This window comes from Ptiloglossa arizonensis, chromosome 13 (assembly GCF_051014685.1).
Source record: "Ptiloglossa arizonensis isolate GNS036 chromosome 13, iyPtiAriz1_principal, whole genome shotgun sequence".
In the NCBI taxonomy this organism is placed as follows: domain Eukaryota; kingdom Metazoa; phylum Arthropoda; class Insecta; order Hymenoptera; family Colletidae; genus Ptiloglossa; species Ptiloglossa arizonensis.
Window position 1 is genome coordinate 5,441,442 of NC_135060.1, and position 58,613 is coordinate 5,500,054.

The 58,613-nt window shown below is 42.0% G+C and overlaps 2 protein-coding genes across 2 annotated transcripts; one reads left to right on the top strand and one right to left on the bottom strand.

Annotated features, from left to right (window-relative positions):
* Positions 1-15,864: 15,864 nt before the first annotated feature.
* LOC143153964 (uncharacterized) lies at positions 15,865-25,118 on the bottom strand. The gene is made up of 7 exons (XM_076325656.1): positions 24,691-25,118; positions 24,510-24,632; positions 23,295-23,357; positions 21,084-21,146; positions 20,896-20,937; positions 20,742-20,816; positions 15,865-15,939 (listed from the first exon to the last, which is right to left on the bottom strand). The coding sequence occupies exons 1-7, from the start codon at positions 24,748-24,750 to the stop codon at positions 15,865-15,867; spliced, it is 501 nt and encodes a 166-aa protein (XP_076181771.1). The 5' UTR covers positions 24,751-25,118.
* Positions 25,119-36,778: 11,660 nt separating this feature from the next.
* LOC143154070 (arginine kinase) lies at positions 36,779-58,293 on the top strand. Its single transcript, XM_076325863.1, has 4 exons — positions 36,779-37,294; positions 40,845-41,010; positions 52,484-52,785; positions 57,533-58,293. Exons 1-4 carry the CDS (start codon positions 36,779-36,781, stop codon positions 57,692-57,694), a joined length of 1,146 nt encoding a protein of 381 aa, XP_076181978.1. The 3' UTR covers positions 57,695-58,293.
* The last annotated feature ends 320 nt before the right edge of the window (positions 58,294-58,613 follow it).

Sequence of the window (58,613 nt, forward strand, 5' to 3'; positions counted from 1 at the left end):
ATTCCCTCTTGGGTTGAATTGCAGCCTAGGCCGAGAGTAAATAACTTTACGGGGTGAGCTGGAAATCGTGACAGAACTAAGGACAGATTTTCTTGTAAGAAAAATGTGCCCGAGCAACGGGAGATGTCTCTTATTTTTTTTTTTTTTTTTTCGTTTTTTCCTTTTTTTCGTTCACGCGCGAGTCTTCGGTCTCAATGAAAACGACATCGAAGCTCGGCCCGAGCACGTGTGCATTTAACTCTGAATTATTAATTGCACGTTTGCTTTACGTGTCTTATCTCGAAACCGTGACGCGATTAACCAATTCGCGCGGTGTGTGTAACAAAAACTCGAATCGTCGGATCGACGCTAATTTAATATTTCGACACGAATTTTTCTAGATTTTTTAGCTTCGCGTGGATTGTACGAAACGTGTACGATCGATGTGGTCGTTCGTCATCGAAGGATGCACGAATTCTTCGTTGGACGCGCGTAACGAGGAACAAACGGACTGACAAACATTCGAGAAAAGACATTTGCGTTTGCGAACCGTTTACGAAGAAATAACCAAGGTCTGTCGAGAAGCCAAGAATTAATTATACCGTTCTGTCCCGACGGTGATCCAATTTGGTCGACGATGATGAAATAAAGATTCGCGTTACAATGTTGAATCTACGATGTGGTAAATTCATTTCACCGACGAAAAATGTTGCGCATTTTAATTGCCCGTTTGAGTTACACCGGGGCTCCACTTTTCCAATTTACAGGGAAAAGGACGAGTAACGCGGTGGCACGATTAAATTTCTAAAATATATTACGAACGGACGAAAATTAAGAACAGATGTAACCGTTAACGAACCAAATAACCGTGTTAATTTCCTCGATATCGTTCCACCGTCTTTCAAAACCTCGTGTATCTCTGTACTGGGTGTTCGTCGTTCGGAATCATTTCTATCTATCAACGTTACGTCGATTCGCGTTCAATTTGCACGGTAAAGGATCCGGTAAAACTGTCGCACGATAAAAGAACAAAAACGAGGGAATGGAAACATTTCCAAAGATTTCTCCCGCCCATTGAACTCGATAACGAAGCTTTCGAGTGTTCGGGTACGGTCGAAGGATTTCCCAAGAATCGATCGTTCATCGTTTCATCGATGAATCGAGGTAGCGATAAAATAGTACCGTTTACCGATAGGAGTGCGAGAAACATTTCACACCGGGCTCGAAATCCCTAACGTCGTCCGTACAGTGGACGATAACGCAAGAAAGACTCGTTGGCTCCGGTGTTCTCGACGACAGCGCGCGCAGCGTTCGTGTTAAAGGAAGCTCCGCGACTTCCGGAGTAGTCCCTAGACGATGGGGGAAAGATTGTTCCTTTTTCTCGCGGCGGACCGCGACGAGAAAAATTCATGTCGGTTAATATAGTAATCCCACGGCGAGTTTCGCGTTTTGAAGCTCTAACGGGCACGGTGGTGGTCACGATAGGGAAGAAGACGTCGTCCGCCCGCTCGCTCGTATTTGCTTTCCATTCGAGTGAAATAATCCACTTAAACGATATCGTTCCATATTTTCCAACGCGGTGAAGTTACGAGCGGTACGCGAGCCAGGGACAATGACGAGCGAAACGAAGAAAAGTGGAAAACAAAGAACTCTCTGGGTGGGTGACGATGGGGGGAAATTATCTGGCTCCACACGTTCGAATTGTGTGCAGAGACGGGAGAAAGAAAGATCACTCCTGGAAAGGATCGCGACTCGTATCGCTCGGGCTTCTCAAGATACGGCTCGAAAAAGGTACACCCGAGGAGGAGTATACCTCGCCCTTTTATTTTTTACGAAACCTCGGCCGGTTTCCAGCGAGACCGAATACAACGCGTAGGTATTTTTTTAGCGCCGCTAACTTCATTCAAGGGGTGGAACTAACCTCCACGGTTTCAGACTTCCGGTGCTCGCGTGAAAACTATCGGCCGCACGAGAAAGTCTTTCGCGGAGAAATTTTCTACTGTTTTTTTTCCCTTCTTTTTTTTTTTAAACAAACACGATCCACGCGCGAACGTTCACCAACGGATTTTCAAAATTCCGATCGCGAGGAGTTCGAGAACTCGTCGTTTGGGAAACTGGGGATTCCGATGGGGATTCTTATAATTGTTTCGTGTTTTTAATAGTCGATACGATGCACGATACCGTTACGAATTATAAATGCGGCTAATTGTGAATTATAAATAAATATACCGTCGAGTCTTTTCGAAGATTTTGGGAATACAGGTGGTAAAGGTAATTATCCAATTTTACTCAATAGAATTGTAAACGTGGCTAATCGTGAATTATAAATAAATATACCGTGCAGTCTTTTCGAACATTTTGAGAATACGGATGGTAAAAATAATTTTGGAACTTTTCGTCGAGACGCGCGAAAAATTTGTTCGAGAAACGTACGTTCGAGATAGAATTAGGGGCGAATTGATCTCGAATTGTCGTTAAGGAACTGTGTATCCGTTTTATCGTTTCACGTGTGTTACGAACATCGAGAAAGGGTAGAGGAATTACGTTCACTCGCGTGGCATCGCATTCCTTTTAACCAGAGATCGATTTTTCTTTCTTCCAACGAAACACAAGGATACGCATTATCATCGCGGCTACGACACAGTCATTACGAACAACCACGACTAATACGAGGGTGTCCCAGAAAATATTGCGCATTTTAGTCACTTTGCCTCGTGGGTATTTTTAAACCGTCTCTCGTATCGAAGTGTACGCATTAATATATTGTTGGGAAGCTCTTTCTGCGCTGATTACGAAAATGTATCTTGCATTCGTTCGCGTTTTCATTGCTCGTTTCGTTTATTTTTAGAGACGAGTCGCGAAAAAAAAAAAAAAATTAAAAGTTTCGACGCTTTCGCGCAGGGCCGCCTCGTGCAGGTGAGCCAGGTTGTTCACCGCATAAGGGTGGCTAATCAACAGGGCAGCATTTATATCGATTAGTTGAAAGTTAAAATTCCGTTTTTAACGACAACATATATATATGTATGTGTGTGTATATATATAGATATTGAGTAGTATCGTTACAAAGTAATTTGACAATAGAGTAAAGGTTGGACTATTATTTTTCAGGAGCTAATAACATACGTATATAATTTTATATATATGTAATAATAATAATAATTTTGTTAACGAGAGAATTTAATAGTATAAGATCATAATTTTAGGAAATTTATCACGAAATTCTTGATCGCCTTCCTCTTCGAATTGCAGGTGAAATAATTTTCTAGTTATCGTTTCTTTCGCATTTCGTTATAACTTTTTAATACAGTATTTACGGTCCAATATTTACGACACTCTTGGTTCATTTTCAAGCAAGAGTGCACGGCAAGACACCGTGGCGAAAATTTATCATCGAGACCTGTGAGACACCCTGTGTGTACGTTGTCCCGGTGATCGTGGCGCAACCGAGAAAGTAGGGACACTTGGCGCGAAAATAAATCGTAAATAATAATAACGGGGGGTTAAATTACTTTTGCTCTCGAAGATGGTCAACGTGTACGGCCGAAAGTATTCGATCGCTCGTTATCGAGTAGTATCGTTACGAAGTAATTTCACAACGGAGCAAAGGTTCGATTATTATTTTCCAGAAGTTAACAACGTACCTGTGTAATTTTACCGTTTCCACGAAAGTAAATGTTTGCGTTAAAAATATATTTAATAACAAAACCGTGACTGTACTCCCTCGATAAGTAGAAATAAATTTGTATCGTATCGGACGTACGATCAAATATTTTTCAACGTATGTACGATCGAGGAGTGAATTTTTTTTCGAGTTCGCACAGAAAGCAACAAACGGAAACTCGGAGATCCAATTTGTTCGACGATACTCGGGAGTCTCGTGCTTGTTAATTCGTTCGTTTCTTATTCAAAGAATATCCATTATCCTTTCACCGTTGCTTAAACATTTAATTCCGTTCTCGTTTAATTGTCCTTCCACGTATCAATTTACAATCAAAGCGTACTCGTGTCCAAAAATATAACGAAAATATTCTTGCCAGATAATCGACCATTCGTTCCTACAGTACCTAACTGTAATCGTCGAACCGGAAAGAAAATTATTTCTCCGAAAGTAGCATTCTCGGTCTTAAAAACAAACCCATGAAAATCCATCGGGTATATTCCTCGATCTCCTGGTCGTTCAATCGTACCGATATTTTATAAACGAACGCTAACGAAACGGTGTCCCGTTGAGATCAATTCCACCGTCTGGGATCTAACTGTAGAGAAGGTTCGCAGCGGTGCGCAGAAACGATTCGCCGTGTCTGGTGCAATTAGTCGAGTGGGTGCACGGCTCGGAAGATTTTCAAGGTCGTGTTTCTCGGCAACGAACGATCCTAGGTGAAAACGTCGTTCGAGGTTCTCGATTCACTTTTGCTCTTCGAATCCGTCCGGATGGTTCGCATCGTTCGACGAGAGCCCTGTGTACGTTTTCTACGCGTAGCTATCGGCTCCCCCGTAGAAGCGATACGCGTTGCAAGGGGGTTTGACCATCGACGGGTGGAGGGTGCGATGGCGGTCGGTTCGATCGATTTTTCGTATTTCCGTGTATCGATACGGCGGTCATTCTCCGCTAGCCCTGGCGTCCCCTCTAAGTGGATTATCATCGGGATTTCGAGCGTCGGGCTTTGACGTAACGAGAACGGAGGCGAGCCGAAGGCAAGGCGCATGTCGATGCTCAAGGCAGCCAATGTACCGGTTGAAATATTAAACGGGAGCAAAGACCCTGTTCTCGTGCACCACGTAGCCGTGGTTCAATTTCTGCGCCAGAGGCGGTCGAACACACCGACCGGGAGCGGCGAAGCGGGTGTGGAGGGGACGAACCGGTGGGTAGCGGGCGAACGGGACGGGGGCGGGGTGGGGGGTGGGCCGAATGAAAATAGACGACGACACGGGGATGGTGGGGCAGCGGTGCGAAACGGAGGGTATACGGCGAGGGTTAGGATTTCGATGGCACTGGTAGCGACATCTACATTCCGCGACCAGCTGCAAGGGTGCAAAAAGAAAGAGGCACCCCCGGGGCCGGCGCGTGCGCAACGATGAAATCACGGTTGTGTACGTCGGTGTTCGCCACCCCCCACCCCACCCCACACACCCCCTAGACACGGGGCGAAACTTTCGAGCCGTTTTGCACCACCCGGCTGACGGATGCTGCCCACGGGCTTCTTCTATCGGTTTCGTGTGTAACTTTCCTGCATCAACGAATGGTACGCGTCGCGCTTATTAATCAATAATTCGGCTCCTCTTGAAATATTTGACCAACCGTCACCGGCACACGTTACGACAATCGCCGCGGACCCGGCGAAAAACACTACCGCGAACGTCGCTACGCAAATACGTGCATTCAACCACTGTGCACGTATACGCGTACACGTGGACGTTTCTATATATGTGCGTTTATCTATCCACGTATATATATATATATATGTGTGTGTTTATCTATCCACGGTTGCGTACGTATATACGTATAGATGTGTGTATATACGTATATATGTACGTGTGTATGTATATACGTATAGATGTGTGTATATACGTATATATGTACGTGTGTATGTATATATATATTCTTTTTGCGCCACGGAGGTCGAAAGTTGCACACCGGCGCGCACGGATTCCAATATTCGAACCGAGTCGAAACGGTCGAACATATTGGTCTTTAGGAGACAAATTTATGTATATATATGTTTCTTTTTTTTTTGGTTAATAGAAGCTCTCGCAAACGGAATCTTTAATTAGCGAAGATTATTCCTCCCGAGGACGGTTATTTGGCGAAATTATTGTTTTCCCACGGAATTATCAATTCGCAGAGAACGTGGAAACGTTAACGCACGATTTTCGTGCGAGTAATTTGAAGAATTTAAAATTGTAGAAATTTGAGAATTTGAAGAATTGTGGTTCGGGTAGTCGTTTTTACGAAACGGTTCCGAAAAATATTTTTTCGAAAATTATTAGAATATTTTCTTAAATGCGTTGAAAGAAAGTATCGAGGTATCTTCTTCGGTTTCGTTTAAGAACAATTTGCCACTTTATCGAACCGTTACGCGATCAGAATTCGCGTCGAGCTTCTTTTACTATTATTGAAATAATTAAATAATAAATGAAACTCGAGCTTTGCGACTCCGTAAAATCAATAGATTACCGTAGTACCAACCGATCGGTCTTCAGACACGAATTGAAGTTAAACGATTAACTCCGAAGTAAAATAAAATACATCCAAGTTTTCAATATCCATATACCAGCTTGTCGTTTCGTTTTCAAAAATGGAGAATATATAATTTAATAAAATGTTTGTACACTCTAAAAAAGAATCGTGTTTCATTTTCGTAAAAAAAAGAAACGAAACGATTTCCAAAGAACTCAATAATTGTACTGTATGTATAATTGTATTGTACGATACATTGAATATTGCACGTGCATGCATACAAGAATGCACCGATGCGAGGGAAATCGTTTCAATGTTCTCGTTTCGAAAATTTCCAACGGAAAAAATTAAAAATAATGCCACTTCTAACGTCGATGACTACTACCGTCTACTGTACTACCATCTTCGTTGATAATAACAAATGAAAGTATACCCGTACGCGATACCACGAGGCTTAAAGTAACACCGTATAAAATCATTGGGACAGAAAGGATAAAGATCGGAAGGAGTTTCGTTCGTTACAAAAGAATGGTATACACAGGAAGAGATATCCAAGAAGAATGAGAGCACGTTCGAATAGTACGCGGACGGTATAGCGTTCGGGTAACAGAACTTCGAATAATGGAGGTTTTATTGTACCCTGTAAGTACACCGAATAAAAGATTTCTACGAACATCGCTCAATTCAACCGAAATGGTTCGGAAGCATTAAATTGATTCAAGTTCCAAGTGCGCACGCGTGCACTCGTCCGGTGTTTGTCTGATACTCGTAACAGTTTGTACACCGCGGACAACATCGAAAATATCGGACACTTTAACGATTGAGCGCGAAAAACAGACCACGCGAACCGGTGGAGAACAATCCATTTTCTAATTCGTTCGAGCTCGGATCGTTTATCGCGCGTCTCGCGACACTTGGAGGGACTCCGTCGAGGGAACCTCGATACTTGTTCGCGCGCACGCTTCCCGATCGCGCGTATCGTGACGGTTTTCTTTTTTTTTTGTTTCAAGCTCTCTCCGCCGGCTTGTGTGAAATATTTTCGACCGGGCATCGGGTAAACAAAGCGCGGCGCGCGAGATAAATCGCGCAAACAAGTAATTTCGTATTATCCACGGATACGGGAAGCCCCGTCGGGTGTAATAAATAATAACGCGCTATAAACATTCAAAGAACGATCTTACGCGAGTCGAGCGGATGGGATTTATTTATTTATTTGTTTTTCTTTTTTTTTTTTCATTTTTTCATTTTTTTTCGCTTTTTTCTTTCGTCCACGTCGTAAATATTCCCACGGCGGAACGAGTAAATCGAGCTTGTGATTTTGACGAGGCGGATTGTCCTTTGCGCGAGTTACGCGAAAATCTGATGGGAGAGTGTCGACGTTTCGGGTAAAAAGTTAGGTGAACGCGTACCGGGTGTTTCGGACCACGGTTCGCCGATTTTGCGTGTGAAAATTAATCGAACGTATAAAAAAAAAAAAAAAAGAAAAATAGAATAAAAGTTTTCAGCGATTTTTCGAGAAAATCGACCGCGAGAATTGTTTCGCCGCGAGACCCACCGGCCCACCGTGACTCCTCGTTGTTTCTACTTGCGCGTTGGTGCACGAGTATATATCTGTTTTTCGTCCATCGCGTTATCTTCTAACTAGTTAGAAACAATCGAAGCGGATAATACCGCGGCGCCGTTGATGTTTACAAACACCGACGCGAGTGGAAATAATGGCCAATGGAGAGACGCGTTCGTCGGCTTGGTAATGAATCGCCCGCGTAACCGAGAAATATCCTACGTCGATTTTCACGAGTCGCGAAGCCTCGTCGGAGGTAAAATTTCGAAATAAAATACATCCACCGTTCTCGATTTATTTATTCTCGCGCGGGAAAATACTCTCTCTGAACCTCTTGACGCGGATCGTATCGTTTCGTCGCGTACTCGGCTACGACGTGATCCGTACGTTTCGTCGGTTTCGTCTATTTCTCTTTCATTATCGTGCATTTGTTTATTTCTCTTCGAGAAATTCTATTACATTCGTTACGAACGTGGACCGTTGAGATTTTCCATCGCTAGACGGTATCCGAACGATGAAAAATATTGCATTTGGTATCCACCGTCTCCGCTTTTAACTTCTCGAACAACGATATTTTCCGCCCCGCTCCTTTGTCTATGCACAATGAACGAAAGTGTGTCGTATAAAAGCGTTGTTACGGTTTCAGACGTCTATTTCGAAAATACAAACACTCGTGTACGGTTTGTACATACAAAGAATAAAGAATTGCGGAGAAACGCGGGAAAATTAAATCCAATGTTACAATTGTGGAAAACGGACGTTACGTGGGATGATTATTATTATTATTCGTCAAAGTACACGCGCGAGGCTATCGCGAGTAAATTTAACGTTGATCCACAAACTATCGACAACGATTCTCGAACAGAGACACACTGTACCACGCCAACTCGGTTCAACGTTACGGTCCTCTTTATATTTCCCATTCTGGGCCTACGTGACCCAAGTCGGGATGTTATGGCCGTCTCGGGGGATGCGAGAGACGTGGACCGGGATAAATATTATCCGTTCACGAGAAGAAGGCACAACCTGTTTACATCCTCGCTTCGTTCGTAGTCCATTACCGCTTCTGCGATCGCAAGTAAAAATCTCTCAAGTCCGAGCCAGAACAAATTCGTAGCGAGATGCATCGGCGTAGGCTTCCAGAAAAGCCTCGAGTATTTACAAACCGAAAAACTTGCTTACGAATTGGGTGTTACCGGTGATTCTACGAGTAACGAAAAAATGTGTACAATTTAATATTGCGCGATAATCGTTGATTATCATTAAAAATAATATAAATCCGCTTGTACTCGTTTCGCAGTCGATGTACAAATGAAACAAGATACTCGACGAAGTATTCGTTGAACCCTGTTAGCAAGATCTCGCAACGCTGGCTACGTTGCACAGTGAATCGAAGCTGAGAAAATGAATAAATAGAAAATTAGTTTCTTCTCGCTGTGAATAATTTTTCAACTGTTGACGATCATTACGTGTATTAAATTGTATTCAATTTTTCACCGCGAGCTACTTATCGAATAAGTTTGTAGGATTTACATAGAAACGAAATCGTTCTGTTTCTTAATAGCTAACATTTTATTGGAAGGCTACGCCAATGATTCTCTCTCGTTCGATCTCGTTGAGGTCGCTGTTGATCTTCGTCGTCGTCTTTGGCCAATGGCGATTCTTGCTCGAGATCGACAACGAATTATGGGCGGAGCGAAGATGTAAACACGCTGTGCCTTCTTCTCGTGGACGGACGATAGACTTTGAATCTCCTTTGTATCGTCATCGTCCGAAAACTTCACCGTTCCAGCGACCAATACTCTTTCGTTGGTTACAATCACCAGCGTAGGGTAGCAGGTTTCTACGCTCGTTCCCATTCTCCTCTCTCTTACACCTGACACTCAAGCCGTCCATTTGTCCCGTAATTTATGATACTACATAATTGAAAATTTATATTAATTTGAACATTTCTCTCGTTGGCATACTACGTTCATTTTACCGTAATCACTTTCGTCGTGCGGAATATTCTTCTCGATCGTGTTTCCTCTTCCTCCATTACTTTCAGAACCGATGTTACGCGATTGTTAATCCTCTACGACGGCTCTGTATAATTTTTCCGTAATTTTGTTCCCGGTCCTATTATTTTATCGTACTTTGTTTAAAACCTGTTTCACGTTTTTCTCAAACACTACCGTTTTCAACCAGGCCTTCCACGAAATCTCCGGAACTACGAATCCGATTTACTTTAAATTTCATAGAGATATTCCGCACAGAGCGTTCCACAATGTAGCCAACGATTCTTTCGGTACGTTAATTATTTAATTTTTTACAAACATTCAAAGCGATTTTCTTTTGGATAAAACGATTATTTTCTCTTCAAACTTCGACCGCTTCTACGATTGTTAAAATTTTCGAAAAATCGTAAGCTACATTTCAGATGATAATCTCTGGTTTACGAGTCGACGATATTTTTGAATTCAAACCTCCCAGTTCTTGTCAACTGTGAAACAATGTTTACATTCATGTTCCCTGAAAAATTAACGCGCGAGTTTTGTCGTTTTTCATTTAGTAATTACTCGGAGAAAAACATTCGCAAAGTTCACCCATTTCTAGACGTCTGGGACCGGTGTCCCGTACGTCGTACTTCGTAAAATTACCTCGAGTGAAACAAGGCGATCGGTTTTCGGAGGTGGGGGTCAGGTGTAAGAATCGTGTTCGAGGAAAATGCAGACGTTTCGTAACAATGGGGTAACTTTTTCTACCTTAATCCCTCGTTTAATTAGTCGAGCGGTGCGTGAATATCCCTGGCAGACGTACCGTAAAAATGGAACGTACATCGTATGGTAAACCCAACGGTTGAAATGTCCTAATAATGTTGGAACCCAATTAGGTGTTACCGCTTACCTATGCTCGTTGAATTAGCAGGAAGGTAAATTACGCGTACTCGGTCGAGTCATTCCGGTACTTCTAAATTTATATATCCGTTGTCGTTATCGCGGCTCTATTTTCGTCAAGTTTCGAACGTTCGTTACTCGACTCGTCCTTTCTTCGATGACAGCTGTCGTTTGGTAACGTTCGCGGGAGACACGCGATTTCCTTTATTCGCGTCCTACGTAAACGTCGTCTAATTCAATTCCTCCCCTCGATAATTCGATTGTTCGATCATCGAACCGATACTCGCTTTCGAACGCTTCCACGAAAATCGTGCGAAGAGTCTCTGTTCGAAAAAAAAAAGGAATCACTCGAAGAGAAATATTCAACAACGAGGAAAACTAGGAACGTGTTTCCAGGAGCTTCCCACAAAATGAAAAGTAAAGTTATACCCCACGGTGGTGAGTTTTATAAACGACATCGTCGTACACTGTTGACCCACGCGTCCGATTGCTACGCTCGCTCGACCGCACTATCGTTTTGCACGCAATGTTATCCGAATCCAGTCTGGAAACTAAAATCTACCAATCACGTTTCTAAATATCGGCTTGTCCGATAAGTTTCGTCGTTCGATGAAACTTATTCAACGGTACTGTGTAGTACAATACTGGATCGTTCGATAAGTTTCGTCGTGCGATGAAACTTATCGAACAGTACCACGTAGTACGATGCTAGATCGTTCGATAAGTTTCGTCGTTCGTAAGAAATGAAGCTTAAAGCGATGAACTCGGATCATTATCGCAACCTTTCGGATCAGCTGGATGTAAAAATTCGTGAGAAAGATCTGGTTTACGGAAGAGAAACATCATTTCTCATCGAGACAACGCACCCTCTCGCACAACTCGAAAAACCATGGTGAAAATCAGTGAATTAAAGTACGAATTGTTGCAACGGCCACTCCATTCGCCAGATTGAGTTCCCTCTGACTTCCAGTTGTTCTCACATTTGAAAAAGTTCATTCGTGGGAGACGATTCTCATCGAACGAAGAGATAACAGCAACCGTGGATGGATCTTGCTTCGGGGATGGAATTCATAAATTGGAACATCACTGGAACGAACGTGTCCAAGTTCGGAGAGAGTGTACCGAATAATAAAATGTATCTCGAACCGTGAAATCGTGTATTTCTTATCGAACGACGAAACTTATCGAACGATCCGTTACGAGTTGTAGGTATGTTCCTCGATAACGAAGTAGCATCGTTTTTCTTCGGGATTCGGCTCGGAAGGGGAAATCTCCGTGTGTAACTACCCCGTTGCTTAAATTAATATCGAGGTGGTCGGTAAAACGGTTTCGGCTGCATAAAAGGAGCCTTTGATACGGCTACGAGACCCACCGATTTCGTTTGTGGACTTCATTCGAATAATATAGCGCGCGAGTGGTACGGTCAGCGAACCGCGGTGCTCGAGTGGGCGGCTCGGTTATCTAAAACGGTGCCCACCGTGGCCTTTGATAACTCATTACGATGTCAATTATAAATCCCCACCCCGGGAAATAACCTTATTTCGTTGAACGGGAACGGTGAGAAATAGAGACGAAACGTGTCGCGCGAAACGAAAATCGTCTGGAGCGTCGCGATAGTTCTCGAACGATGCGACGATAATTTCGCAGAAAACGATACGACGTCGATCGATCGACCGACCGACCGACCGAGGTGGCAAGTTTCACGAATATATTATTGGCATCTACAGCAGGGCCTCCATTAACGCGTGAAATTTTAAGATCTGGGACACGAACAATTTCGAAAGTGGATCGTGTCTGGGCTACACCGAAAACAAGTTTCGTAGATGCGCAAAGTAGTTCAAGTAGAACCTCCCGTTCCCTTCAACGGTAGGTACCGGCGAAATAATTGAACAGTTACGTGTACAGGGTTAAATTAAACGTAGAACCGAAGAACCAACGGAGGAAATCTATTTTTAACGCGAGTGTATTTATTTTTCCATCGAGATACAAGAATGCAGGGCTGAAATGATCGAGCAGTTACGTCTATAAATTTAACGACAAATCCATTTCTACGTCACACATCGAGTCGCACTGTTTGAACACGGAGCGAAACACGAGGCTGGACTGTCGTCGAGCCTAATCCTTAATGGTAAACAGAGAAAAGAAACAGAAACGATACGAAGAGTTGAATATTCCGTGTTAAATTAACGTTCTGATATAAACGATTAATTTATACCTCGTAGATCGACGTGTACCAAATTTCATTTTCCCCGTTGCAGATCCCGGCGAATAATTTTCACAGTTGTTCGCGTTATCGAAGATTCTTCTCGAAACGATTCGAAGATTCAAACGATTAAACGCAACGACCAAAAGAAACGCGTCTCGCGGATAGTTTTTTTCCCAATCGTTTCACCACCGTTCTATCTTCTCCGTGTCGCTTGTTATTAATGTTTACGACGCGGTGGCCGAAATTGTCGTACGCTGGGACATAGCGGGAGCCACGGGGCGTATTATTTGAATTCAGTTCGACCAGATTATTCGGTTTGATTAATCAACACACAACACGCCGGTGTCTCAAAAGATAGCCGGCCCGAGGAGTTATGCGCGCAGGGACAACCATGAGTTATTGCTGTCGCGTTACCGTGGCCTGTTGTTCCATTGTTTCTATTATTACATACGTCAAACGCGCGAATGAATTATGCATGCCCGGTAAACGCAGAAGTTGATTCGCGGGGCTAACGACATACAGTGCCGATCAAAGATTCGACCGGGCCGTTTGCATTTTGCCGGTTGTACAGTGCGCGAGGGAAATCGTGGATTTCGGCGTTACGGTTCGAGCGCGGATTCGAAAATTGGGAATGAAATTTTTTTTCCAATTTCGATGCTTCGTTTTCGAGCGAATCGAATTCGAACAGGTCGACCGACGTGTCCGTCTATTGCTCACTGTTTCTACTCGCGTACCGTGTTTGCGTCCATCGATCGTCTCGCGTTGTCCGTTCTCCATCGATTTTACCGGTTCCTGACCAGAGACGCGACCGAATTGATCCTGGAGGGCAAGAAACGTTTCTTCTTTTCGATCAAATGTTTCGTTGTTCCCCAAACACGCGTCACAGCGATCCAATCGATATTTAGACTATTTTTATCTTTATTTTTTCGGTAGGTCGTCTTCTGGAATATTTTCAAATTATCGAGAGTACGTTAACTCTCGCTACTCGTTCGGAAACCTTGACACTCGTAACTTACGTTATCGTGGGAGAAGCTGGCCGATGTAATAAATGTGAAAAGGAGAATTTAATCGGTCTTAATTCGCTTTTGATACTTGTAACTTCGAACATGGCTCGCGAACGTAAAAACGATTACGCGGAATCCATTTTTTGCGAGAAATTAAAAATTTTTCCAATTTCACCGTTATAATTGGCCACGTCTGCAGTCGGATCGGATTAAAACAGTTAATACCGTGGATACGGGTAATGTACGAACGAGCCGAGTAGAATCGAATCGCACGCGCGCCTCGAAGAACATTCGAATTCGATTTGCGGGAAAGGGAAGCCTTCCGCGGAAAGATTTCGTTCCACGTTTTCGACTCGCTTTTGCACGACGAATTGCCTCCGTTTCGATTGTACCGCGATTTCCAATACGCTCCGTACGTTACGTAACGTACGAAATGGAGCGCGAAAACGTACCGTGGTGTCTTGGTCGTGGATCGTGCACAGAGAAAAAGAGAAAGATCCCCTGGAAACGTTAATCCAGTCGTTGCAATTATCAGCCCTGGATTCTACGCGGAGAGAGCCTGGATACGAGTCCAATGGAACCGGGACAATCGGATAGTGTTGTTCAAGATCGAAACAATATTTGCGGGAGTTATCGAAGAGGGAAGCTGGACGAATATACCGAGCCGGAGTGTATCGGTCGGAGATTAAACTTGGAATTAAATTGCGGAAAAGTAAGTTAATTGAATGAACGCGGAGACAAGGACGGAATAGTCGATACACGTACCGAAGCTGCTAGCTAACGGATAGAAGAAGTTAATCTACACTTGCGAAAGTACTCGTGAAGCGCAGTTGTAGAGGTTACGGACAATTATTGGTAACGATGTATTCCTGGCAACGAGATAATAAATACGAATTTTTACCAATACCGTGCTGCTTCGATCTCTGTGCACCTGTGTGCATCTGTATGCATCTGTATGCATCTGTACGAAAAATATCGAGACGAGCTTCGAAGATCGAAATCTATTGTATTTTTGGGACCTCCTCCGAGGATCAATGATATTATAGTATAAGTTGAGATAGAAATTTATCATTTTTTAAGAGAGAGGGAGAGAGAGAGAGACGGAAGTTTCGATAAAAAAGTTGAAACGAAAGAAGTACTTGCGTAAGTCTTTGCACAGAGTAAAGATTGTGTAAAATTTGCTCGGATTGTTATCAAAATTTAATACTACGTAAGTGGATAACGTTAATAGAGTTAAAGTACCGTTTCGTTGATAATTGAAGGAATGTGAAATTTAGGCGGGAGAAAATCGTTCGTAGAAAATGGAATTAATGTAAATTTAGGGTGCAAACATTTAAAGAGGGTACCGCATTATCGAAACTAAAGTAAAATAGGTATTTCGATGGAAATAATGTTTCCCGCTACAGGGAATTTGTTGCAAATATACTTGAACTGCATTAAACCGCATTAAACTCGTTAAACGCTAATTACATTATGATTCATGCCGCGGACGCAAAATAAAGATAACATTTTGTATAATGTATCATTTAGAGTACGTTTATCTCTATTACCAATATTAATTCGGGATGTCCGACCTTAATTCGAATCAAAACCGATCGAATTTCACGATTACTTTTCGCGCTGAGAATTGAAAACGAATAGAAATTATTTGGGAAATTAATTACGATTCGAACAACGAAACGAACCAACGTATAACGCGTCGAAATGTAATACTCGACCGAAAAAACTGATTTATTGTTGCACCGATTATATTTTCAATATTCGATACGAAAAGGTTTGAAATTGTTACAGGAAACTCGATAACGCCAAACGTTCACCGACGTACGGACTCACGTACGAATCGAATTGAAAAAATTGCACAAAGGACAAATACTTATTTCAATTATCGATCGTTTAACGGTCTTTTCGCTATCGACGCGTGTATCGAATTTTTCGAGGAGCAATGTACCGCACTGATAACGATCACGAACATTACGAAACGATGACGCGATAATGAGTCGTTGAAATTATTTACCGGGCGCATTTGTACTTGGTTAACGTCAATGTTACGTTGCTGGCCGTTACTTCGATGTGGACGAGTTAATGGAACGATAATACACTTTCGGTAACTTGCTTCGCCGCCATTCCGATTGCGCCTGAAACATACACGAGCGTCTGGATGAAAATATTTCTCTTCGGAGATAAGAACAAAGATCGATCGACGAATATTTTTCATTCGTCGTAGGAAAGATCGACGATTCAAAAATTCACAAGAAACGACGAAATTTTGGAAATCCGTACACGTTACATTTTTTTTCTCGCATCGATCGATTTCAAGAGTACAATCGTCCCTTAAATTTTTATCGATACTTTCGTTTACCGAAATACCAACGTTTTCAAAACAGCGTTGTTTCGCGTTATCGATTATCCACGATAAAGTTGAAAAGTTGGACAATCGAATTCCATTTTCCCCTTAAATTGAACCGTAATTATATCAGGCAACGCGCGTTGATTTTCGTAAACGTTTAAAAGTTTATCTAAACTGTGCACTCTGTCTCGTGAGTTAAATCGTCCGGTATTGCAACGTTGGAAAGTTTCTCGAGGCAAATTTTCCAGATTCAATAGCATTGTATTCGATCGGTTGTGTTATTTTTCAATAACTTTTTAATATCGTACTCGATCGAGATTGGATCCATAATTCAACTAGACTTTGCTTTCGTAGCATTCGACGGAACTTCATTCTCCGATGTAATTGCCGCTAACAAGTTTAATCTGTAACGAACTGCAGGGAATTAAACGTAAGCCAACAAATTTTCTTCCCATTATTGATTCATTCTTTGCTACGTATTGTACGATCCCGGCCGCCACGTGGCCGTATTATCGGAAACAATCGAATATTATTTATCCCGTGCGAATCGTATCGCACAAATTCGATTCTCACGATTCGGTGTTCTTGCGGATTAAATTAAACATTTCTCCCGGATCGAATCGCGTACTGCGTTACAAAATCGCGTCATTTACCGAGAATAATTCATCGAAAATGGAAAGTTTCGTAATTTCCTTCGCGCGTTCTCGATTAAAAATCGATTACCCGATTCTGTCGTTGTTACGCAAGAAAGAAGAAGAAAAAAAAGAAGAAAAATATCCAAGGAAGCACGCGGTCGAATCAAATGGTTCCTTCCCGAGAAAAAAAAATCGCGGAGCAACACGAATTTCCGTATTCTTTATTTCGCGAATGAAAGATCTCCGTATCCGTGGTCCCCTTATCGTAGCTGATTTCCGCGTGTAATCAGCCGCAACGTGGTCGTATTGTCGCAATTACATTTTAATGCGGCGATTCGACGAGCAAGCCCTTTCGCGTAATTGAAAATTCAATAGCGTGCCCGATGTTTTCCTTATTGCATCGTCGAACGAAGAAATTGATAAATGGCACCCTTTCATCAGCCCCGCGGCAACTCGCGCACGACAAAATGTAATTATAAACGTAATACCGTATCTCCGCGTAGCTCTCGCATACCGTCGTCGTTACGAAAGAAGAACAAGAATAAGAATAAGAAGAAGAAGAAGAAGCAACGGTAGAAAAGTTTCCAGACTGTTTTAAATCCGTCGGTGGAAGATATACATCGAGGCCCGCGATATATAATACCCGGAACCGCGTGAAATCCCCGCAAGTTCGTTCCCGAATTAACAAGATGAGAATCGCGTCCTATTCGGGCCGCGAGCACTTTTAATTGTTTTAATCCAATTTCGGGTAGGGAGCCGCAACGGTGGACCACCAAGAACGGTGTCCGTGACGGTTTTCCTCTTCTCGGACTTGGCGATTATCGCGTTGTAAAATCACACTTTTTCCCACGCGGCGTTGGTTCAGTTTCTTACGAACGAATTCCGTTTAACACGGTCGTCGTTGAACAACCGAGTTAACTCGTCACGCGACATTTCGGCGAGCACCGCTCCGCTCCATCCACGGTAGATTCAACGAGCATCCTACGTCTTATCTATATGATATATTCTGTCTATTAGCGTTCCCGCGCTTTTGTTAAAAATGTGATGAACGGCGCGCCCCGGATGCTGCTGTAATTGTAGGAGAATCTATTGTGAAGGGTACGCCGCCGGTATAATAACCACGGAGCAGAAGATCCGCGCGAGAGGAAGACTCCAGTTGGAAACACCCCTCGCACTGTCGGGATTCACCGGCAACGAGCTCGTAGTTTTCGCATTTCACGCTGTCCATTCCGTTCGTCGTCTGGCGGCGGGTTTCCAACGGAGTTTCGAATCGTTGAGAATCTTCGAACACCGTTTTCGTACCGGGGATCGACAATTTCGTTAAGGTTATTTCGCTCGGATTTCGATTCGTAAACGTAACTGGGTGATATTTATTCGGGGAAATATCGGTTGCATTGTTTCGTCGGTAAACGTCTGTACTAGGTTGTTCGATAACGGTTGTCGTTTTAGAGAACTTATCGAACAGTACTTACTAGGTTGCTCGATAAGTGTTGTCGTTTTAGAGAACTTATCGAACAGTACTTACTAGGTTGCTCGATAAGTGTTGTCGTTTTAGAGAACTTATCGAACAGTACTTACTAGGTTGCTCGATAAGTGTTGTCGTTTTAGAGAACTTATCGAACAGTACTTACCAGGTTGCTCGATAAGTGTCGTCGTTCGAGAAAACTTATCGAACAACATAGTATTTATTTATTTTGTCCACCGTTTTTGTGTCACCGTCTGTAAATACGAAAATAGATTTCACGGTGGAGTGAGTGAAAGAAAGAAAAACGAAACAAAAGTGCAAAGTGGTACGGCTAAACTACTTGTTATTAAAACTTGACCTCTGTGTATATGCGCGCGTACATATATATATATATATATGTGTGTCTCTGCGCGTGTCCATGTGTTGCGATCTCGGTAGGGGCCACTTATGACGTTACAGTTAGAGTAACTTTTAATTTAATAGGTGGAGAGAAGTACTTGTTCGCTCTAAAGTTTGGCGTTTCGTCGTAAGTTATCGGTGGCCCCGGTAAGAGTAGTCCGGTATACCCTCTCCGGTCTATATAATTTCATCTATAACCCTGATCTACGGCGCAAGGTCGTGCACGATTAGCAGAAGGTCAATTGGAACAAAAAATGCTCACCCAAGCACGGTAATGTTTATTATTAGAACATCCAACCGTACAGGTAGTTCGATGAATAATAAATGCCGTTTGAAGGACGTCTTAATAGGTTCGCATGACACGATAAACGCGATAAGATTGGTATCAATGAGCCGATCGATCGTGGTAGACGCAGGTCGAAGAATAAAACGCGATACAATCAATTTTCATTCACCGAAAATGTATCACCGACGGTCGACGAGAGCTTTCGAAATACGGTACACGGTTGAAAATGAAAAAAAAAAAAGAAAAAAAATATATATATATATACGGGTGACCTACAAATCTCGAAAAATGACCTTGGTGTAGATTTTCGTCCCTTCACCGCGATTGTTCTTTTTAACGATTTCTCTTTGACCCGAATTACCTCTCCGTATATTGGTAAGTAACGGAGACATTTAGGTGTGCTCGTTCAAATAGTTCCCACTCTGCACACGTACAATAATTAAAACGTGTACGCGTTACTCGAGCGATTATTGTCCGTTTAAAATTTGAATAATTCGATTTTTATGTCGATAGAGTGTCTTGTAAAACGTCACGTCGAAGAGAACCGTTCGTCTGTCCCTCGATATTAACAATTTGATCGATTTTATCGATTTCGCGGCAGACTGACTATACGCTTAAATTTTTACGGACGAAATTTTATACTTTTCTCGTATCGCGTTTCCGTGTCAAGAAAAATGACTTCGAATATCGGATGCACGTGCGTATCGGATTATCACAATTACGTTCCAATGGGATTCACGTTAAGGTGTGCGACATTTACGCAACAACGTGTCGAAATTACTTGCACGAACATAAGAGCGATTTTATCAAAGATGAAAGTGTTTTTTTTTTCTTTTCAGAACAAACACGTCACTTTCGTTTGTACGAAAAATATTAATCGTACATTTAACCGTTACGCGTTAAATTTACCGTGTAATTGGCGAAGAGCGTTTATTAATCAGACTCGTTTAATTCTAATTGAAATTTTGTTCTCGACGCTACGAGCGGGACTCTTAAAATTAGCGACGACCACCGCAGTGCTCTCTCTTTCTTCTTCCGGTCGATCGCGCGAGTCAGTCCTACCAAAATTGAATTTTATTGCTCCTCCAGCGGGATTGCAGGAAAAATCAACGAGGATCGTTCGTGAATCGAGCACTCAACCGATTTTCAAAATTGTTTTCCTCGCAAACGAAAGCGCGAACGGGAAAGTTTTCATCCGCGTTTTCAATTCATTTTGCCACGAATAATCTTTGCATTTCGATCGGGTAACGCGTTACGCCGCACACTGCGTTTCGTTCTGTGTCAATTATGCGACTCTCGATTCAAGATGTCGTATTTTCGTTATACTTCACCGATACCTCATCGAAATCGAGTTCTACTTTCATTTTTAATATCCACGCCTTTATCGAATATTAGAAAAAACCATTTTTCGAGAGCACTTTCATCAACTACCGGAAATAAATACAGAACCCGTTGCCCGAGTATCGGTTAATCGAGCTTTCGTGCGTGTCGACGTAAAATGTGTTAATTTATAGATTGATTTTGTAACACGAGTTGTCGCCGTATTGTCGTTTCGCGTAGTTTTGTCGTACCGAAATAATACACCGCAAAACTTGTAATCGAAGCTCGGATTGTAATTAAATAAATTGTATCGTTCGATTTGAACGAAAGCTATTAACCGAGTGGTTAATTTGCAGCTCTGCGGCGTGGATCGGTATTGGATCAGAAATTTAGGATCGGTGATTGAAATGTAAAAATTCTCGTAGACGAATAATAAGGAAAGATTTGAACGCGTACCGTGACGGGAATGTTTTAAAACATCGTACCTCCGGTTTTAACAGCTTGTTGATACAGTTGATTCTGCTGCCCAAGATCTCGAGCTCCAAATGTCCCTTGCAGATCTGTCGAAATAAAGAATCTCTGGTAAGTTTATCGCTCGGGAGGGAAATTTATTCCAAGCGGGGGGAGAACGGGACCAACCATTTTCTTCGTCTTCTCCTGAAACACGTCGGTCTGCTGCAGCTGGAAATCAGAAAGCAATTTACCATTTACTTTAACCGTATTGTTGCAAGGGACTCGGGAGTCGAGGCGAAACCGAGAGCAAAACAACGAAATGCACTTTCGGTTTGCGCGGAAGGTTCGCTCGGTCCCGTCCGCAACAAACTTACGTGCTTATGAATACAGTTGTAAGCCGGCCTGATGTCCGTCACGCTTTTCTTCCGCGGGAATTTCTGCAAATTGACGCTAATTGTTACCACCAGAGTTGTATCCACTCACGATCGAACGTGTTGGAACAAGCAACCGTAAAGAATACCTCCGTGGGGATGTTCGCGATACGAGAATCCGTATTTCTCTCCGCCGTACACTCCCATAAATTAACGATAGTAACGCTCTCAGTCGTTCCTAGACTGTGGATTTTACGCGTTTACGATAACACGAGACCGGAATGTATTTCATAAATTAATACAATAATAACAACTCCTCGATAAATGGCCGCGTGTTCCTTCTGTAAAGCGCATCGAATTATCCCCACCACTGTTTACGATCTTGGACCGGTAGCTATTCAAAAATCAACCTCGACCGAACTTCGAAGCGACGCTTATCGCTGAACGATACCAACGCGGTTCAATTCTTATATTTTCCGTCGTATCTTCTCGAAAATATTATCGACGAATCGACAAGGCCCCGTGTTCCTTCTGTAAAGCGCGTTGAATTATTCCCACCACTGTTTACGATCTTGGACCGGTAGCTTTTGAAAAATCAACCCCGACCGAACTTCAAAGCGACGCGTATCGCTGCAACGATACCAACGCGAATCAATTTCGATATTTTCCGTCGTATCCTCTCGAAAATATTATCGACGAATTATCGAGGTTCTCCCGTTGAAGATAAGTCCAAACACGACCTTGCTCGGATCGTTTTTAATTAAACGCGATCGATAGTTTCGTAGAACGAACAAGGATAACAGTCGGAGTATGGTCGTGTTCGGTCTCGTTTTGATCGGAAGAACCTCGTCGATTCGTTGGTAATGCTCTCGCGAGGTTGTAACAGGGAGAGGAAAAGTTGTTAGGTCGCGTTAGTGTCGTCACACCGATACGCGAGCGGTATCGCTTTGAAGCTCGGCGACCGAGCGCTTGTAACGCGAGCCGTGCTCGCTGTTGCGTTCGCTCTTTGTGTATCTCGTTACTATCCTTGTCGGATAGTTTTCACGTGGTTGGGTCTCGGCTCGAGATAGGAAAGGTCGACTACAGGAACAAGTTCGCTACCGTCCCTCCTTGAAAAGCAACGCGAGGGCCCGACATTGCTACGTTTTATCAGGGAGTTACTTTATTTCGTTCCACGTAGCTGGGTATCCTCCGAACACGTTTACTGTACGTTTCTCGTATTTGCATACAAGGTACTCCCTTTGGAAATTACGAGGCTCAATTGCGAAGGGATTGCTCATTTTGATGTAATTAGTGAAATTTCAAGCGTCGGTGACAACTACAGCGTACCGAATACTCGAAAAATCAATAGTTTTCAGGAAAGTATGCTACGTCTCGGTTCTGTCGATATACCAGGTGGTTCCGAGAAGTTTCGTCCTTTTTTCCGTTTTTGACACTTCAACTACGAAGAGATACACGAAGTCGACGGATCTACGCGAAACTTCGCACACGTTCGTTAAACGATAGTACCATCTTTGGAAAAATAAAACGACGAACCTAATAGCGACGTTTCTTATCGAAGGACAAAAAATTTACCGAGCGATCGATCAGTTTCTAACTTGAATTTACTAGAAGAATATTACGGTACTGAAAGTACGTTAAAAAGAATTCTGTACCTCGGTTGGTAGAGAATTTTCGTTATTTCTATTAGTTTACAGTGCCTTTGCTCGTTTCTATTTTACATTATCGAGTTCGAACGCGTAATTTGCGTGCAAGATTATCCATGTCGTTATTAATCTTTCTACCGTGTGTACATCGTAAACGCATAAAATTTGTCATTCAGTTTTGTACCAAGTCTCGATCAGCATAGCTGTAAAAATAAGCTAGATTTCAAGTGGAAGGAGCGGGGGTAGGTAACGCGACGCGACGAACCTCGTTGCCTAGCACCGTGCAACGGAGTGGGAGATATACGGGGTGTCCCAATCGTCACCGGTCGATTTGAATTTCCCGCTGTTTTTAAAACGTCGAAACGATCAACGCGAAACTTGACACGAGTCGTCTGGACAGATGGGAAATGAATCGTGGAAAGGTACACGGTGAAAGAACGCGTGTAAATTATTCCAGCGTATTACGAAGTATCGCGATTGATCTCGAGCAACGTCGAGACGATCGTTCGTGAAAAAATTCCGCTTCGAATTCCACGCCGGCGGTATTCTTTTCACTTTTACACTGTACCTTCTCCGCTTCCTTTTGCATCGCCAGAAACTCCTTTTCGTTCGAGACACTCGTTCCAGCGGTCTGCGATCGATGTCGAACGGGAGATGAATTAATAAACGAGTTTTGTAAATAAAATGGGAAGGTACACGGTACTTTGCATCCGTCGTTCTTAACACGGACGCGATGCCGGTGCTCTCGCATTTTAAAAATAAAGAACGCTCCCACGAATCCCGGTGAAACGCGCCCTCGAGGAAAAACGGAACCGCCCCGAGACGCGAGGCGACGCGAGGCGACGCGAGGCGACGCGACGCGCGGGCAACTTCGCGTCCAATCGAGTTAACCTTTCCGCTCGTTAAATATCGACAAAACTTTCGATCCTGGCGTTGACCGGGGCCTCGAGAAACCCGAAGAAACACAAGGCTCGGCGACGCGAACGCGATACCACGAACTCCGCGACAATGCTCTTGAATCATCTTCCATCCCGATAAATTTTCATCGCCGGGGAAACAACGAACGCGAAACTACGCAACAAGGAACTGCGTTAGGCAGCGTCCCATCCGATCGACACGACGAAAAAAGAAACCAGGGATAATTTATCGTCCCGTCCAGATTGGAAAAAATTGTTCTCGGTCGGTTGGACGAACCCTTGCGTGCACAACCGAGTACCCACTTGTATCGGGTTCTTCGGAATGTCGTTTCGTTTTCCATAACGGGGAATATGTAATTCGATAAGATGTTTGTGCGCTCTAAAAATATCCGGATATCCATACGAGACGAAACACGCGTAACTCGAGTAATTACGAACGAATATTCGCAAAGAAATTACACAGACAGGTATACAAACATGGAAATGAGACGATTGATCTCAGCACGGAGCTGTATCACAGTTTCGAGTAAATTTCTGCTCAGATTGTTCCAAACAGTATCCGTTGTATTATAGGAGGAAATTAAGAACTATTGGAAGACACAATGGATTATTTGATAAGTTTCATCGAACGACGAAAAGAAAATTAAGAACTACGGGAAGACGTAACAGATCGTTCGGTAAGTTTTCTCGAACGATGAAACTTATCGAACAACCTAGTACGCGTAGTAGTAGTAGTAGTAATGTTGCGTGTACCGTGGTTATCCAACATTGAACACTTTAGTTGCGCACACAAGGATCGATCGACAATTTCGTTGTTTACGTGTCAATTAGGACACAGTTTACGGTGAAAAATCGTTGCGACTCACCGCGAGCGAGCAAACAAGAACGATCAGGATCATGATCCAGGTGAGGAACGTAACGATCCCGCACTGGGTGCCCATGTGCATCGCGTGTCTCAGTCTGGCGTCCATCAGCAGGAATCTGTAGATCTGAAATCGGAGGATTCGTCGTTTTCGTTCGTAACGGGAATGAACGTGGTGTACCGACCAACCAACGAGGCCCGAAATTGTTCGTCCGATAATATCTCTGCAATTTTGCGCCGTCCATGATACGTCTGCGCGTTGTAAACTTGACAATTTGTCGCGATTGTCACGGGCATCGCGTAAATTTCGTTCCGCGTAAATTGAACGAGGAGGAGAGGAGAGAAGTATCAACCTGGAACAAAAAAAAAAAAAGAAAAAAAAAAAAAGAGAACTGACAGCTTTGACGGACCGTTTGACAGAAAATGGCGAACGCTCGCGTCTCTCGTTCCTACGATCCGAGAGGGGCGCCCCCTCCCGTTTACGGTGATCGATCACCGGACATCGATAACAGTAAACATCGACGGTACAAATTGATGCGGCATATTCAAACAACGTCGGTGACGATGACGATAATCCCGCCGCGGGCTCCCCGGCAAGAATGGACACCCTCGTAACGACATTATCTTTTCCAGTGATCGTGGCTTCCGTATCTATTCGGCAGCAGTTCGACGAATCCGTTCTCGTTTCCCTGCTCAGTATCCCCGGTACCTTTTCCCTTCGATATTTGCACGAGCCACGAACGCTTCTCGAATCACGGTTACCGAGGCTACGTCCATCTACGGTTTCGTGTTCTTTCGTAATAATCGCGGGACGTTTATTCAATTTTTCGCCGGCGGTATCTTCCACTTCGATCGTACACGCTGGATTCTGAGAAATGGAGAACGTCCATCGATGGTTTCTTTCAGTTCTTTAAGATGAGAAAGCATTTCGGAAACTTTGTTCGAAGTGTAACCCCGATGGGAGATGTACCAAACGTAAAGGATCTCGTCGAGGTTATGTTTTCGTGACAATTTTGAGGTTATCGTTCGATAGAAACTGTCGAGGTTACGGTAGAATGGAAATTCTCTGGAGACCTCTTGTTTATTTCGAGGTTACGGTAGAATGGAAATTTTAGGGGTCGATGGGACCCTTTCGGAGATATTGGAACGTTTTATGTGCGATTTTCTTCCCTTTGTAAATTAAATTCTTTCTTGTGCAGGAGTAGTGTGTAATTGTTAAGAAATTTGAAACGATTCTTTTGTGCACACTTATTTTGTTCGGAATAAATAAAATTTCGAAGAAATTGATCTATAGCATCCGTGCCATGTTATGGAAAAATTAATTATGAATATTTATTCGTCGTCTTAGCGGTGAATTTTGCTCCAATTGACCATCGAAACGAGGAACATTCTGCTCGAGTACTATCCATTGAAATTAAGATAGTACAAACGAATCTACAATTATTTTTTGCTCTTTATATTATTATCATTGTTGTTATATTTTTGATCGTTGGTATCGTTCGAAGTCGAAGAATTGGTTCTCTCGAGTGTTCACGGAACAGCGCCGTATAGAGAAACAGTTAAACGAGGTGGCATTAACTGGACTCTGAGTATCAAGTTTCAAAGATATTTAGGTTATTAATTTGCAAGGCAATGGGTCTTTGTATCAGAATTCAGCGTATCGATAACTAACAGATGACCACGGAACGGACATGCCTTGACGACGATGGAAGTAATATCCAATCAATAGCGTCGATGCTGGAAAATGGAGTATCAGTTCGTATCGAAACGTTCAAATTATTATGATCGTTAAACGTCTTTGTCACGTGTGAGTGGATGTACAGAATGTATGAAAAAAGAAGAAGAATGAAAGAAAAAAGTGTACGAATGTGTAAAAAACGAGGTGCAACTAAAAATGTTATCGAAACCTAACCTGGTTACCTATGTATCGAATAGTATCGACCTTGCGGCGATACTATCGCACTGTTACTCGTCGTTTCGAGATTGTTACCTCACACCGAATGGATTCGTGTCGCAATAAATCCGAGACACTCGTAACAATATCGATGCGTGCTTGTAAATTCTGATATCCATTGATTCTTAACGATATCGTCGATCTTTGATCCGTTAAACACGTTACAGACGTTCAAAGGCGACATCGATAAATTTCGATGCGAGATTTCTTTTTTTATTCTACCGATAGAGGCTTCCCTAGTTTATTCCCGTAGACGTTCTTTAAATTTATTTTACCTTCGATTTATTGTCCTTCGCGGTGGGAGAAACCATCTCGTTACTTTCCCCTTCTCCTGTAGAATTCTGCATCGATTTACGTAAGAAATTTTAGATCAAACGATAAAAGTTGTTCACTCTCGAAAGTAGAGGTCTCTCGTTTATTTCCGTAGACGTTCTTTACATTTATTTTACCTTCGATTTATCGTTCATCGTTGTTTCTTCCCTTCTAGTATAATTCTGTATCAATTTACGACACGAGAAATTTCAAACAGAGGGATCAAATTTGTTCACTTTTAAAAGTGGAGGTCTTATGTTTATTTCTGCGGACATTCTTTAAATTGATTTTACGATTGGTTTATCCTTTCCGTAAGGAAAGAATCTGTCCCTGCCCCCCTGCACCGTGATTACACTATCGATACCAATAATCGTGGATCGAATACCGATGACGTGAGTTCGCAACGATACATTACGGAACGAGTTACAGCTATACTCGATCAAGAATATTTCTATCGGATCCTATGCTCGTTGGAGTTGATCTTATCGGATAGCACAAGCTCGGTAGTTGCCCCTATCGGGTCACAGGAATCCAGGGTTGTGCATACTAGGTCCGACGCGTCCAATGGTTGTCCCTATTTGTCCCTAAGTGTCCAAGCTCATTACCAACAGACCCTATGATTTCGGGATAGTCCATATCGGGTCTACCGAGCTCGAGGTTTGACCCTATCGGGTCCTACGAGACCAGTGGTCGTCTTTATCTGGCCCCGAGAGACCAGTGATCGTCCCTATCGTTTTCTCCGCGTTATCGTGTGTTTGGTTCACGTTCTCAACAGTACCCGGATCTAAGAGTTTTCTCTCCTTCGTTTACTCGCAAACTTTCATCGAAATTGAAACAAAACCACACAAGATTGATCGACATTGGGACGAAGGTACAAGATGTTCGAGTTACGAACAGTCATCGTTGGAAATCTTTTCGATGGCGATCGCAGAACGTGTCGCACCGAAATTTATTGAAAAAGAAACATCGAGACGAATTCTTGATGAAACATTTCGTTTAAATAAAAAATACCGATCCTATCGATACAAAATTATACGGTTACATTGTACTCGCTTCGGGGTTTCTTCGATGAAAAATGTTCCCATTGTACATCACCGTTTGTGTATGTATACACTTTTGGCATTGTTTCAGCGAGCTACTATGATTTTTCAATCGGGAGATATTCTCCGCAATTGTTGGTGTTGCCAAAGTTAATGGACTGGTTGATCATCCGCGGAAAACAGAAATCGACACACCGGGGATTTCAATCGAGCCGTCTCTCGTGGCCGTCGATGACGATAAAAATTTTTAATGGTTCGGATTTCGATCGAACGTCCAGATAGGGGAGAGTTGCCAAAATCGTTTCACTTAGGATACATTAGCTATTGTTTTCTATTCGGTGTTCATTTTGAAACAAATTGATTCGTTGGGTGACTCGTTTTTTTTTGGAAATACAATGCAAAATAATTTCGAATCGTAGCTCTTTCGAAAATTGTAAACTTCTCGAATTGAAGCAACAAAAGATACAATAATTGTCGAATAACTCGTTTATCTTCGTTTCGTAAGACACGAGTATCGATTTATTTTTTTGTACAACAATCGTAAAACAAATACGAAACGTTCTACGACGAATCCATTTGCACGGGTACGTTAACATACAAAAAGGAAATTGCACCGTTACGTTTTTATAAGCTACATAAACATGGGCAAAAATTGTATCGATCGTAACTGATTGTTTCAAAACGTTCACAGCACGCGTAGAATAAAACGTTATCGGTGAATTTTTTGTCTATACATTTTATCGTCCAGTGGTCCCGATGTTGTTTAACGTTGAACGGTGCTCGCGGTATTTGCGATACAAGAACGATGAAATCGAAGGGACACGAGTTAGATGTCTGGCACGCATTAGGCTAGCATCGATGACAGAAAATCGAATCGTCGATACGAAAACGTCGGTGTATAGTTATCGACGTAACCACGGACAGATGCTGATCTCGTTCTTTCGAATCTTGTCTCTGTTGAGTGTCTACGGTTGTGCATTAAACCGATGGCGTCGGAAATAGAATTTCATGACTATTCGTTGCCGACGTTTGGACGTTCCAATGGAAAGTCAGGATATCAGCCCTGGCTGGGAATACAGTGCAGCTGTACAAAAGACGTCTCTGTAAATTGTGGCGTAAATTGAAAATGTTTTGAAGCTATGTAGGAAATGTTTGCTTTTCAGTGAACATTTCACCGGCACGGTTGACTCTTCGAATTTCAGCGAAGTTTCACTTCGCCTTTTATTCGCCGATTGTTACGTAGGGCGAGCCACCGTGGCTTAGCAATTTAAATAACTCTGTCATTTCTGATATTAGAAAAAAACTGCCGAGGAGAAATAGGTCTCGTTTACTGGAGCACGTAAAACACAACTCGGAGGTAAGTTTTTCAAAGTGCCGTGGCACGTTTCGAGATTCAAAGGGTGGCTTTTAAACGAAAATCAACTATCGGTAATGTTTTCGTTGTACGTTTCTCCGAATTTGTATCACGATGGTGCGCTCGCCGCTGAACTCGACGATGTGAAAATCAATTTCGAGAAAAATTCTTTCCGTCACTTCTGAAACAAGATCGGACCGTAAAATCTATAACCTTATCGTCGCGTATTCTAGAAACGGTTTCCGTGAAAAATATTTCAGTCTCGAGAGTTTCATTTCGCTCGGAGTTACTCGAACCGAACTAATTTTTCTCGAAATATTCTCAAAATATTTGCGAAACCTCGGAATGGTTCTCTGCTACGAAAGTTTGTAGAATAATTGTATTATATTTGTCGCTCGTTCGGATGCTGATTTTACCATAGGGCCGGATTCGACTCGTTTCGAATTTCTTTTTAAAATAATTCAATCATTAACCGTGACTTTGCTTAGAATATTCGTGGACAATGATCAAAATAGACGATTAACGGTACTCGTAAATCAATTGGCCCTTTCCTCATCTAACTCTGAAGATTGCGTAGTCCGATGCAAATGGAATAAGAATGGAATAACAATTAAAGCGAATTGAAATTTTCCCTGTGTATTACACGGACCGGTGACTCGACGATTATGTAAAAAATCAGAAAAATGTATTCCATTCGAGCAAAACTATATTTCATTGCGACGAATGTTGGTACGGCGGTCCGTTTAAATAACATTAACGTTTTTCTCCGAGCGAGAGCGTATTTTTCCTACCGAATTGTCGAACAAAGACGCGAAAATAGGTTCGAAGTACACGTGCTCGAGCGTGTGACATTTATTTTCTCTCGAAAAATCTTGACCAATGGTCGCAGTTAAATATTTTCACGGCGTACAGTTAGCTCCGGAAACGGGATTTCATGGTTGTTCGCTATCGGAATGGCGGTGTCGGAAGTCCGGTTCGTCGGATAAAATTAAAACAAATTCGAAACGCCATAAATAAAAGAGCGCCGGGGTCAGCGATGGATAACAAAAATCGGGAAGAATGGATACTTGCTCCAGTTGTCGTTCCGCTTTTTCTAGATAACCACCGATCTCCAATTTAGACAATGCGCTAGGCGGTTTACGTAAATCCGCGTGTCGGGTTACGTTGCTCTAATTTTGAAAAATATTTTCCGCGTAAAGCCCGGCGCGAAAGAGAGTGATTGCCCGTTACCGAAAATGTTTGCGAAATTTTGAAACGTTCCAATTACAGGACAGCATTGGAAACGTTGAAAAATGCAAATTTCCCCAGTCACCGGCGAATACGGATCAGGAATTTGTTAGATTGGATTCGTTAAAAAATTATTAATGCAGATGACCTCGATTACCTTTTTATTTATTTGTTTTACGCACCGGGCGTTAACAGAGAAAATCACGATTCGAGAGCGCACGATGCCCGTCGAAAGGAGCGAAGTAAAATATTTAATTAACGCGGATTTGCGAAATAAGTCTATCGGGCTCAATTTCCATGGTACCGATATCGCGAATAATTAACTTGCCTCTATTTACTGCGACGAGTGCGTAACCGAAGGAGGTCAGCGGCTCTGTGTTCGTTATTGTCGTTATCGCGCGATTCTACTACGACAAAGGAACTTTACGCGATAAACGAATCGTTGGGCGTCAACCATCGGTACACGTAGCGACGCGCTATCGGAATATCGAAGCACGAGATACAGATTCTCGTACCCGTCTTAATTCAGAGTTATTTCGTTCTTTTCAACGACTCGAGCATCAAACCTCTTTACCTGAACCGTGTATTCGCAAGGTGTTCCGCGTTTAATCGCTCGATTTTAATGGAACAATCGGAAGGAGGGCGACTCTCCGTGCAAAAATAAATTGAAAACGTGGAATAACATTTTCTTCCACGGAACTTCGTTTTCGAGAAAATCGATTTTCACGATACACAGGATACGCGCCCTATCCACTGATAAGTTTCACCTTCGCGGATATTTCTTCGCGTACTTAACGCGTTTAAATTCAAAACGCGTCGAGTTGATTATAAGAAAATAGTATTTTTCGTTTATACGTTATCACTCGTACACGTTGCGTACCACGGTCGCAGAGATTTACGGACAATTTCATTGAATCGAAACGGAAAGTTTTATTTCAATTATTTCTCGCGTAATTATTTCCCGCAAAATTGATCCCCTTCTAGGCTACACTGTTCGTTCGATTGTTCCTCTTCGCAAATACGACAAGTTCCGTTGATCAATTTTCTTACTCGCGAAGCTAAAGATAATCAGCGTAAATATTTTACAATTTCGCGAAGAATAGACTACGAACGGAATTCGTTTTGTAATTTTTACAAGTTCGATGTACGCAACATCGCGAACGATCAGTTCAACGTGTATCGGCGCTTATTTTAATGTCAATTTGATTCGATTGCGTTGTTCGTGCGCGATTTTAGAAAATTTCCGGGAGAAGCGTCCCCGTTTTAGGTTTCGTTCAATTTTATTTACCGTTTCGCGGTATACACGAACAAATCGATCGTGAACGTTAAACACGTTCGCGTCTACTGTTCTTATAAATCGATTAGAGTACACTATCACTCGTGTTCATCGCGTAGTGTCACTCGACGGGTTTTGTGATAAAATTATGATTGGGTATTTCTTAAAAGTAGCACACGTACGGTAGAAAATTCTCGAGATTTCTCGGGTACGCGTTCGCGAAATTGCACATTCTAGAGATGAGGTCAGTACGACTATATCCAATGGCGCATAGTTTAAATTCAAATACAGCGAGCCCTCGAATTATCCTGGATGGCGCATTAAAGCAAATCTTTCCTGGAATACATGGATGTTTAATTTGCCCACTTAAAGTCTCGAATAAATGTACGGTGTTATGGTCGGAAGCTCGATACTTACTCGGCATTGGGTGGAATATCGCACGGGGCGCGTTTCAAAGCGCATAAATGTGTGCAACTTCGTACGTTGCTTTATTACTGTGGAGACTTACAGTATTACTTACGATAATAATCTCGTAACGTACAGTACGTTCCACCTGGCCGGCGAATAAACCGCACGAAGATAACTTTTTCATTTGTATTGCAGGCGCGGCTCGTACGTAGCTATACTTTAATTACAAAAGTTAAGTGTTTCTTTTCAAAATATATCGTTAGCTACGAAGATTACCGTTAATCGTGGATCTTACCTAATAAGAATGTCCGTGACTTTGTTCAGGGCATACTTGGTCAGCGTGAAACGTATCGTTCACTCGTAATGATAAAAAAAAAAAATTGTACTTACGAGTAGGCATCGTTTCGTGCTATAATTTTAATTTACGTTCTTACGAAATATTTGACCGCATCGGATAATATCAAAGGTGTCAGATTCGTACAAAGGGAAGATTGATCAGAAACGGGGGAAGTTTCGTTAAAATTATTTCCTGTAGAGTCAAACACGCGAAATATTATTCCAACTATTGCGATCGAGCAGAGTACGTTAAATTACTAAATTGTCCCGTAGGCGCGTCGCGAGATTATTTGAATTTATCTTCGATAATAGAGAAACGCGTTTGAAACCGCTCGAAAATCTATCGCGAATTTATCCTCTATTCTTATTTACTTTGATCCGTAACGTTTGATTCATTTCTAGCCATTTTTTCTCACACTTTTAATCACAAAGAGAACCACTCGGTGTTTTATTCAGATTCGTTTACTCGGCTACGAAAATATCGGCCACGATTCCCGGATGCGTATCTAAAATGTATAAAATGTATAAAATAGATCAGCGGTTCTCAAACGTTTCGTTTCTCCACGGTTATTTATAATTCTGAAAATTTATACACAGCCCTTGTAGAACTTTCATTCAACGGAAGTTCTATTCGTCGATGTTCACCGTATCGGTTACCCGAACTTTGCGGATACACGAGTTCGATCTTTACAATTTAAAAACTTGTATTTCTATCGATCCGTTTAATTCGATTGGCGAACAAATCGATAAATGCGCAACAATGTGACAAATCCAACCGAAACGAACCCTTTACTTGTCACACGAGCATTGTCCAGCTTAAATGCCCTTTACGTGTTTGCCACCCCTTTCAACGCTCTTCTTTTCCTCATACCTAAGTAAGCTACTGTGCGTGCTTCGCTTGATGACACGCGAGACGTTACAGGGCCAAGAGAACTTTCTCGTTCACCTGGTCTATAACCACCATTAACTCGTTCACTTTCTTCTTCAAGTGCTCCGGTTGGTATGCGCGACTTCTTTGGCAAATAGTACACTAGAGCCGAAAACAAACGCGAGGTGGGACGAGTCTTCTCTGTCCAATTAGACCCGCATTCCTTCCGCGTGCCACCAAGTGATTTACGCACAGTACGTTGTCAGAGATAACCGTGGAAAAGCAATGTTTACATAGTAAAGAAACCTACGTACATAGGGTGTCCCAATAATCACCGGTCGATTTACTTTTTGAACGAAACTCGAACGGTTTGAGTAATCTTGATGTATATATTTTTTTTCAATTATTTAAAAGTACCTGTTCTTATATGCGGTAATAGCAATATTAAATTTGAATACCTCTATTGTGAAAAATAACTGGAGTCAAGTCGGATCGTGTCGTACAAAATATTTGACTCGGTTAAGAAAAATTAATTATATTTCAGAATCATGTTTATTACTCCACGTATAGGAAAACTGTCAATATTATATAATGTTCTATTTTGTATCAATCAACACTTGCGAGATAAAACAGGCGTTTTAGATATTAAATATGAACAGGAACGAAATCTCAGTAGTTTGTAATCTTCAAGCTTCGTATTCGTGTACATATTGAAACAGGGGTGCAATTAAAATCTATTCCTTCTGCTACGATAGAACATACGGTTCAGGTAGGGATGGGCGTTTGAATCCCCTCTTCTTTTAACTTAGCGGAAAGCTGTGCAATTTAGTAAAGAAGAATCGGTACACTTGAAATAAAAAGAACCGTTGTTACTTTTAAGAAGAAGCGAATAATCGTTGTTTCACGTTTGTAAGAAATCTGTTCGAAACAGTGCTCGACGAAAGACAGCCGAATAATCCTCACGACCGTTTCTGCATTCAATCTGTCGCGATATTTTGTTTCGAGTCGAAGGACGGACGCGGTATGGAATGGACACTTCGGTTTACGGGAGTTGGTGTCAGACGAACTGAAGTACCGGCCTCGTGAAAAAGCAGTGGTTCTGTAGCACACCCTACGTTTAAGAGCGGTGACTCTGGGAACCGTATTCAACCCCCGCCACGGGATTCTGGAAGTTAGAAAACGCGAAAGGTCTCGTCCCTTGCAGCGGGGTCTGGGTTCCCCGTTACGAGCACGTGCGCAATTCCCATTTCTTACGAACACAACGCTCACAGCCACACCAGACAACCGACCTTGTATTTCCTGGGAACGTTACGATATTCCTGAACAAGTTTACCGAATAATATCATCCGACACCCAATATCCACGTGACTGGAAGCCGCCAATCATCGTTCAACGGTCGCTCGCGAGGATGCACGACACGTGTCAAGAACCTATACGGTACAGGACTCGGTTCTATGCCCATAGAAAGCGAAACGACGATCATCTGCCTTCAACGCGAACACGGTGACGGTAACGCGTATTTGGATATTGTTGCACGAATATTTGCGAACAGCTTTCGGTATCCCAATGCACGAAATGTATATTCGCGTCAACGAAAGACACGATTTCGGAGTACTCGAAGGACGATAATTCAAGTAAACCGCGAAGTACGAGTACCATTTCCGATCGTTACGTTCTCTCGAAAGGATTTTTTTCCAGAAGGAAATTTCTCGAGAGAATTCTACTAATACACACACTAATATATATATATACTGTACGGAGTATAAGTGTTCACTGTTGGAGCATCTTGGCTCGAAAACGGTGAAACCGAGAGACGAAACGAAAGAACGTCCATTTGTTCGTTTCGATCGAACTGGTCGCATATAAATCGCGGTGTACGTTGCGTTTGCATCGCAATAGCGCGGGCCAGGATTCGGTAACGACCAACGATCCATCGGTAATTCGTAAATGGCATTGTACCCTCGAAAGCCGGTGGCGGTACTCGAAACTCGTCGTTCGCAGCCACGCAGTGGTAAAGTCGTGCTCCGAAACGAAGTTCGGTTGGGTCCCGTCCGTGACGGGAACTTGAAGCTACCGCGCCGAATACTTTTTCGCGACAAGCGGGAAACGAGATTTCGCGGACGCTCGGCGTCGAGATGGCTATGCCAGAAGCGTCGAGCGTCCGTCAAAATTCAGAATATTCACGTCGCCGTCGTGTAGGGCCCTTCTCGCGCATACCGCGAGTCTTGAGAGCGGCTCGCACAAAAAATATGTGTAATTAAAACTCGACGCTCCGGGGGATGCTCCGGGTACGCGCGGAAAGGGAAAACGCAAAGGGGAGAAAGCGAGACGACCGAGAAGCGATAGAGACGTCCAGACGACGCGGTACCAACGGAAGGTTAGACCCGGAATAATCAGCGCTCGAGATCTCAAGTAATAACGACCTCGCGTCTAGGAATGCTTTCGTCCGGGGACGCGAAATCGGGATAGATTTCGATATCGGAAACGTTTTTCGCTCGATTCGGACGCGTCGCCCTAATTTGCAACACGGAAGGAAACACGGAAAAAGAACAAAAATTGGAAACTCGGTAGCTTATAGTTTTCTGATTTTCGTCCACCTTGCGAGATGTTCGTGCAACTTCTCGGTGTGGACGGAGTATCCCAGTGTGGGCGGTGAGAGTCGAGAAAGGGGCCGATTATGCAAAAACGAATCGAAAATGCGGAATAATTTCTTTTTGCACGACTTCTTGAATATGGAAGAGACGGTACAGTATCGCTCGAGATGGTTTTCTTTTACGTTGAATCGTTTCCTTCGAGGGTATGTTGCTTCGTGCGATACGAGATGCGCGACGATAGTGTTACACGAGTACGAAAAGTCGCGATAGCGATTCCTGTCAGAATTAATCTTTCCGGTTCTCCGGTATACATTTCGGCGCAACGATCGAATCATTTCGAAGACACTTTCTTTCGGTACTTGGCAGAAATTGATTTCAGTATTTGGCAGAAATTGATCGCATCGCACCCTTTAGAAGTCGTCGCAATTTTCATAATCGATCAACGAAGCGATCGAAGCGACAGAAACGATCCTTCGTCGATCGATCGTCGCTGAATCGGTAAACGGTAATTGTAATTTGTCAGTCGATCGATCGTTTGCAATTTAGTTTGTTTGAAAGCTGACGCGATAAAAAAAAGATCGATTCCATCTTAGGAAAGAACCGATTGTGTTACCTAACAAAGGATGACCAGGTACGACCGCGAAAACAAAGCAACGTCGAACCGTTGCCATCTATCGACTGTTACGCCAGTCACGAAATAGGTGGTCCACGCTTGTCGTACATGTATAACCTCTCTGTTCGTTGTCTCGTAAAATATAAATAATTAAATTCCATTTCGTCCAGCTGCATTTCTCCGCTTCGCGTACCGATATACGTATATATACACTTCTTGATTCTAAGGTACGTTAAAAGTATTTCGAGACCGTGGCTGGTTGTTTCGTTGTTCGAGAAACGATTTCAAACTATGTGCGACAAACGTTTGTGCGCCTGCGAGAAGAAGCAGAGGACGAGGACGAAGCCCGATTTCTTGAATCGCGACGACGAGAGGGCGAAGACGCTCGAGAACGCCTACTCGGAGTTCGCGAAGATCGATAGCAGGTCTCTGTTGAAGAAACACTTGAGTCGGACGATGTTCGACGATCTGAAGTTACGCGTGACCGTAAACGGATCCACGTTGATGGACGTGATTCAGTCCGGTTTGAAGAATCCCGATTCGAACGTCGGTCTCTACGCACCCGATCAAGAGGCGTACGATGTCTTCGGTGATCTGTTCAATCCCGTGATCGAGGAGTATCACGTGGACTTCACGGTCAACGATGTTCATCCCGAGCTGGACTGGGGATCCCCCGAGGAGCTCGGGGACCTCGATCCCGACGGGAACTACGTGATCTCGACGAGGATTCGGTGCGCCAGGTCGATCAACGGATATCCGTTAAATCCCACCATGACCGAGGCCCACTATACCGAACTGGAGAAAAAGGTATACAGGGAACGGGAAGCTGATTGTAATACCAACGGAACGCTTCGTACCACCCGGATAGAATTCGGTTTTAACGATTTCGGGATACGTCGTTAGGAACATCGTTCGATCGTTTTCGAAACGTCTCGGGGTATTCTCGATGTTCATTGGTTTTTAATCGTTTTGGAGAAAGCCAGAGTGTTTTTTTTATCGGTTGGAAAAATTGTCGCGGATTGGAATTTTCTCGTTCAGGAAACGTTCATTCTGGAATAGTCTGAGTTAGGGTAGGTTTCGACGCTTTTGCGATGCGTAGTTTGAAAGATCTTTGGATCGTTTTGGAAACGTCTCGGGATATTCTCGATGTTCACTGATTTTTAATCGTTTTAGAGAAATATTGCCAGAGTGTTTTATCAGTTGGAAAAATTGTCGCGGATTGGAATGTTCTCGTTCAGGAAACGTTCATTCTGGAATAGTCTGAGTTAGGGTAGGTTTCGACGCTTTTGCGATGCGTAGTTCGAAAGATCTTTGGATCGTTCTGGTTAAATATTGCTGCAATGTTTCATTCGTTGAAAAAATTGTCGCGTATGGAATTTTTTCGTTCGGGTAACGACGTTAGGAAGATCCTTGGAACTTTTTAGATTCATTTCTGAGCGTTCTCAATGTCGATTGACTTTGGAACATTTTGGTTAAATGTCAGCGGTGTGTTTTATTAATTGAGAAATTTGTCGCGTGTCGATCCTTCTTGCCCGGTTTTTTAATCGATCAATTAATCGATTTCTACGTACGAATGCACCGATAATGCTTCGGAACTATTACACAAAATGGCCACTCGACAGAGGATTAATATTCTTTGTACGTGCGTAAATATTTCCCTCGAATACAATTTGCTTAAATAAAAAATACGCAAAGACTTGTAAAGTGACTGGATACTTTTACCTTACCGAACGATTTTCAATCATTCTAGAATCGATAGTTTTCAAAAATATTTCGTATCCGTGGTAACCTCGACTGCGTCAAGTCCATCGAGCGTCAGTGGAACCATTCAAACTACCGGCTTGTTCGATAAGTATTATCGTTTTTTTCCATTGTAAAAGAATATTACGACCCTTCAACTTTGAACAATTGTGAATACACGAGTCAAACGGTAGCACCATTTTCAGAAAAATAAAACGAAGAACCTGATAGATTTGTTTCTTATCGAACGACGAAACTTGTCGATCGATCTATCAAGTTCTCGACGAACGAGTTAAAAATAACAGTGATTTTCATTGTGTTTACGTTCCATTACGACATCGAATAATGTTTCGATACACGCTTGACGGTGTATCGACAACGACTCTCCGTAAATGCACAAATTGCAATGTGAATAATTCCGAATGAATGGCGTTCGCGAAAACCGCGTTGCACCGCACTTTTCATCAATGGTAGTAATGGAACAGGCTTGTGTAATATTAAATCAAACGTTTTTCGAAACTTTCGAAACGTTACGTTGCAACGTTTGCTTAAGGGTTTATTTTTTTTCTTTTTCTTTTTTTTTTTTTAAACGTACGCAGTGTCTCCGAGTCGGAGATCTCGTCTGGAACGGTGAAAGAGCTTTCTGAATGGTCCATTGGTATTCTGTTTACGAGTTTCGGTTGATGACCTTTCAGTTTCGGCGCTTTTCAGAATTGTGAAAAGATAAAAATGGCACGAGAACAGGGAGAAACTCGTATAGCGAGTTTAAAAGGGTGAGCGGAACGCGAGCTCAATGCCACGGGGATGTTTTTTTTCCAAAGTATTATCCGTTTTTACCATTATATATCGTTCGTCGTTGAAACACGAATCTGTACACTTCGTTCTGTACGGTGATGTTTTCGCGAGTGTTAGTTTATCGCTTGAAAATCGGACGTGCGTTGACGATTTAAGTCGCAGATCCATGGAAATGCGATCGAGGAGTTTCATCGGTGTCCGATTTGTCGGATTTGTTCGAAAATAGGATCAACGAGGCATCGGTAACGGTAACGAGGAAATAAATTAACGTAGAAATTAAAAAGACATTGCCGAAGGAGGAACAACGGATAGAGACTGAACATTCAATTGCGAATTAAACGGAGTATTCGATGCTCGGGGGGGTTGTTTCGCTAGTTTAACGTTCGCGTGGTTTTCAACGGGGAGAAAACATCGAGCTTTCTTTCGGTTTACAATTTCCATTACTATATTGATACAAAGGGCAGCTTATTCGCTTGTTATATATGCACACGGTATCAGAAAATTACTCGTTCGATGTTTAATCTCCGAAGAATGTAAACGAAGCGATATGGTTTGCGATCGAGGAAGCGGTCTTGAGTAACTAATTAAATTTCATTCGAACCTAACGCGAAAAGTCGATACATCGGACCGACCAACGAATCGAACGTTGTTCGATCTCTGTGTTCTCAATTATCACGTGCCAATGAAATAAATCAGTTCGAGTAACGAAAGGAAACGTTTTCGTCCGTCTTCTTCATTTCTCTCGTAAATTATTACTCGTAATTGTAGCTTTCCAATTGCCACTGTTGTTAACCTCTCGATCGTTATCAGCAGCCACTTTGCGCGATCGTTAACGTACATTTTCGAGCAGCTATTAAAATTTCATATTTTCGATTTCGCGCGTGTCCTGTAAACATTTCGAAAGCCGTCGGTACACGATAAGCTGGTTTCACAAGTTAGATTAAGTTTTCTGTAATATCGTATGTTATTAAAACGCTACGTTTAATCCGAACAAAATTTCACGTGACTCGATAAACGTTGATACGCAGAAGCCGAACTTTCAGCAATTTCTACGGAGTCGTGTATAAAATTGAATTTTTCCAGTTTGGCTGAAAACTGGGGAAACAACATTGAAAAGTTTTCGAGATCGAGAGATCATTGGTACTTTGATTTTTCACTTACGGAATTTCCTGGACTGTTTAAAATTCTCGTACTTCGTTGTATCGAGTTTAGTAAAAAAGAAGCACGAATTTACACTAAATTTACCATTGTTCGTTCACCGTGATCGTTTCGGAGATACAACCGATCGATCTCGTACCGTTACGTGTCGAGAAGTCCGATTTTGTTTACGAGACGACAGAAGACGTATACAATAATTAAAGAATAGCCTATCTCCTTCTATGACGAGCGACTCTGGCACGTTTCGATACGGAGGGCTATCCTCTACGATGTATCTCGAGTGTTGGGCGATCGTTGTGGCTCGACCTTTACCAAATAATTACCAAATAATTACCAAATCCAAGTCGAAGACGACACAAGTTGAATCCTCGTCTCGGGTAACGTTTCGCTTGAATTCGAAACGCGTCGACAAATGAAAGAACCCGAATGCCTGTAAGCCGCCATAGTTCGTTTCAAGGCACAATGTGCACGTACCTAATTGATTTCTGCTGGTCCGAAATCCCCTCGTTCCGTTAAGGAAGATAATTGCTTTTTCTAATCGCGTTTTATCCGCCTCGTTGTCGACCCGGTACGGGCGAACAGAGAGAAGTATATAAATTCTCCGGGAAACTGCTGAAATGGCTCCTCTAATCTGTTTACGCCGGTGAATCTTCCGTACTTTTAGGTGAACGAGGCTTTATCTTCGTTAGAAGGTGAACTGAAAGGAACTTACCACACTCTCGGAACGATGGATAAAGAGACACAACAGCGGCTCATAGACGATCATTTTCTGTTCAAAGAGGGCGATCGATTCCTGGAGGCAGCCAACTCCAATAGGTTCTGGCCAGTCGGTGAGTAATGATCGGACCCCTCTTTCGTCGCTAACTTTCCCAGGGAAACTTTAACGGCTCCGATCCTCCGCGCCCCTCGTTCGAACTATACGAAATTTATCATTCGACGGATTTTCCGGACGAATTGAAAGTGATTTCAATCGCCTTCCTCGACGTTCCAACAGACGCCGGTGCACGCACACATGTTTCGTAAACTATGGTCGAGGGTCATCCGTGAATTCGAAATAACTTTAAACCGTTCACCGATCGGCTAGTCCCTTAATCTGTGCCTCGAAGTCAGCTTTAAACTTAAAATTACTTTAAACCGACCGTACCGCGCACCTATCCGCACAATGCCGTCTCGATCGCATTCAAGTTATTTTTCCTCTTGGTTTTGCTTTCGCGAGCTCTGTGTATCGTTAACGAGGGAAATCCGCGAAACACCGACGCGATTGAGTGCCCGCTCTTTTCAACGTACGTTTTCTAGGGGTTGTAAAAAAAAAATAAAGAAATAAATAAAAAAAAAAACACGAAAGAAGGCAGTTGTAACGGCTTTTACGGAGATGAATGGACGCGTCTGCATCGGTAGGAATTTGTTTTGACAAATCTGTTACGAAATTTATTTCGAGCATGTGTTTTCAATGTGTTTTTATTTCCGTGCATTTTATTTACCGAGAGAGTGAATAGTCCCAAATGAAAAGGTACCCCTCGAACGAACAGGTTCTTGCACAATGAATTGGCTAAAGTTTCGGTCAATTGGATCAGCTGGAGTTACTTCTTTAAAGTAAAAATCATCCCGCTTCGGTTTGTCTTTCGTTAACGTGCACGGATTGTACTCTTGGATGTTTTCGCTCGTGAATAGCGCTCCTTTTAACGTGTTTGTTATAAGCGTGTCTATAAACGTGGAGCGTTCGTAAGTTGTCGCAGGTTTGGAAACGTACTGTGACGATTCGAAGGCCAGGTGTAACACCTTTTGAAATAACAGTATCTTCGTCTGTATATATTTTATTTTTACACATTTCGTCTTTGCGTATTTTATCTCCGTATACTTTGTCTTTATCATAAGTGTATTTTATTTTTGTAAATTTCATCTTTGCACATATTATTTTTAACGCAACTGTATTTTTATACTTGCATATTTCATTTGTGTGTATTTTATCTTTGCACGTTTTACTTTGATCGCAGCTAGATAAAAATACTGTTACGAAACATAACCTCAATTATCCACCGTTATCTGTCTCGGGGAGAGAAGAAATCGCGCGAGCGAGAAACGATATCGTTCCGTGCGATTCCGAGAAGCAGACGAGATAATTGCGCGTCAACTTGACGGACAGAGGCCGCGACAACTCGAAGAACAATACCTTGCGTAGAAATGTAAAACGAATTTTCCATTCGAATCTATCGGTCTAGATTCACAGATCCGTTCACGGAGTCTGCGACGAATAATTTTTCTACAACGCGGTGTACACGGTACGTGTTATGTTTATCAATTTTGCACGCTAAACTCCGATTCAATTCGTTCGCCGGTTAAACTTGTTTCAGTCGGCCAGAACTTACGTAAAACATTCAATTACAATGCCCCGAGTTCCTTCAGCTCGTTTGAAAACATTAATCCCTGGTAAGCCAAACGGCCGAAATTGGGGGTTCAAGTTTAAACGAAGATTAAGCCGAAAGTTTCTAGGATTAAAGTACATTCTACGAAGGACAGGTTAGCGAAACGGCGAGTCGACGAGCATTACAACTGCTCGTCGATTTTCAGCCTACATTCTCGCGACGAAACCGTCTATCGAAGTGCCAACGAGATTCTTTCAATGCCCCGTGTACGCTCGTGACCTTAAAAAGTTTGACATTTCGAAACACGAAACGAGCAGGAGCGAAATTATGCATGCGAATATCAACGAAAGATTCAATTATTCCTCGACCGTAGAAAATGCACAATTATTTCATAATTTAACCACTTTTCGCGTTACAGGGTGGTTGGAACTATTGGGCGCGATAGCGATGAAATACCTTGTATAAATTTAAGAGTAGAGAAATTTCTTGCTCTTTCTGTAACAATCGTTGTCAGTGGAATGTAAACTTATAAATCTGAAGAAATTTCAACGTTGAAAAATTGTCCCGTCGTTCTTCAATCGGATCGAGTGACGTTCATTTGTGAAAACTGAACGTCCAAATTTAAAAATTAATTTCAAATTCCAAAGTTTTCGTTCGTTTGTGGAAAAATGATTCGAGAATCGAGTCACCAACGAGACGTGTACGATTCGATACGGAGCAAGAACAGACACGTCGGTTTAGCATCGTTTCGATCGATCTCGTGTAATCGGAACGATCCGTTTTTAACGATTTCGAAGCTCTACCGTCCCCCCTAACCGAAACGTGAACTCGAAAACCTCGCAACCAATGGCTGTCCTGTGGTTTCGCGTCACGCCGGAAAGCTAGCTAAGGGTCACGTGATTAAGTGAATTTGCATTAGTGATTTTCATCACGATGGCCTTGGGAAATCTCTTTGCTGCTGAGATTAAACGGCTCAAAAGGGTTAAGGGATATTAAAGAGCTTAGGATACGTTCAAGGGAGAATCAGCTATTCGAAGAGAGTTTTCAAAGATAACCAAAGGACTCATTGTCCTCGAACCTCGTCGTTGTACCAACCGAACGATCTGTAATACACAACTTCTTACGTTTTAATCTCTCCCTTTGTCCTGTTTATAACATTACTACACACTTTCGGTGTGCGAGTATACTTTGATGTTCGGCCCGGGGCGGTATCCACTTCATTCGCCGCAAGACTGTGTCTTCCATTGCTTCTTATTGCTTCGGGTTCTCATCAAGATGTTAGCTGTTGAAAGAGTTCGGAGAAAGGGTTGTTAGAGAGTAAAGGGCGTAGGAGAAGAAAAGTGTGTTTCATCCTAGACTTTGTACACTCGGGGCAGAAAGTATTGACCTCTCAAGGTCACTGAACGGTCATCCCCATCGCAACGTTTCGACCAGTCGGGTACACGCTTTTTCAGAATATTTCTCGAACAAAGATGGAAGATCGCGATGCGAAGAACGAGTGTCGCGTCGGTTCTGGTGAAGAGAAGTGAAAAAGAAATTACGATCGACCGTAACCGTTTGCCCCGACTATAATCGACTCGTCATCAAGGATACTTAGCTCGGAACCAGGGTACTGCTGCAATCACCGAGATCGCATTTATCGAGGTTCTACCGCACTTTAAAAGTCTCCACGCATCGCATAAATTAAACGTCCAGTTCTATTATTTTCATATTAGATTTCTTTCGTTCCAGACCTTCGGGGCTCTTTTACGGAATCTTCCAGTCAGTTCGAATCGGTATATATTATATTTCTTCTTATTACTCTCGAACGATCTTCCAATTTTCTTCTCCATTCTTATATGGATTCTCTTTACAAAATTAATAATTCTAATTTAACGGTCAGAAATATTCAACACATGTACAAAAATTGTTTAAAAATAATGCTCTTCCACTGATCAATCGCCGGTAAAATAATACGTCAATTTCGAGGTACATCGAGTGTACTCTTTTGTTAAGCTTTTTACGTTCGCATCTATTTAGACGCGGTGAACGTTATTTTCTTTTTCAACGCAACAGTCTGTTTTGTCGCAAATGTAACGGCAAAAAAGAGATTTTTCGATTCGGTGAATGAAAAAAAATTAATATTTCAATGTCCGTGCAAATGGTTTAATACCGGCGTGTATCGAAAACGATACGATGAGCACGATGGGGGTTGATCATTGAAAATAAAATTGAATTCGATGTTTATCGATCTTGAGCGACGTTGAATTGTTAAAAATCTCTCTCAACGTTTTTCCTGAAACGCAATTTCTCTTGTTCCATGTTTTGTTCCCTTTCGTGCTTACCAGTTCCTCTGATTCCTGCGTTACTCTCTTTGAATGACACGATCCACCGGGTATTCCTTTTGCAAGCACATGAAATAGTTATGCTAACAGCTTTTCCATAGAACTTCAAGCGGATATAATTGAACATTCCGTTCTCTGGTTCCGATTGCCGTGTACGGGAATCTGTCGCTTTTGTTTCTTTGATCTGCTCTAATAACAGCTAGCTTTCGTTACTGACTGCCTGTTGTTTGTTATTACGTTCCCGGGGAAGCTTTCTTGCATTGGTCGGATGAATTTGCAAACCGAATAATATAGTTTCGAAATCATTTTTATTAATCGAAAATTCAGCCTCTTTAACGCGCTTCCCTCGAATAGAAATAATACATTTATTTCGATCAAACGAAATAGAAAGACACGAAACGTTACGAGCTTCGGATCGATAATTTCAATGACACTTCTGGAAAATTTCTTTCGATTTTTCTCCATGCTTCGATCGAATAGCGAAGGAAGTATAGTAATTGAAAAAGTGTCTCGAATTGAAGTCGTTGAAGTTCGTAATACACCATTTGCGCTATACATGGCTGACGATAGGAGTTTAGTTTCGAAAGATATTCTTACTCTAAAAGAATCGTGTTTCGTTTTCAACAAAAGAAAAAAAAAAATGAAATAACTTTTCTAACAACCCGATAGATCCTTTGTTGTCCATCGTGCGGTAACTATGGTTCTCTTTGTGGAAAGATTCGGTGTTTATTTCGTGATTTTTGATCGGTTCAAGAGATCGATCTAGGTTAAAATTCAATCGAGGGTTCGTTATCGTGATTCGGGAGCAGTGCACTTGAACGGTGCTTTAAATAAATACCGTCCTTTCGGTTATTGTTGGTCACTTCAACGAGGAGACCATTCGTCTATCTTTTTAACCCTTCCAAGTCCACTTAAGCGAGAGATAATACTCGAACGATGGATCCGAAGTTTCGTAGCGATCTCACGAGTCGATTTCCTAGGGTCACTTTCCACGACGGTTTTACGAACTTCATTCTCGTGAATAGTACGTGCCGTAGTTCCCTCGAAAGTTAAAAGCACTCGATCGAAATGTCACGAACCGTTTTTAGGCTAACACGTTGAAAAGTAGCGGTACCCCTGTGCCATATCTAATATCTAGGCCGCTTTTAATAAGTTCCCACCGAATTTAAACTCGTAGGAGAGAGTAGGGTCAGTGGTAATAACTTTGGAACACGATTACGCAAAAGTTGTTGCGTTTGCGACAAAAATTCTTCCACAGACACGTTACCTGATTGTCCGACTTTCTTGAGCCACGGCAATTTTGCCGTATGTCGAGTAGTATTCGAGATATTGATAAAAAAATAGCAAGCGGAGAAAATGTTACAATCGTCCTTGGTCGGTTGAAACACTACAGGAACGATGGTAACGCGAGTTTAATTTTATAAAATCGAGATATTTATTCAACTGTATTGTAACAGGTTGAATCGGTGTTCCAAATGTCATTTTACACTATGTAAAATAACTACTGAAAACTTGTATTAATATTTGTTATATATTTCGAGATATTTCGGTGTTACTACCGTCCCGTTGTTACAAACGACCTCGCTCTCCCCTACAGCATAAGAAGATGAATTTGTTCGTTGGAGACGACCTCCATTTTGACGCTGTAGGACGAGTGGATTACATTTAATTAAAATTACAACGATAATTGACAGCGAAAGAGGGTACGTCTCGTACAGAAATGACACGCTAACCTTTTTCATGAAATGGAAATAAATAAGTGTATTTAAAGTAGAGCTTCGCGGAGAAACGACGAATTATTGAAACCAACCTACTATTTACGAACAGTTGGTAGTACCATTGGGTGAAATGATTTTTTCCTTTTATTCGTCCGTTTTCAGACAATCGAATTACAGAGGCATGGATTTCGTTTCGTTCGTTGTTGCTTTGTCTCGTTAATCTTTCTTTACTCAGCAAGATTGATTCCGATTGAACTTTCCATTCTATTAAACGTTTCGATAAAATTTTCACTAAGATTCACGCGAGGAATTATTAGCGAAAGAGCTTTTCTTCCTAATTTCAACCAAAATTGTTATGTTATTCTTTAGAATTATTTTTCACTAGGTAAAGGTTGCCAAGTAAAAAATTCAGAAAAGTGATGAAACTTTGAGAGTAAATAGAGATTATGTTTAAAAGTGTGTCACGTATAATGAGTTTTGCTGCTCAGAGATTCAGTAATTACGTAAATAATAGGTGAACTATTTTTCAACTTCGTTTATCGATACGAGTAATTTTTTTGACTGTAGTTTTTCGACGATAATTAAGATAAAGAGACGATAATGAAACTCTTCAAAGGAATATTTGAAACAACGACCATCTGAAAAATTTGAAAAATTATTATTTAAAATTTGTCCACAATGGATACCGGTACTTGGTATGTAATCAAGGGCGTTATTAAGACACATAGGGACTGAAGTACACTTCAAGTACTAACACATTTACCAGGCAAATTTCACATTTCACTGAAATCAGTCGACATGTAATTATGTAATATTCAAATTTTGGTATTAGGTTGCTGCATATAAAGTGGTGAATTTCATAGAGTGGTATGTTTCAGTATGATTCTATAAATGAAAATCATGAGAAAAAGTCATCAGACACGTATCAAAGTAAAGCATACCGTTTGGTTTTCTAATAAAATTGGTATTGCCATCTGTAGTATCGATACAACAATATAATTTCGATTCAACGAATTTCTATCGGGATAAAGGAGCTGTCCACATAAGTAGCAACGTTTGTTCAACGTTATTAAGAAATTCATTCAGGTACTGGAACAGGATTAATTATATGTCTACCGTTATTAATTAAAATTTAGCTACTTTCCATTAGATATCGTTGGAACATTATTGATCACAGGTCATTCGTTTTGCTGTAACAATTTTAAATACAACGAATATCTTTTAATCACGTGTATTTTATCGCCTTCTATCTTTATCGGTATTAACAAGTGAAATTATTATACTTTTAACGGATCGGGATACACGGAATTTTTAATGCTTTTGGAGAAGCAAATTGAATTTTATACGCGTAAACGTTTATTTGTATTTCTCGTCTTTTAATTCAACCAGAGTTGGAATTTATTTCCAACGAAGGAGTGAAAGAAGAAACACTCGGGAATTTAAGAATAATACGTTATACTAGAGATTTGATTTTCGAGATTTATTATTTGATTACATTGTACGTCCATGGTACGTTTATACCCGTTTTAAAGTTAGATCCGGAGAAGTCGTAGATCACGATGAATTAATGCTTCAATTGAGTCTGACATACAGGAAATTGTACGAGACATCTCGGAGAAACTGGGTGTGCATTTTTCAACAGTTTCCTGGAATCTGGAATCCATTGGGAAAGTGAAATAATTAGATAAACGGGTTTCCCATAAATTAACGAGAGAGATACGAGTCACGTCGTGCCGAACTATGTATCCACGTATTTCTTCGTTCGTAACATAAAGGGATCCTTTTTGCATAGAACTGTCATCGATCGAGTAACGCGTCTTCGGAGCAATTGAATCGTTCTTCAACAAAGGAAATATCGTGCAAAGCGACCGTGATGAAAAATGTCCTCGAAGAATTCATTTCTTTCGGAAATTCAGATTTTTCTAAAAATTAAACGAATCTGCTCCTTCCTCGTCGGGAGAAGTGTACCGAAGCAGTTGGACATTTTGTTTTTCAGTGACATTTAATTTAACCGGGTTATCGCAGTGTAAAGTCATACCAAAGAGCGCGCCACTTCGCGTGCAATAATTTAATATTAAAATAGTAAGGTTCGGTTAGAAAATTCTCTATGTAAATAGCCCGGTGAAAGATAATTAACGGTGTTTATAGTTGTTTGGAAATTGAATAACCAAGTTTCTCGCGAGGGGTCGTTCACGGGATAAGCCTGACAGGGCTCGTCTTTTATTTAAATAGAAACTGTTGACGACGAGCATTTGGGTTAACCATGGATTAATGTTTCTGCGACCTTTGTTTGAGTTCACGAGTGTGAAGTAATGGGAATTTAAGCCTCGAGCTTGGTAATTCGTGAATTCGGAGACGGTTGGCGAATTCCTCGGAAAAACGGGACGATAATTTTGCGCAATTAACGTGGTTAATAAAAACGGTAACGATGCGAGTAATTTCACGAGTGAATTTCAACAATTCTGGTCGTTGAACGAAAGCGGATCTTCGAAATTCAAATTGAAAACTTACGATACGAAAACGTTGAATTCTGAGAACGGCTACGAGGAGTATCGTTCTTTAATGTTCTTGACACTCGATTAACCGGATTTCTCATCGTAGGAATATTGTTTCTCGATATCTCGATCGTCGAAAAACATAAAGAGATTCTAGTTCCGAATACGGAGGCTGTTCGGTCCGAATAATGGTAGAGATACGCTATTATCGATTTATCGGGCCAGCATTTTTATAAGGCGGATAATTGGCGTTTTACCGTGGCTCCTTAAAAGATTCCTTTCCTTAAAGATTTCTCGATATCGGATACCGAAAGAAATTTCATCCAATATTCCGTTCGTTTTGCAATTGTTATTGACTTTACGTTCTCCCTTCTTTGAACCTTTTCTCCTTAACTCGTTTAAGTCTCGCGATTTTCTCGTTCAGTTTTCTTTTTTTTTTTTCTTTTTTCATCTTGCGTGTAGCGAGTGTACAAATAACACGATCGCGATACGAAGGGCTTTGGATACCGACGTTTTCTTTCAGCGATCCAACTTTATCCAAAGAATCGTTCTACCCTCTGTATCCAAGGATAATTTTATTTCTTACGGTTCTTGGAAGATTACACAACCCGAGGAAACCGGGCTCGCGTTCTCGTAATGGATCCGGGTCGGACGATCCATTTATTCTACGTAAAAACAAAGGTTAATACCGAATTTGCAAAATTCTATGCTTTCGTGCCATTTGCTTTGCCGCGCGACAACTACATTACAGTTTACACGAAACATGTCAGAAGTGAAATCCGACTCGTCAAAAGTGCACTCTGTTCTGGTGTACTGTAACACTCTTCGCAGATCCTAAAACGCGCGAAACATAATAGCAACAGCGAAATTGGTTTAACGTTGAACAACCATTAAAGTCGTACAGTCGTAATTTTTTACAATAGTGCAATCCAAAGTCAACGTTGTCTGTTTCCGAAGCGTGAAAGCCATAGCGAAGCTTCTAATATATTTATTTGTTTCACGGTAACGAGTTCTTTGATACGAACAAGCCGAATAACAAGAAATATTACGGAAACAACACTCCGGAGGTATCTAGATACGATAACGAATCGTAAACAGTAATATACGCGCGGTAACGTTAAGAACGATGGTATCGGTTAATTTCAAGATGGCTTCCTTGCTCAAGAAGTCCAACTTCGCGCAGTTCCTTTAACGCGCAACTTCGAAAGGTTTCAATTCTACCATCGTTTTCTCCAAATATCGTTTGTTCATTTCGACAACATTCCGCGTATTGTATTACACTACGTAAAACACATATTTTGATTTCAAATATTAAATATCTCTTTTATTCTCGTTACTCGTCGCCCAGAATTATTCAGGAAGGCTGCCCCCCACCCGATCGTTTTAATCAGTGTATTTTCACACCCAGTGCGCGCGATGATATATATATATATATATTTTTTTTTTTCGCACCATCTCGTATTTAATTATAAAATTAATTCGATGGTATCGAGCATTCCGCGAGTATTATCGCGTAAAATATTTACATTACGAGCGGCGACCACGTTCCGATAAAAACGCACGCTCGTTATCGCGAATTAATTCGTAGCCGCGAGTATCGAATCGAACTCGAACTCGAACCGTTCGTCGATCGATAGGATCGTTGAGAGGTCAGGAAAACCGGTACGCGACACAGGACGAAGTTCCGCGCTGGAGAAAATCTTCACGGTCTTCGTGGTGTTTCTTCGTTTCTGGTAAACATACTCGCGCGTGTCTCGCGACACGCATACGTGTGTCATAGCCAGAACGGAGCATTAATAATTCAATTCCGCGTTGCTCGAGGCGAACAGGAAGCAGTCGACACGATACGCAGTCGGCGAACCGCCTTTCGATCACGTTTGCATCGGAACAGGATTTACTTATGCAATTTGTTACGTAACACGTGAATACACCGAGCGAGCAAAGAAGGATGAACAACTATATCTTAACCGTGAACGGATAAGTTTCACGGAGAAGTTCAAGGCAGGCCTAAGATCTTGGTAGATGTGGAACTATGGCAAAATGGAGTACGTGGTTCTAATAAATATCGTGGTAGAGCTGTGATAAAAAGTTTTTTTGTAAGAAATATCAATACTTACAGCGATATGTACGACTCAGGTTGACTTGGACGAGGAAACGTTTGAAAAGTATTTGTTGATTTTTTATTTATCATTGGACGATAATAAACACTTGACTGTAACGTTTCTAATGTTACTTGACCGTTCATTGTCATTGCTCGATAGTGTTTCACAGTGGTTCGGGGGACGTATGACAAAAGGAAAGGCCGAGATAAACGATGGGGATAACTCTTTCGTTTATCGAGGGTCGAATCCCTACAGTTACCGGGGCAATACTCTACACCCAGCTTACGCGAGAAAGATTTTAAGGTCTCGATTCAAGATTATGGGATCGATGATTCGGATATAACGGCTAAGAGGTGTTTTGAAGTGACCATTATCCTTATGACTAAAAAAGGGGTCAAGAGGTTATGGAAAAAGAGGTCAAAGAGAGATCGAAACACAGAGCGAGGGCAAACGTACAGTCACCGAACATTGGGAGAAGTTACAGAAATTGAATCACTTTGCACATTTTCAATCGGGACAACAATTCTCCGAATCCCTGTGCAAAAGTAATATTTCGATTATCAGGTATTGAAAACATTTTTATTTAACGAAGCATAAAAAAGAAAAAAAAATACGCGAAAATTTTATTTTTATTCATTTCACCGATATCAGTGACGAACCAGTCGAAACGGAGATAACTTCGTTCTGCTTCGAACAATGCAATTTTGCCAAAAAATTGAAACCACCTGCGGTTCAACCTTAATTCCGTACAATTTGAAAACCTGACATCTCGTACACGAATATTCCAAGATGACGATACAACGATTTATCACTTACGGTAGAGTGGCTGTGTACACATCGATTTCTAGTCTAAATATTTCACCGTAACTGGCAACGCAACGTTATCGCTAATTCCCAACTGAGACTAATAATTACCAAAACCTGACAAATCGTCCCCGAATCTCGAATTACAATACCGTTTGAATCTAGTCGATGAACCGATCGAGGCTCTGCCAAACGATTCGTAACGTTTCGTCAAAGTCTGGCAAAATGGAAACTCAACGACCGAAGAAGAACACAATAGAATCCCAGCCACTTGTACAGAAATGAAAATCCACGAGCACGTTACACTTCGCTATTTTTAATTTCACACGGGACAATAACCAGTCCGAAATACAGAACGGACATTGAATATCTAACGAAGATTCACGTTCCCGTGTCGGTGGTGGGTCTCGTCTCTGAAAGTTTAACGAAAAGAAATAACTCTCCGGGCTTCCCCGGCTTGTCCTGTCTCGCTTCCACTCACTGTATCGGTTTTCCAGGCAGAGGAATATATTTTAACGAGGCGAAAACTTTTCTCGTCTGGTGCAACGAGGAGGATCACATGCGTCTGATATCGATGGAAAAGGGTGGAAACCTGTCGTCCGTGTACGCGAGGCTTGTTAAAGCGGTTACCGAAGTCGGGACCAAGCTGAAATTCTCCCGGCACCCAAGGCTCGGTTTCCTCACCTTTTGCCCAACCAACCTGGGAACGACCATCAGGGCCTCGGTTCATGCCCGGCTGCCGAAATTGAGCGCGGATTATCCGAGATTCGAAGAAATCGCGAGCATGCACAATCTCCAGGTGAGGAAACGAAATTCTCCACCTTTTCCTTATTCGGTCGCGTCGCGGGCGAACGACGAGCATATTCGGTCCATATACAGCCTCGGTTCGGTTAACATTCCCGTTGGGAGACCGAATTCCATTCTCTACCGTGCGAGAGTAATAAAACTAACGCCTCGTAGAGGGCGTTTTTATCTACAGCGGGGTTTCGACAGTCGCGGGAGAACGGGACCGAAGATACTCCAGACGCGTACACTTATCGAGGTGGCCGAATATCGAGAGCCTCGCACTACATTCAGCGTCTCGCGCGATATCGTTCTCTCGATTCACGTCGTTGTTACTATCCGTAGCGGAGAACGTTTCGGATTGGAACTCGAGTGGTTTCGAGGGGAGTAGATTTCTTTTTTTAATTCTATTTAGGCGAAGGTGTTGGTCGGAGGGTTGTTCTTTTTTTAAATAGAATAGTTGCGTATCTTTTAACGCGTTAGTCGGTACAGCGCGAGGTTGTATAGAAGAATATCGATCTGTGTAATTCGTTACGGATAATCAGCGAATGGTAGATCAAGATGGTAATATCGGGTGAGACAACTCGTATAGGGTTACAACTATATATCAATCAATGTTTTACCTCTCGTGTGATCAGCTTTCGTTAATTATCTACTCTTACGTTATGATTCCTGTCGTTAGGTGATTCTTCCACTAGTCTACACACCGTGATAAACAATGATCGCGTTTAAGTATTTTTGTCTACGTTACGGGTTCTACCGTAGGTTCCAATGGACGTTATTTACGTTTTAGACATCGATTAAATTTAATGCAACGACAACAAGGTAACGCATAGAGCGATAGGCTCGGCACCCTGGCTACAAGAGATTCTTAGTCGTCTCTAACGTCGCTTCCCGTTCAGCTCTCTGTTGTTCGTACAATTCCGCTTTCACGGCACTGGCCACGCTTTAGAATCTACAACGTCCCCACGCACCTTCAAACGCGCACAGTGTCGCTATTCTACCACCGTGAATCACGCGAGCGGCCATTCACTCTTTGTTTCCTAAATACTTCGCTCGCACCGTTTCACGGAAAACTTTCCCACACCCTATTAATAATTTTAATAGACGACGCGATCCGCTTCGATGAACGATTCATTGTACGACAGAGTATAACAGGTTGTACGGTGAGTTTCGTCGTTCGATAAGAAATCGAGTTATTAGGTTCGTTGATTCATTTTTCTTTGGATGGTGCACGTTTCGTGAACACGTGCGAAGTTTCACGTGGATCTGTCGACTCGTTCGTGTGTATTTACGATTGTTCAAGTTGAAGTGGTATTCTTTTTTTTTTTACAGTGGAACAAACGACAAAACTTATCGAACAATCTAGTATATCGCAACAAACGTATTTACGAAATTTCAAAGACTCTTTCGAGTCTTGGCTGCACTTTACAATCTTTGGAATTTTTATTTTAATCAAATACGGATACAATATCATCAGAACAGACTGGAACGAACGAAAACTCTATTTATTTGCAACGTTTACTCGATCGACGATCGTTCGTACGAAATTTGATTCGTTGAACATGAAATATAATTTGATCGTGCAATTTAGATTGGAATTTTTACTGAACGAATAACTCATCGAAAGTTTATCGTTTTTTCGAAATTTGTATCGAGATAAGAATTTTTTCCGTTTCCGATTCTACCTCGTGTTTATCCCGTTACGTATTTCTAAATTTGAAACGAATTGCGTTTACATTTCTTTTTTTTTTTTCGCAACATCCGATTCTCTGTAAAATTGTATTAATTACCGTTCGAATTTAAACGAAGATAATCTCTGCAACGTAGACACGGTAACACGTTAATTTCAACAAGTAGTATATTCTTTTTATTCGAAGTAATTCGAAATTCGAAGCAGGGTATAAAGGGGAATCGGTGATTATTGTTTACATTACCAGTAATTAACATTTATTGTATACCGCTTAAAACAGCATGTATCAATTCCAATACGGTTACGCACACACGACATTGTTTCAAATTAAAGCGTATTCTACATCGAACGTAGAATCGAACCGTCTCTTCGTTCTATTTCAATTCCGTCGAGAGTGTGACGTTTAATGTCACCGAAACTCGCGAAGAGATCGGTTTTTCGAAATTATTGCCGAACATAAATTCGAGAAAATGTCGAAATAATGAGTAGCGATTCGATACGATTTATACTATTTACGTACGTATTATAAATGATTTATAACCCACACGTTCGTCGAATATAAATAAATCATCGTCGGACGATTTTCAGCGTTTACGTCATCAACGTCAAACGCCATCCGTTGCTAAAAACTTAATGGAACGTACGCAACAAGTTTCGAAATGAAATTAATATTAACCGCCGGTATTAAACATTCGTATCGTTGTATTATTGACTGCACGCGTTGTTGTTACTTCTTCGAATCCCAAGTGTATACATTATAAACTATCGTTACGAACCGAGCGTATAAACCTCGAACAATGAATATTCTGCTCGCAAGGGAAATATTTGAACTGAATCTTCGCCCGCTTGTGGACAAAATACATACAACTAGAATATACAATTTTATTTCACGCGTGCCTCGACCTTTCTTTTTTCCTCCGCTGCGTGTGTTTTTATCGAATTTTAACATCACACCGTACGGAATTATAACGCGATTAAAAGAGACGAAATACAGTTGACACGGTGTACCAAATAATGCGAGAAAAGTGCCCGCGCGTAATCTCACTCCGCTAGGTATACGCGTGTATTTAAAGCGTTTACGTTCCTGCAAGATGTACGCGTTCGTTCTTGAATTGAAGTCGTATTTCATTCGCATCGATCGATCCAATCCCCTCGAAACAATCGAATCGATTCGAACCGACACTCTCGAGTCGCGTATTGTCGAAGAATGTAGATAATAATGAGAATGTTCATTCTTGAGCGTTCCATAAATGTTACGCTACGATCGATCCTTGGAAACATTCCAAAATGTGTTCGATCGGTGAAAAGAGGAAACTTGTTTATCGTTGAAACTATGATCTGTAAATTGAATAAAATATAGATTCGGAAGCAGAGACACCGGAACGATATACATCGTTGCGTCGATTTTAATACCCGTAGAAGGAGTACAATCGACGAACGAACGACAGTTATCGATCAAAGTTGAGAAAAAAAAGTTTCACTGCTTGTTAAAGCATCTATCCTATCGATTAGCGTAAATATCTTTAGAATTCACCTCGTTCGTTTTCATCATTCACGAACGTAACGAGGCCGGAATAATAGAATTCCGAACGAGATATTCTAGTATTCGGACGTGTAATCAGATTCATATCGTTCCCGTCGGTGTTATTAGTTTCTTTTAAATAATAATCGAATCGTAGATCGTAACATTTTCATTTACGGTTTGAAGAATAAAACTGATCGCCCGGGGGGAATGTATAATTAGTCAATTGTGCGTTAACCGTTCAGCAAAACGCGAAATTGCGAGTGCTCCCTCGATAATAATTTCACCGTATTTAATTTGCGTGTATTTTCGACGCGCCACGGTCACGATAACAAATACATTAAACCGAAATTATCAGATCACCGCGAGAATTCTGCTGTTATAATAAACGCGAGAGGAGAGAGTTCGTTTCTCGACGACATCTTGCATTCGAATTGATATCGCGTCGAATAGCGTCGTAAGTTAAATTAATGATCACGTTTTATAGTTTTTCTCGGGCAAGTGTACAGTGAAAAATAATAATCGAATATTCAACCTTCCGGTGACTACACAGCCGAGATACTATCGGTATTTTTTTCAGAAAATTGAATAGAATGGTAAGTATCGTTAAAATGAACGATACAACTCGACACCGCGTAAAATGCTACTAAGTTCTTTAATTTTTATGAACTTATTTTTATGCACTAAATTTTTACGAAGATATTAACGGTAGACGTACCGATACAGGTAACGTAATCGCGAAGTTTCGGTCATCGAGCGTATGTAATGCGAGGCTCTCTCGCTGTTGCTCCGTCTCACTCGCTCTCGAGTCGTTCGGTTCACTTTCCTTGTCGAGCGGTGCACGCTACCCCGCTTTCGAGTGAACTGGCCCAATTTCCACTACTTGAAACCGAGAGCCACGCGGTGTAACGAACTCGGTATTCGTTAAGTAATTCTCCCACACGCCCTAAGAATTCGTTTAAACTCGATTACTTTCTTCTTAGCGATCCACCGGGTTCCAGGATCGTTGACACGTCGACTGTCGTGCTAATTTTCCACGTTTGGGAGAGTTCTCGATGTTTGCTCGAATTGTAACGCGAAAAATATTCAGATACGATATAACAAAGATCGACGGACTTTGATGTAGAACGAAAACAACGTACTGGGAAAATTAAACAAAAATTTGTATTCTTGTTTAATATAACCGTACTCTATAATTCACAATTTTTATTTCTGTTCGAACGATGACGAGTGAAATACAAGAAAATATTATTCGTCGTTCGAGATCATCGTCCGAGATTAAAAGTTTTACCGGTCTCCGAGTGACCGGTGTTTGTTCGTATTCGACCGGTGACGGATGAAAAAATTGTTCGCGTTTCGTCGCGTTGTTCCGGATGATCGTTCGAGTGAAAAATTTGTCCAGTGTTCGAGCGACGTTTAAAAAATTCCGAGTATCGTTCCAATCGAGTTATCGAGGATCGAGCTTCGATCGTCGATGATTTTTTAGAGTGGCGATCGACGCGCGGGAAACGATCTAGATCGAAAATTCACCGTGCGCGATGTATTTAGATACGGGGCACCAGGGGCGAGCACACCGAGAGCGAAGAAGGGGTCTACGATATCAGCAACAAACGACGGATGGGTCTGACCGAGCGAGAAGTGGTTTTCGAGATGAGAAACGGCGTACTCGAGATGATCAAACAGGAGAAAGAACTGGAAGGTAGCGAGTAGCAGCCACGTTCGGTGGACGGTGGCCGGAAGTGCACGGAAACGTCGACTGGCCGCGAACCTTTCCATCGATTACGCTCGATTCGATACCATTGTTCTTGTAATTCTTGTAAATCGAAATATCTGAAAGTTTATCGATTAATGTTTCCGTGTGCCGTCAACACGCGGCCGTTACGGGCCGGTAGTAAACGTGGGTCGTTTCGGAGCCCGGTTATCGACAAGTTAGACCGATGCACGAAACGTCCAGCGCATTTTCTCTCTCGAATTCGTACCGAAGAAACATCGATTTATTATTATTCCACGAGGATCGTTGTTACAGAGTTTACGGTCTTTGGTGGACATTACAGACGGGAAACGATCGTAACCCACCGCCGCGAATTGTTGCGTATGTGAAATTTACCGAGCGAATAAACATGCTAATTACGCAAGCATCAAATCCGATAATATTCTTACACCTGCCACGAACGTTATTCCGCTCCACCGTTCGGACCAAAATTATTACCAATCGATTGACTGCGATTTTAATTGTGTATACAAAAGTGGATGATATTGTACCACGGCGTGCGATTATATTCACGTGTACACGACGATTCAGAAATACGTGTCCGTACTTCGGGGGGTAACTCGAGTCCAAGGTATGCCTCGGTCTATTATTATTACGTTTCGTGTTGGTCGTGTATCGTGTCTTCGAAGCACGGACATGTATTTTTGAATCGTCCTGTATATTCTTTCATGGAAGGCTTCGAGACATCAAACGTTGCAACGTAAATTGGATATTATCGTAGAGGCGGTGATCGTGGGCTGTTTTTCTACGCTAGAAACCTCTCCCGTTTTTCTTCCACGTTCGAAGCAAAGGTCTGTTTTACGCGATACCATGTGAACTGCGCAACGCACGCACACCAGAGTTTAGACGGCGTTCGCT

Coding starts and splice junctions, on each gene's coding strand:
- LOC143153964 (XM_076325656.1), bottom strand. CDS start 24,750: ATGGACGGCGCAAAATTGCAGAGATATTATCGGACGAACAATTTCGGG. Junction 24,633..24,690: donor ATTTCGGGCCTCGTTGGTTG/GTCGGTACACCA, acceptor CTCCGATTTCAG/ATCTACAGATTCCTGCTGAT. Junction 15,940..20,741: donor ACAAGCTGTTAAAACCGGAG/GTACGATGTTTT, acceptor TGTATGTTTCAG/GCGCAATCGGAATGGCGGCG.
- LOC143154070 (XM_076325863.1), top strand. CDS start 36,779: ATGTGCGACAAACGTTTGTGCGCCTGCGAGAAGAAGCAGAGGACGAGG. Junction 37,295..40,844: donor ATACCGAACTGGAGAAAAAG/GTATACAGGGAA, acceptor CCGTACTTTTAG/GTGAACGAGGCTTTATCTTC. Junction 52,786..57,532: donor CGAGCATGCACAATCTCCAG/GTGAGGAAACGA, acceptor CGATGTATTTAG/ATACGGGGCACCAGGGGCGA.